Source organism: Glycine soja, chromosome 14 (assembly GCF_004193775.1).
Source record: "Glycine soja cultivar W05 chromosome 14, ASM419377v2, whole genome shotgun sequence".
Taxonomy (NCBI): Eukaryota; Viridiplantae; Streptophyta; class Magnoliopsida; order Fabales; family Fabaceae; genus Glycine; species Glycine soja.
Window position 1 is genome coordinate 44,847,787 of NC_041015.1, and position 72,089 is coordinate 44,919,875.

The 72,089-nt window shown below is 32.8% G+C and overlaps 3 protein-coding genes across 3 annotated transcripts; 1 reads left to right on the top strand and 2 right to left on the bottom strand.

The window, feature by feature from the left end:
- The first annotated feature begins 28,970 nt into the window (after positions 1–28,970).
- On the top strand, positions 28,971–32,323 carry LOC114384110 (protein MAIN-LIKE 1-like). Its single transcript, XM_028343781.1, has 3 exons — positions 28,971–29,108; positions 31,409–32,068; positions 32,162–32,323. The coding sequence occupies exons 1-3, from the start codon at positions 28,971–28,973 to the stop codon at positions 32,321–32,323; spliced, it is 960 nt and encodes a 319-aa protein (XP_028199582.1).
- A 4,054-nt stretch (positions 32,324–36,377) lies between these two features.
- On the bottom strand, positions 36,378–38,101 carry LOC114384111. The gene is made up of 4 exons (XM_028343782.1): positions 38,036–38,101; positions 37,496–37,615; positions 36,798–37,408; positions 36,378–36,696 (listed from the first exon to the last, which is right to left on the bottom strand). The coding sequence occupies exons 1-4, from the start codon at positions 38,099–38,101 to the stop codon at positions 36,378–36,380; spliced, it is 1,116 nt and encodes a 371-aa protein (XP_028199583.1).
- Positions 38,102–44,282: 6,181 nt separating this feature from the next.
- Positions 44,283–47,959, bottom strand: LOC114383126 (TPR repeat-containing thioredoxin TTL1-like). Its single transcript, XM_028342726.1, has 7 exons — positions 46,853–47,959; positions 46,555–46,747; positions 46,163–46,335; positions 45,470–45,803; positions 45,172–45,376; positions 44,983–45,083; positions 44,283–44,757 (listed from the first exon to the last, which is right to left on the bottom strand). The coding sequence occupies exons 1-7, from the start codon at positions 47,776–47,778 to the stop codon at positions 44,605–44,607; spliced, it is 2,085 nt and encodes a 694-aa protein (XP_028198527.1). The 5' UTR covers positions 47,779–47,959; the 3' UTR covers positions 44,283–44,604.
- Positions 47,960–72,089: the final 24,130 nt, after the last annotated feature.

Sequence of the window (72,089 nt, forward strand, 5' to 3'; positions counted from 1 at the left end):
CAAGTATAGGTTATATGGAAATGGTGATGTGGAAGACACTATGATGTTGTCATAGACTTCAAATGCAAACTTTAAACTAAACTGTTGGTATAAAAGCAAATTCCATTCATTCCCCCAAACTGCTGGTAGACCAAAAGGCCTATTCCAATCTGGTCATTGATATATAAAACCAAAAATAGATTATGAGATACAATACAAATAAAAGCTTGTGAACATATAAGATTCTAAAATCAAACAATATTAACAATCAATAAAGCACCGTCCATTGGGTCAACATTACGTATCTTGCTTTCGGTGACTACGAGATCTGTAGTTGTGAAAGGCTTGTCGAAAATTGTTGCCTAGTGCTCCACATCACCTGATGTAACCAATGTTTGTGTACACATTGTAGACTCGAGTACCAATGAAGAAACACATTTGGGCACCAATAATGACAAACTGGAAATAAAAGCAAAAATGATTATGACTTACCTTTTTAAAGGGCCTTACACTTTACAACAGTACAGTTGCCCATGATGACTCCACACCTCATAATGAAGATTTGAAAATTTCGGTATCATTAGTATTTTTCAAATGCACACCTTTCCAAAAACCTGCAAAAATGGGCAGCTTGGTTGCACAACTAACACATATCCTACCCACGCTAATTCTGAATACAAATACAATGCATTGTCTCAATGTTTAAGTGCATACCAAAATGAAATGAACAAATATCTATTTCTATTTGCAAATAATAGTCATTACAATAGCAAAATTGTTTCTAACACTTAAACAAATACATGAAAAACACCAAAGTGGTTGTTGGCATGTCATCTAAAGCTTTCTATATTGGAGGCTTCTAACTCTTAAAAAATATGTTGCCCATTTTTTCCGTAATGTTGTGATGGTGTCGATGTCTAGTGGCGTGCCATCACCAAACCACTACACATTATAAAATACAAGTAATTAGAGATTTTCTGGTAAAAAAGGAATCAAAAATAAAGATTTGCTATCATCCTTTTGGGGATAGAAAATTTACCATGGTCAATCAGTCTTCAACTCCCCGTCGATTATGTTCCACATCCAATGCATGACATAATAGCCACACTCATAGCCTCTGCTTTGAACGTGACTCTACATTGAATGGAATAAATCATTGAATGTTAGAATTCAGATGTTTAATAAGATTATCATTTGGAAACATTGTTTAATTGTGTGACTAACCTTCACTTCAATCCACTGGGGTGTACTTTGATCTATTTTCCCGCCAGAAGTTGTCTTTAATGTCTTAAATGCACTGCATTCAAAGATTAAAATCGTAAGCTAATGTGGGCAAAACTATTTACGTACCCATGTTTAAAATACATTCAACGACTTAAAATATGTTACTTAACTTGTTAATTGCAGCTTTTATATGAACATCTAGCATTTTTCGCAATGAACAAAACCACACAACAACATTGTTTGTAGGACACAAAACAACCAGCTGTCAATGGGCCCTGCAATTGACACAACAATTATGTATGAATAACACAAACATCCTTTACAGGGATACCGTAAATATATTTTACTTACTGATTCAAATAAGCTCCTGGATACACCTCTCGGTGCGATTCCTTAAGCCATTTCTTGATGTATGCTTGACAATGGCCATGTTTATCCTTTGCATTTAGTATTGATTGCGGCTCAAGGAATCCATACACCGATCCATGACCCAAGCTATTACTCCATTCATCCATATACCTGTTTTGAACATTTCACAAATTCAGTTATCATCATGTATATAGCGCACCAATATGGATTTAATAATGAATGGCATTAATTTTACTTACATGGTCCACAACTGTAGTATAACTATGTTCAAACATTGTATGCCTGATATTATTTCGTTGACATCAACACATGTTATGAACAAGGATGCATCTACATCTGGAATTCTAAATATACTAACATCCCACACCAACTGAATAGGCTTCTCATAAATGTCAACTAGGCTCTTTATCAACTCACACAAGGAGTCATCTACAACAACAACATTCACCAGTTGAACATCTTCAGTCACTTTATTTGGACTAATGGCTGAAACCTATATCATTAATGAAACCAATAATTAAGAAAATGTTAGTAAGTAATTTTTATATATGTACGTATGTATACATTTGGAAAATAGAAAAACTAAAATACCTCATGTGATACCAGTTTTACAAGTGGAGTTGGCCATGCAATGAATGTGTCAAGGGCCTGCCTGACATACTTAATTTCTGATGTCAGCAAAGGGACTTCAGCGTCACCGTTAATAACTTTATCAACACTAACCCATATGACATCATCTACATACGCCACATTGTGTATGGTAGGGGCTCCGTCATATATTTCTCCTAAGGCCACCAACTCTGTAGCATCTTGATGATGGACATACATGCCCATAGTCGGTATCACATAACCAACATGTTCTTCCCCATATGGGTTGACAGAAGTTTCAACATTGCTCCCCTTTGTGCTCACTCATGCACCTAACACATGTATATCTTCCTTAATAGGTGCTGATAACTGTGATCCCTTTTGCAACATCTCAAGTATGATTTGTTCCTTCAAATCTAGTTTCAATATCTCTATACTTCGTTTGTTTTCTTCTTTATATTCATTCCTCCACTCTTCCTTAAGGCTTCCTATGATTTCAACCAGTTGTTGTTGGTTGATGGATGCGGATGAGCTACTGCATGCACGTGATGTCCTTCTATAGTATTGACTTATTGTGACCCCAGACCGCATTGCACGAACACGACCTCCATGATCCGGTCACCCAATGGTTGTGCTAAGTATTTTGGCACGACCATGGGGGAGAAACGTACCCTGTGTGGTCTGTTCTTCCAATGAGTCCTTCATGAAGCACAAAATAAACACACAATAAACTTAGGTATAATTGTTGATAAAATAACAAGTAATACTAAATATATGTAAAAGACAAACAAACAATAAATCCAAAATTCAAATAATTGTAATAAAATTTGAACAACCAACTCACAATTTTATCAGATATTTATTGTGTCGCTTGAGATGTCATCTGCCCATATTGCTTTGTGCGTGCCTACTTCCACTTAACATGTTTTTCAATGGGAGATGGAGGGTTCTCAATGGTTGGTGTATTCTCAGTCATCATAGCATCATGTTGTCTTTTCTTCATTTTCTCGTCCAATAGCTTCTTTTCAAGCAAATTATACCCCCCACGTGAAAGGAAATGGGGATAGTCGTTGTATTTTTGGATCTCCTACATCTTCTTCCTGATTCCCTGTCATGTAGCAAATATTGTTCAAATAAAACAAATTAACTTGCCTTTATAATGACAAATACACACTAAAATGAGTATCATGAACATCTAACCTGCCAATTAGGGGTTTTGCGGCTTGTGGCAAATTCCTCCCAAGTTTTTGTATCTAGGCCATATTTTATTGAAGGATCATTTTTATTTTGTCCCTCAGAGTTAGCATAAACAAATTTAGTGGTCTGGGTTGATTTAAATTGCCTCCATCTAGTGGCCACGGTGGACATCACCTTTTTCTTTGCATTCGCCGCTTTTGGGATATCAAATTTCGCCTACATTAAAAATTATTGTTTTAGTTTCAAAATTTAAAAGGTGTGGAATTTTTGTACGAGATAAATAAAATACTACTCAATGCTAACATGACTTACCAAAATGTCATCCCAGACTAGGTCCTTTAGCGGCTCCGGTACATCTTTCCACCTGTTATGTAGAATTGGAATTTTTCTCTAGCTACGACCCCTAGATAGCTATGGAATTTCTCTTTGTGTGGGCCCGATCCTCGGTTAGTCATGACATCAACGTTTACAGTTGGTCTTGGCTGATCCAAGGCTCGTAAGTCAACCTCCTTAGTCGTGTGGATTGTCTAGTATTCCTAGACATAGCCTCTGACTGAACATCTGACTGCGGAGGGGATGGTGGTGTTGTTCCCATGACCCTGTGAAAATAAAACAAATATGTTATAAACAACGATGTACAAATTTTATTTTTTGCATGTAAATGGAAAAATGAACATTAATAAGTTACAAAACACAAAAGGAATAAGGTTTTTACATGTCCTTCATAAGAATTAATTACATATCAATGTTCTCCCATAGTCCTTCATCATGATCATTTCAATTTACGTGTACATCATCAACATAGTGTGCCTCATTGATTGTAGGAATTCTTGTAAAAAAAAGGTGGTGCCTCACAAATGTCAACCGCCGAACCATCACGTGCGTCATTTAAACCACTTGGTCTTCCTTGTAGAACCACTGAATATCTTGAATCGCAAGGATCTTCGACATAAAACATTTGTCTTGCTTGTTGGGCCATAATGAAAGGTTTGTCCATGTAAGCCACCTGATTAAGGTCTACTAAGGTAAATTCCAATTCATCTTGGCAGACACCGTTATTGGCATTGACCCACTTGCACTTAAACATAGGCACTCTAAACTCAGTATAATCAACCTCCCAGATTTGTTCAATGACTCCAAAGTAAGGCATGGATGCTCGAATGGGATTGGTTTCTGATGCACTACAAAAGTGATCGGAATCGGCATCAATAGTCACACCAAATTTCTGCATTGAGCTTTTGTCATCTTGGGACTTGGTGTAGAAGGAATAATTGTTTATATCATGCCCTTTCCAAGTCGGTAAATTTGGCCCAACAACTAACAATCGTAATGTTTTGGAAGCACCGTCATCAACAGAGATTGTTTGTCTAAACCAGTTAATGAAAGTTCTATTGTGCTCTTGTAAAACCCTCATCATGTTCATTTTTGGGTTCATTGTTGTGACTTGTTTTTTGTGAGCATCTGTGTATGGAATGACCTCTGCTGTATTGTTTAATATATATAGATGCTCTTGTGAGATCTCGTAGTGAGTCATTGTGACAACATTGTATCCTCGTGTACCCTTACCGCCTGGTGTCCTACCATGATGAGTTTTAGGAAGCCCGACATATGTACCACCTTCAATGTTCTGTGAGCAAAACTTGATACATTCTTCAACAACATACCTTTCAACAATCGAAGCTTCTGGTCGGTGTTGATTCTTTGTATACCACTTTAACACCTTCATGTACCGCTCAACTGGATACATCCACTGTAAAAAAAATAGGACCACACAATCGGATCTCCCTCATTAGATGAACAATTAAGTGAACTATGATGTTGAAAAATGATGGAGGAAAGTACATCTCCATTTGACAAAGGACAATGGCAGCCTCATTCTCCAATTCATCCAATCTTGTAGGGTCAATGAATTTGCTACATATAGCATTAAAAAAAAACATAGACGAGTTATGGAAACCCGAACTTTGTCAGGCAAGATTCCCCGAATCGCTACAGGCAATAATTGTTGCATTAATACATGACAATCATGAGATTTCAAGCCAATCAATTTCAGATCATTAATGGATACAAGACTCTTGATATTTGAAGAGTATCCTTGTGGGACTTTGAGATTCCATAGACAATGACAAAAACTCCTCTTCTCTTTTGTTGACATTGTGTGACATGCCAAGGGTAGATACGTTCGCCGACCTAGTGATATTGGATGCAACTGCTCTCGTATACCCATCTCAACCAAGTCTTGATGGCACTTCAAACCATCCTTCGTCTTGCCTTTAATGTTAAGAAGGGTGCCAATTAAACTATCACAAATACTTTTCCCCACATGCATCACGTCTATACAATGTTTAACATCAAGATCAGACCAGTAAGGAAGATCAAAGAATATGGACCTTTTCTTCCATATGTTTTTCTTAGTTGCGGATTTTTTTTTCCGTCTTATGATGTCCTTCACACGATCATAAACTTCTTTACCATTTAATGGTTTGGGGGTAGTTTCATTTTCCTGAGATCCATTAAAAGCTTTCTTCAATTGTCAATATGGATGATAATGTTTGAGAAATCTTCGGTGCCTTGTGTATATTGTTTTCTTTCCATGTTTTAGTTGGAAGAAGCTTGTATTTTTCTCACATATAGGACATGCATGATGGCCTTTGACACTATAACCACTTAAATTTCCATATGCTGGATAGTCATTGATGGTACAAAAAACCATTGCACGCAACCTAAAGGTCTCTCGCAGATTCCCATCCCACATATCTACCCTGTGTTCCCAATTTTTTGTCAAGTCTTCTATCAACGGAGTCAAGTAGACGTCAATATCATTCCCTGGATGTCTTGGATCCACTATCATCATGCAAAGCATTATGTACTTTTGCTTCATGCACAACCAAGGAGGAAGGTTGTAAATCATTAGCAAAACAGGCCATGAACTGTGATTGCTGCTTAAGTTACCAAATGGATTCATTCCATCGAAAGCAAGACCAAGCCTTAGATTTCTTGGCTCATTCCCAAAATCAGGATACAAAGAATCAAATTCCTTCCATTGTGGACTATCAGCCAGATGTCGGAGCAATCCATCAGTTTTTTTTGCCTTCAACATGCCACATCAACTGTTTTGCATCATGTCCATTAGCAAACAATCGCTTAAACCTTGGTATTATTAGAAGATACCAACAAACCATTGTTGGACGACTGTTCTCTGCAGTTGTATCAGCACTTGATTCGTGGTTGTTGACCTTGTAGCATGATACACCACATGTTGGGCAACTGCGTATTTCTACAAACTGATTTCTATACAATATGCAATCATTTGGACATGCATGGATTTTCTGGTACTCCATTTCCACTGGACATAATATCTTCTTTGCCTCATATTGATTCTTTGGCAACGTGTTATCTTCAGAAAGAAATTTCTTCAATAACACAAGCAATTCGGTAAAGCTCTTGTCACTCCAGCCAAATCGTGCCTTCAAGTTGACCAAAGCTAACACCGTTGACAACCTTATGAAAGCTATGCACCCAGAATACAGAGGCTTCTTTTAATCATTCTATATTTTCTCATACGAAGGTGCTTGTGCGTGCTCAAAATCGTCCTGCCCTAGGTCGCGAATCATGTCTTCTATACGACAGCCCATGTCAATATCGACTGACTTAGTGTGGGAGACTGATGGCTTGTCTAGCAATTTCCCATGCCATATCCACTTTGTGTAATTTGGAATGATCCCATGACATATCAGATGTGACCTTATGTCATTTATTGACTGGTGTCTACCATTTCCACATTTCACACATGGACATAAAATTTTTCCGTGCAAACATGGTGCATTCAGTTCAGTAAAATGGAGGAATTCTTCAACCCCATTCCCATTCTCATCACTAATGCGTGATGCTTTCATCCAACTTCGATCCATGTTTTCTCTTTGCTGTAAGAATTTATCAAGTTATCTAACATGCTTGTAAACCTCACTTTTTTATTAAAGGTGTGACACTATCCCATTCAGGAAGACTTCTTTTTATAGTAGATTCAATACTACAAGTTAATTGTCTTTTCTAAATTTTTCAAAATTTCAGCAGCATTTCTCCTAAGTCCCCAAGTACACAAGATGAAAGCGGTGGCATATCATCATCCAACACATTCAAATATGCACTCGGAGAACAAAGTGAAATGAAGTATATCGAAATTTTGACAAATTTAAGAAAAGGAAATTAACCTATACGTATTAATCTACTATAAAAAATGAGTATTCCCAAACTTTCCAAATGGACAATTGAAGATTCAATAGATTGATTAATGCAAACTTTCTGTATTAATTGTTGTATAGAATCTCAAACGAGAAACTAAGGTTTACTCACAATGCTCATAATTCATTATATAATACATCATGTCATATGTAAAGAACCATGTACTTATCATTGTTGTGAGTAAAACAAATGCATACCTGGAAAATACGGTCAATAACAACAACTACAACTAGGATCAAAGTAGTGGCAAACCAAACACAATAGTCTAGATTGAAGTCCTAAGTAGTTGGGAAAAGAATTTACTTCGAAAGTTTTTCTTTCAAGGTAGTACCTACAACAAAACAACACATTCTTAGAGATTCAAACACATTCTTAGAGATATACTAAGAATTTGATGAGGAGAGTGTGAGGTACTCTTCAATATATCTCAAGACTTATATTCGCTCGCTCTACTTGCATTGGCTCTGGGAATAGCAAAATAGGTTTTCTTTATTTCATTCATGAATTGTTTCACTAACCCTAGTTGAATCTAATAGATTCAGTCCCAGTTGATCCTCAAAACCTTAGACAAATATCTTTTATGTATTGAATGGTTGGTTTAGTTTTGAAAACTAGCCTTTTGCCCATGCGGATGCCTGGGCTCATACTTCTATTTGAATATTACCAACACATGTGTTTATTCTCAGATTTGAGGTTTCTTAATTGTTAAATATTACTAATCTTTAAAAAAATTTCTAAAAAATTAATTTGTATATTCAAGCAGATAATAAATAACCCAATATATAATAATGTGATTCAGATTACAAAGATGAAACATTGTCTAAAAAGGCTGCTAATGTAATTACAATTCAAAGTACTATGACAGACACACATAATATATGAGGTTCCATCTTCAATCAGCGTCTCTGATCCCAAACAATAAACCTCGACAACTTTAATCCATAGAGAGGAAAGCACTACCAAGTGTTAGTGTTGGATCAATGGTCTGCAACAGTAAATGTATACAATAAGTAAATAAAAATCAATCACAAAGTAGACAAAGAAAGATAACTTACATGTACTTCAAGCATATGAAGCTCTACATTTCATTGTCTCTTTGTTCTACAAAGGTGAACAACCACTTTCACTAAAATGCAGGCTTTTTTCAAAAGCCTAGCTCATATTATTTGAAAACAACTAACATTGAATATAACAAAATAATAAATATGGCATAGAAAAATTGAACCCACAAACATAGAATATAACATAATAATATTTGTAGTTTTGCTAACAATGTTCAATAGAAACAAAATAAAAAAATTATTCGTTACCCGAAGGTAATTAAGTTTCAAACATAATATATAAAAATAAAACAAACATAAATAATTAAATAGTTCTTCAAGTGGAGTCATCTTCATCCTCTTCCTGGTCCCATTTAACTTGCTTCCTATAGAGGACCTCCCATAAATGTTGGTCAATGTTATAGAAGAAGACGACCTCATCTCCAGGCTTCAAATGACAGTCAACTAAATAATGGATCCAAGACTCAGCAACACATGATAGGCCATTATTCATGGTGATCATCCATTCGTGATGTCTATCATGACCATAATCTACAATCATATTTTTTTGATGTAGTTAAATAAATTGAAGCCTCTGGTGGCAGAACCTAGGTTAGAAGGAACACAATGATTAAAGATAAGACGTCAACAATAAATAATGTAAAGGATTATGATTATATTAAAAAAGACCTACCAATTGATAATTGTGTTGTATCATATCTTCAGAGACATCAATGGTAAAAACATGGCGCCTGATGGTTGTGGCTGCCCTTTGGTGTGTTTGTCTATGTAGAGGACCCATAACATCCACATTGAAAGTAGTATTTCTGTCGCATGCAACAAAACGCATGACAACACTTTCGTGAATGCCATGGGTTATCCTAAGTTCCTTCAGTCCATCGCCAAAAATGAATCGGTTAGCATATTTATGAAGCTTTATAAAGTGCTTGTTTCCTTCGTAGTCGAATAGCACATAAGTTGGATAATTTGGGGACCATTGTCTATGATAAGCAAAAGGAACCTCAATGACGTTTTGCACGTTAAAATTTCAAGCATGTTATTTATTTGAGATTAACATAAATAGATAAATGTTTAGGGGTGAAAATCGTGACCTTCTCAAGATGGAATGACGCCTCAAATCAGTGCACAATTGATGGTACATGTAAATTTGACGGGCCCTAGATGAGAAACGTTTATGTAATGAGTAAGTGAACAAACTTGTACCCATTGAAAGGAGAAGATAAATATGCGCAATATCGAACGTGTACTATGAACGAAAAGAGCAAGCATAGAAGGATGAAGGATGCATGATGAAGCAAACTCGAACATATACTTATAAGAAGGTAAACATAAAGGATGGAAAAGTTAAACTTACAACATTAGACGCGTTCGATGATGATGTATTCATGGTGTTTTGTGTTTGGAGATGTTCTTCAAAAATGGGTGAACATTTGGTGATACCGGGTGGTTATGGATTGATATAATACTACGTTTTAATTATGGGAGGGGGAAGGTGAACAGTTATAAAGAATAGTTAACAATGTACAAAGTAAGTGATAACCTTTTACACTTCCCGTGCTAGTTTATTATGATTACTGTTGTTGTGTTTTTATTGCGAGGCTATACACTTCCCATGCTAGTTTATCATGACTACTGTTGTATAATTAAATAACAATAAATAATTTCATCCAAAGCTTAAATTTTTAAAAATAGTAACAGTAACTGTTAATCAAAAAAAATAATTATGTGTATATGGAAAATATGATGTTTTTTACTTCCTGATGTATGAATAAATAGGTAGTATTTTGGCATTGGGAAATTGCACCTCAGCAAACATCTAGTAGTGTATTAATTGCATGGGAAATTACACGTCAACAAACATCTAGTAGTGTACTCTAATAATTATTATGGATGTGACATGTCATTTCAAAATTTGAAATCAGAATATTGATGGTCACTACACAAAGAGTATTAATTTGATACATGCTTATATCTAAAAGATAAAGTGTTAGGAGTCATTAGTACCTGTATAAACACAAAAAATTCCAAAAAATCTACTGACGGGATTTTGTAGGCGTCTATACGTTACCTTGATAACACAACAGAAAGAAACACAAAAAATCAATATTCATGCAACATTATTTGTACACCAAACTAAATTTTTCGATTAAACATACAAAAAGAAGGTCTTAAACGTACAATTCAAGATATAAATATTAATTTGGGTCAACCTAACAAACTCTGAAAATTCAAATAATCACGCAATTGAAAAGCATACAAAAATTCAGCCAAAAGAACATCTCCACCGTGAACTCATATTTAAGAACCATCTCTTTCACCCACAAACTTGGACTTGAAACAAATTAAGTATACCTGACATATGTCAGGAGAACATACTCATTAAAAAGGAAGGGCAAAATGGGATACCTTGTTGAATTTGGATTACTTCAGAATAGAATCATCATCGGTGACTCTGAGATTAACAATCACTGCAACAAAGACCAAACTCAATTCAGAACAATAAAGATTGCAAACAATATTAAAATTTCAACAAACCTGTACTTGAAATGCCGGACATTATTAGTCGTGTAGTTTGTTGGTCTCGGTCAAAATTAAAAACCAATGTCAATTAGGATATACCAAAATATAAACAAAATTAACTAAACAACATAATACAAATGGTGCAAATGGATACACTATATCTTTAGAAACTATATCATTTAGATAAGCAACACTCATCGTTGCACATGTAAGAATGAAAGCCAATATGTTTTAGAGCAGACATGGATACAAATGGTGCAACTTAATTTTTCAAATACGAAAGTTGCAATTTAATTTTTCAAAATGAATACAAATTCAAGCCAATGACATCAATCATTATAAAGTGATGATGAACATAAATAGAACTCATGAAATAACATAGAAATCTTAGGTAAAATCAAACGAATAAGGAGAGAAACTACAATGGAAACAACCTAATATACTACACAGGAAAGGTAGAAGAAATAAAAGGAAATCATAGACATGCACGAAAAAAAGTCATTCACAGCTGAAGTAGAACACAAATAAGCAATCTGCTCAGCAGGAATGGATACAGTAGGGGCAATTTAAGGTGCTACCAAATATAATACACAAGAAAGGTAAAATCTAAAGAAAAAAGAATCATAGACTTGCACCAAAAAATGTATAAATTAATTTTTCAAATACAAAAGATGCAACTTAATTTTTCAACTACAAAAGGTGCAATTTTATTTTTCAATATTAATACAAATTGAACCCAATGACATCAATCATTTTAAAGTAGTGATGAACATTGGGAAACATCTATAGGAAAAAATCATAACCAACATATGCTAAAGACAGCAAAGTAACCAAAGATTAGGGTTGACATAGAAAGCTTAGGTAAAAAACCTGAATGATATTGTCAAGGATAAGTTAATATATACTTTAAGTTGCGAAGGCCAATATGTTTTTGAGCATAACCCACCAATGAATTAATAATCATAGACATGCACGAAAAAAAGTCATTCACAGCTGAGGCAGAACACAAATTAGCAATCTACTCAGCAGCAATGGATACAAAAGGTGCAATTTAATATTTGAAACAACAAAATACACACACAAATAATAAGTAGGTGATACAAAATGCACCATTGCTACAAAAGCAAACAAAGTTGGCGTATCAAGTTGGCAAATGAAAATAAAGTCACCACTACGGACCAATAAATAAGTGGATAAAGGGACATAACAATCAACATGCAAAGGAGAAATGGAAGAAAACGCAGAACAAAGAACACAAAATAAAAGATTAAGCAACAATTTAAATTAGCCCCAACAAATAGAAATGGAAGAAAATGTAGAAAACGGGGAGGGAAAACAAAGAAAGCGCCATCAAGGTAGAAGAAGGATCAGGAACACTCAAAAAATCGCACCTGTTGTGATTAAAATCTCAGCTTTTCTTGAGATAAAAATCAAAGCTTTAGTGTTCTTTGAGCTTCTATGCGAAACAAAGTAGGAGAAGGATCAGGAACACCCAAACAATTAACCAAAAAAATTAATCTTCAAAAGAATTACAAAGAAAATGCACTTGTTGTGATAAAAATCGCTGCTTTTCTTGAGATAAAAATCAAAGCTTTAGTGTTCTTTGGGCTCCTATGCAAAACAAAGTAGGAGAAGGATCAGGAACACCCAAAAAATTAACCAAAAAAATTAAGCTTTGAAAGAACTACAAAGAAAACGCACCTGTGGTCATAAAAATCGCTATTTTTGTTGAGATAAAAATCAAAGCTTTGGTGTGTTGTTCGACCTTCTCTGCGAAACAAATAACATGCAAGATAAGTTTAAGCAAAGCAACATCATAAAGCTTTGAAGGAGATCAATATAAACGCAACCGTACTTATAAAAAACCAAAAATTGAAGCTTTAGTGTGTTCTTCGAGCTTCTCTACGAAACCAAAAGCATGCAAGAAAACTTTAAGCATGAAAAACTGCAACAGATCGGAATAATAGAAAACGCAGAAGACGAGGAGGGTAAATGAAGCACATCAACGTCGAAGCAACAAAGAAAATGCCCCTGTACTCATCAAAATCGCAGCTTTAGTGTGTTCGTCCACCTTCTCTGCCAAACAAAGAACAGGGGAAGCAAAATGGAAAAAAACAAAAAGAAAAAACGCAGAAGACAGGTGGGCAAATGAAAACTTACGAAGGGTCCGTTCATCAAAATTACAGCTTTAGTGTGTTCGTCCACCTTCTCTGCCAAACAAAGAACAGAGGAAGCAAAATGGAAAAAACAAAAAGAAAAAACGCAGAAGACGGGTGGGCAAATGAAAACTTACGAAGGGTCCGTTCATCAAAATTGTAGCTTTAGTGTGTTCGTCCACCTTCTTTGTCAAACAAAGAACACAGGAAGCGAAATGAAAAAAAAAAACAAAAATAAAAAACACAGAAGACGGGTGGGCAAATGAAGAGATGTCGTGTTAAAAATCGCATCTTTAGATGTAACAAAAACACATAAGATGGGGAGGGAAATGAAAACTTACGAAGGTTCCGTTTATGCGTCTATGCAACTACGGTGAAGGAAAGCTAGTGGAGAGATAAGCAAGAGCATGAGCAGCAAAGGAGACATCAGAAGCTTCCACTTGTCCTCCATAGCATAGAACAATAGCACCAACGCATTGTCTTCCATGTTTTTTTCTCACGGGAGAGAAAAGAAACACAAAACCAAGCAACAGGCATGCAACAGGAATGCGAAATGGCAGTGTAACCTGAAAACGCGAAATGGCAACGTAGAGTCAACATTGGAAAACGTCTGCAATAAATGCAAAAAGACAAAAACAATAAATGTCTTGGTATTCGTAAAATAAAAAAACGTAAAAAAAAAGAGGATAGACAAAAACATTGCGTTTTTTGTTGGCACTGTAGCATGAAGTGACATTTTTAGGTGGGAAATGGGGCAACGAAATCGTGACACGCGGCCACTTAGGCCCTTGTTTGTATAATGATAGATGATGTTGATTACTTGAATAACTTTAACTAGTGTTATAGTAAAAAATTTAAACAATTCAAAACTGGCCTCCTACTTAGTTCCCAACAAGGTCTAAAAAGGAAGTTTCAGCAGGATGATATGACCTTACAACTAAAAGATGGTCCATTACAACAGACTAGATCCTGTGATGAAGATTTAATTGATATAATAAGTTCGCATGTTTGTTATAAGTTGTTGGCTTCTCAATTTTTGTGAATTGTGTGTGTGTGTGTGTGTGTGTGTGTGTGTGTGTGTGTGTGTGTGTGTGTGTGTGTGTTTCACGCTGTTAAGAGTATGTTATAATATTATTACATTCTTATTTACTGCAAGTTTTGTTTCAACAAGTTGTATTTAGTCTTTATTTATCCTTAATGTCTGACTAGTAGTAATGTCAGGTTAGGTTACCATAAGATAGTAAAATTTATCAGCAAGGTGCCAAGGTGTCTATATTTACTAATCAAGGTTTGTAGTGGCTCCCCCTAACACAGTAGTAATTTGATGTTGGAACCCAATAGAGTGTAACTAGGTCAACAATCCAACATGCTTGTTTCTTCAAGTATATCTAAAACTTACTTTCTTTGTGTGAAGGCAACACCTACATTAGATTTAGCAATCTCAACCCCACAAAAATATGTCAGATTACCCAAATCTTTTATCTGAAATTGGTGTGAAAAATGTTTCTCAAGATTTTGGGTACCAGTCAAATTAATCATTGTCAATGACAAAAATGTTAAGGGAAGAGAGAAACAAGAGATGTGATAAATTATGTGTCTAAATTGTATAGTAGAGAAGAATTATATAGATTAAAACATAAATCCAAAGATTGAAGCTACCCTTCTTGATGTAATTACATGATTTTGTTGGCCTATAAATGAACCTAGAGTCCAAGACATTAATTAAATATTTTCTGCCAGACATAAAAAAATGAAGACAATGGCCAAGGCCTAAGAGTGGTGGAAGAATACAGAAAGATAAAGTTCATACTGAGTCTTCGAAAGCCCAAGTGAGTGAATTCAGTCTTCCAAACCAAGCAAGGGAGATTGTTTTAGGAAAAGGAAGGAATGTCATAAGTGGCAGACTAAGCCAAGTGCACTTTATGCAATAGAAGAAAAGACTATTGCATGTAAACCTCTTCATGTACTACATATAAAAAGTCATTCTTAATGTCTAACTAACAATAGTACCATTAATGAAGAGCAGTCATGACAAGAGGAAAATAAAAGCAATCTTCCCCATGGTGAAAAAGGTATCTCCATAGTCATGATTGAATATTTGTGAAAATCCTTTGGCCATTAATTGTCAACTTTTCCATTGGAGAAAATCTTGATAGTATAGACCCATGACAACCAATACTTATTTTGTGAGGAGCTAACCACACAAGTTCTCAATTACCACTAGTGTTAAGAAGTCATTGCATTTACCATAGAGTGTTGCTATTTGAGATTAGAGAGGTATTCAACTATATAGTCTTGGGTATATTATAGATTTAAAGAAAAAGCCAAAAAAATATAGACATAATAAAAAGGAGATAAATGGTTATAATTCAAATGACAGGCAAAATTAGAGGGCTATGAGTAGGCTTGATATTGTGTAATGCTATAGTCAGTTCTAGTTGCAGGAAGTGGAGCAGAAGATTTTGATTGAGATGAGAATGAATGAAGTCTGGGAATTGAATTGGTTGTAGGGAGATTTGGCTAATCAACTAGGTCTATGGGTCCATCAACAGGTTTGGGATGTGGTTGTCATTGATATATGAGCAACAAAGGTGACACAGGTGCAGAACAGCCTGAATAGAAAAGTGACCAACTGGGATTGGGAGCATAGCATGAATGTCATGATGCACTAAAAAATATAAGGGAAGAAGGAACAAGTTTTAAAGAAGCAACTTTAGCAAAGGCAATATATCTTTTGAGCTCTAGAGAGTATTACTTGTAGCAAGTGGACCGAATCACTCAAAGGAATCAAGTTTTGTTAACTTCTCTTTATGATAAGGCTCGAATGTAAAATTGTTTTATGGCATAAAATATTTTAAATTTCAATCATAAGGGATACTTAACCAGCCAGAAAACACAAAATCACCACTTTTAAACCCTTCTCAACAGCCAAGTAAGAAGCAAAAGACAACTAGGTCAATTGAAAGAAGACTCGTGTTTTATATGAGGAATGACAAGTATTTCATTTGCCCTGCAGTTATGAGCTATGTTCTTCTTTATTTCTTGGTCATCATAGTCTGCAGTTGTAATATCAAGATTGTATGATTTTTGAAGAAATATGGCTAAAGCACCAGTGCCACTGAAATTCGAATCAACATGAGCAAAGCAAAAAAGAAATCAATTGTCTGAAATGTGGAGAGAAAAAGACATGGTGATACACTTTTATAAGAAATACAATTAAGTATGCTAGTCACACAAACGAAATGTACAACCAACAACAATTATTGATAGATGTGTAGCTGGATGCTATCATAGGCTCAAGATAAGGCCCCTTTACATTGAAAATTTTGAGCAAAACTTCCACCCTTTGCAAATAAGTAATAACTAATAACTATAGCTTACACATAAATTAATGTACAAGTAATTTATATACCTCCCCAACTCAATGGCACGCCGTCCTTCAATGCATGACCTGTGTTGATCTAACCATTCTGCAAATGCAAATGTCCCTAGCCAGAGTAAATTAGCATTCAGTTGATGAAAGGAAAATTCTCAGATAATCAACTCCTGCATAAAAGATAATGGCATAGAGCAACTCAGACCAGTACGATACAAGTTAATAATAACAAAACCTCAAGCATGGACAGATTTAGTAAGTTTGGAAATTATTCAAGTCCTATCAATGGAACTAACATAAAACTAGCATGTCTAGCAGCAAAGATATGATCAGCAAAATGACCATCTAAACAGAAACAACAAAGGCTATTGGCTCAACATAAATAGAAAGGCAAACACACAAAGTACAGTAGAGAAAAATTGAAATTTAATACCATGTCAAATCATTTGATTTAATAGTTAGGCCCACTCATTGCAGTGAAACATTAACCAACAAGAAACAGTGGGGTGAACTTTATACAGACCTTATAGAACTAAATCTCAAAAGCTATACTATGTAGTACACAGTAGATCGCCTATCAATGGGAAAACTTACCCAGTTTGCATCAGAATACCCCACAACACGTATGTTTCCTTTATCTTCATTATACATCCTTTGACCCAAAGCATTCTTAATGTATCATAAATTCTGAAACATAGTATTCCCGTGATTAACACAAGGTGATAGCATGAAATCACCACACTAAGTGCAATGTGTGTGTGCGTGTGTGTGTGTAGGTAGGTGTGGGCAGGATCATGTATGATAGTTTAGCTTCTCAAGTCCCAGCCAACTTCCTATACCTGACTTCCCTTTGATCCGTAAAAAATTGTTGTTTTGACCCATTGGGAGTATTAGTTGGTTTACAATTTATCATGCAAGTTTACTCTACTATATCCTTTTTTGCAAAATCACAATGCCATTCCTCGACTAAGCCACCTCAAGACCAAGGGTGCATATTAGTCTTCCAAGATCTTTGGTTTGAAAGTGAAAAAAAATATTTCCTCAATTCAAATATTCCCTCATGATCATCATATGTAATAACTAATAACTATATCATCCACATAAACAACCAGATATATGCATCTACCGAATGTGCCAGTAAAATAGTAAAAAATAAAAAACTAAATGATTAGTTTCACACTGAATCATTATCAAATTCCTGCACAACAGTATTAAACTTGTCAAACAAAACACAAGGAGATTGTTTTTAACCAAAAAGAGACCGTTTCAACTTACACACCAACAAGCTTGACTCCTTCTTGGCAACAAACCAACCAAATATTAATCTTTAGTTCCCTTGTTTTCTTCCCAAAAAGGCACACTCAATCTTTCTAAAACAATAGGTGGGTTGCCCAAAAAATTGTATAACACTAATAAGATCTTCCTAAAAGACATAATTACTTTTTAAGACCCTGAGTGGTTGGGTCATCTCCATTTCCTATAAACTAATCAATATCATTCAATATTCACTTCGGCTCACATTTTGACCCTTCCATCACAAACCACACAGCATTCCCATGAGACAACTTTACCTCCGCACCATTACAAGCTCAAAGCTGCTTTAGCAACAAGACTCTCACAGTAAACAACCCAAAAGAGGAATAAATCCCCACCTCAATTGCAAATTCAGCTTCCTAATGTGCATCGCACAGTACTGTAGCCAAACCCTTCAAATAATGCCTCTAAGCTAAAGTAAAATCTTCAACATAATATGAATATGACAGCCCCCAAAACAAACCCATAACATGTAGAAAACATATTGACACTCCATCATGGTACAAGGTTAAAGCCAAAAATTAAAAATAGCACACACCTTCGACAGCGGGGAAAGGCACGACGGGGCATGCGCGACATGGCCTGCTTGTTTAGGGTTTAGGGTAGACTATGGTAGGGCGGCACGACCACGATGTCACTGATTGACGACACACAACGGGATGACACAACAAGGGGTTGTCAGCTTCGTCTTCAGGTTTAGATCGAACGCACGCAGCTAGCTAGATGTTCAAACGATATGCTCAACATACGCACAACTTTTATTTTAAATATTTTTGTAAATTAACAAAGATGGGTATCGACTATAACCCGTCGTAGAATGAAGTCGCGTCCTACCTTCAACGATGGGTGTCAACAATCGTCTTAGTTATGTTTTCATTAATTACAAAAATACCACCAAAACACATTCTAAGACAGGTCTAGGGAACCGTCTTAGAATGTACGTCGTAAAAACATTATTTTTTAGTAGTGACTTTTGCCCAATACAACTTTGAAATTTTCTCCCCCTTGGCCACAACCAGGTTACCCTTGGTGAGTTTCCACTTTCCAGAACCAAAGTGGTTATCATAACCAGCATCATCAAGTACCTACACAGAGATCAAATTAAAGCGGACATCTGGAGCATGTTTCACTCCTCTAAGTAGCAACAACATTCCCATGTTGGTTTGCAAACAAACATCACCAACACCAATCACCTTGGACACATCATCATTACCCATCTTCAAGACTCCAAAATCACCTGGAGTGTAAGATGTGGAGAACTCCTTCCTGGCTGTAACATGCAGTGTAGCACCACTGTCAATTATCCATATGCTCTCATCAGATACAAGATTAAGTGAATTAGAGTCATGGAGAATAACAAGATCATAACTGGTAGCAGTAGTCACACGATCATCGTCATGATCCTTCTCTTTTTGCTTACCCTTCTTGTCTTTACTCTCCTTCTTCCATAGAAAATAATTCCTCTAGATATGCCCTATTTTGTAACAATAATGGCACTCAACATTTTTGTACCGGGACCTAAAGTTGTCCCTGCTCCCGTCTCTATCACCCTTCATCATCTTTTTCTAGCTTCTCCCTTTGTTTTCAGTAACAAGCACCTCTGACTGAAAAGAAATATCTTGCACCTTCCTTCTCATCTATTCATTAAGAGCACTAGTCTTTTCCATTTGTAAAGGAACAATACCATTGGAGGCAACACTAATCATAGAGACCCAGAATGTCTCCCACGAATCAGGTAGAGTTATTAATAAGAACAATCTCAACACATCATCATCAAAGTTGATACCTGCAGCTGACAACTGATCACAACACCATTGAAATTCATTCAAGTGCTCAGTAAATGGAGCCCCGTCCTTGTATTTCAATTCAACAAAGCTCTTTAACAGATATAATTAGTTGCTCCCTGATTTAGAAGTATACAAGGACTCAAGAGTTTGCCATAGAGTTCTTGCATGTGTCTCATGAGAAATAGGATTATAAATGAGTTCATCTACAAAGTGCCTAATAAAACCACATACACGTTCATGTTCGAAACCCCACTCTTCATCAGACATAGAATTTGGCTTTTGTGTGCCAAAGACCGGAAGATGCATATTCTTCACAAATAGCAAGTTCTTCATCTTGCCCTTCCAAAAGTGATGGTTTGTTCCACTCAAGGATACCATCTTCATATGTGCCTTCGTCGTTCAAACAAGTACAAAAACAATCCCTTAACTAAGAGCTTTGATACCACTCTGATGGGGAAATAGGCCAACACAATAACAAATTCTATAACAGAGTAATAAGCAGCGGAAATAAATTCCTCCAAACTTGCAAGAACCTGTGAGGAACACCAATGAAATATAGAGCGCAAAACAGAGGCAATTTGTTTAACATGAAAACCCCCTCAATGCAAGGGTAAAAACTATGGGTTGTCCAGATCAAAGAAATAACTCCACTATAATCAATGAAGATACAAGAGAACCTCCAACAAGTGCACTAAAACATGCTACAAACAGTCAAATCAAAACAAACCCCCAATTGGTATAATAGAGACAAGAAGATAAAACCCCCAAAATATAGAGTAGATAATGTGAAACACTTATCTCTCTCTACATATATCTTTTTCCCGATCAAACCAAACAATTTGAATTATCATGTGCATAGAACCTGCTGTCCAAAAATTGATATAATCCAACGGTGAACGAATCTACAGTTGCAATCTGAAAAATGCTCTCTAGTGGATAAGTGAAAATCACAATGATTTTCCCTCTCCTTCTTTCTCTTTCAATGATTTGTAACTGTTTTATATCCTCAAATGAGTCTCTCTTACTGGATCTCACTCTCTAATATGACGTTTCTCCATTTAAATAAGTGAGACATACAGACCTTTTCATTTGGACCTTTACTCCACATAGGAAGGGAGTAAAAAAAAAATCCAACAAAAGAATGTCTGACAAGAGGAACAACAGATGACTTGAGAGATTCTTTTACGTAATGAAAGTGTTTTTTCATTCTTTTATCCTTTCTTATTTGCTAAATATATGAGTTTGAGCCACAACTTGAAAATTTATTCTTTCGTCCCATCACGTATTTATATGCGCAACGAATCATGCAATGATCATGAATTTTTTAGAAAATGTTTCTTGACTACACTGTTTCTATGTGTGTTCTCTTTGTATTCTTTCATCCCATCAATTTTTAGAAAAAAATTCGTCTGGACTCGGTTTCCCCTTCCGTTGCTTTTTCTCCCTCTCTTGCTCTCGGCCTTTCCCTCTTCTTGTTAAACCCTCTATTGTTGCACCACCCATGACTGCCATAATAGTGGTCAACCTATCTCACATCGCATCTAAGGCAACACAATTTTGACAATATTTTGGGGGTTTCGATACAATCACAACAAAATCACAATAGCATTTGGGGTTTCAACACGGTGCGTGTTTGCAAAAACGTTGAATAGAACGTAACATACGTTCATTCTAAAGCTTCCCTCACATAGCATTGCCTCGGAAAGTGTGAATTCTCATTGATGGATGTTGGAACTGTATGCTCCCAATCATGAACACATTTGGGGTTTCGACACATTCACGACTGTATTTGAGGTTTAATTTCAGCATTTTGAGAGAAAGAGAACAAAAGACAATTTAGAGTCTTTGTTGAGGTTTGACTTTGTGATGTTTGCTAAGGTTTGATTTTGTGAGGTTAGAAAGTTCATTTTAAAAAAAAATTAATTATAGTGACTAAATAGAAATATATAATAAATTTATTACTTGAATATCAAAATAATCACATGATAATGTAACTTAATAATACTAGTAAAAAAACTAACAATATCAAAATCCTAAAATTTGTAGAGGTATCATATAAACTCTCGTTTAATTTTAAAATATTTAAGCAAAAGCTAACAACCTAAAGTGACTAGAATTGTATGTATAATAAAGAAATCTGTAAACCATAGACCTAGCCATGCTACTTGGAAAGCTTTAAGAGTATGAGCTTATACTACACACTGACTAGATGAGAATGAGGAAATTGACAAGAAAAAAAAAGTATTGTCTTAGTAGCAGCTTCATCAAAAGTTGAAAAAGAAAACAGTGAAAGTAACAATTCTGTTTTTCTTTTTTTTAAAAAAATAGAATAAAAAAGGAAATAAAAATGAAAGTTATAATTAGACTAGAAAAACAACTTCCTATATTATTATAGGAGCATAACTTTTTAACTTTTTTCACACTTTGCCATGGAAATCATTTGCCATTTATTTGGACATGAACAAAACACGAAAATAATTTTGTAAAACTCATGATAAACATGAAGATGTTACATTTCTAACTTCACATTTATGAGAATAAATTGTTCAATCTCTAAACAAGTTTAAACCCTCTTCGCTAGAGTAGCTACCATACATGTCACTTGAACTTTCTGGCTTGAATAATGCAATTCATCCAATGGAAAGGACATACATATAATAAATAGCAAGCAAGCAATTCTAACTGAAAAAACCGCCAGCCACCATTGAGTGGCTTTTCTGTTAATCACACAGTGCATGGTCCCATTAAGGAAGGAAAAACCAGTCGCTGCACCATGCACTTGGCCCACACCTTTTTTTTTTTTTTTTCCTTTTTCTTTCATTGATGTGACTTGCCAGCAAGCCACGATGCCATGGCACTGATTCATCATTCAGTCACAATTCATGGTAGTGCTAAGCCTACACTTATTATCCCCACCACCCACACTCTTCTCTATTTCCCTGATACCCACCATCTCTACAAAACCCTATCTTTTTCCTAATTCACAGTTCAGGATATCCACTCTATCTTTTCTTACATTTTTTATTTATTTGTTATAAGCTAGCTTTAATTTTCATATCAGTTCAATCAAGCTCAGTGGGTCGTTGGAAATTTGAATTCATATATAGGGCAAACGCTAGGAATTTCACGGTTTGTGACATTTGTTTTTATAATTATTTTCGTCTCATATATGTTTACTTGAATATGCATAGATATAGGGTTCTTAAGAGTCGTATAGGCACGCATGATGGAGATTTAGCTCCTCAATTTAATAGTAATGGCACCTATTAGAGTGCCATAGAAAGATTTTCGATGAAAAAAGAGTGCGTTTTTATGCTTGTAATTTATGCCTTAATGATGGCTCTAGTTACTACTCACACCATCAAATCCACTAAATAAAATATCTGATATTTTCCGGCTTTTGAATTATTTTTTTTTTTGGTAAAGAATCGGATTTAATTGTAGTTAATGGAAAATGGGAACATTCTACGAACAAAGTTATTGCCATAATCTAATGAAGTGTTTGGTTTGGTTGTTTTCTGTTTTCATTTAAACTAAAAACAGAAAATGGTGATGAAAATGTGTTTGGTTGGATTTTTGAAAATATTTTCAGTGAAAATAAAAACAGGAAACAATCAAAAAATGAAAACAATAAAATATCGTTTTCAGTTAAAAACAAGAACTTCATCTTGGATAAAATAAAAACGCGGTGACAATGAATGTAATTTTAAACAAATTTAAAAATACAAAAAAGACAATAAATCAATATATCATAAATTTTCAGTGTTTTTATTTTTTGAAAATAGAAAACAAGAAGTCAAATCAAACATGTTTTCAAAATTCAAATCTTTTAAAAATAAAAACAGTTTTCAGAAAATGAAAATGCAAACCAATCACACCTTAACCTATTCAATGAATTTATGCTGGGCTAATTATTAAATGGGTTGTCCTTTGGATCTTTGTCAATATCGAAGAGTTCATTTTCATCTGTGTGTTTTTATTACTACTAGTGCCTAGGGCATCAACTAGAATGATCCCAGATATATATAAGTAATTGATTGTACCATGGCACTAATTAATATTACTATAAAAAAAACACATTATATTATAATGCGACATTGCTTCTATGCCTAGCTATACCTGGGTCCAGGACCATTATTGGATGACTTTGTACCTCAATCACAAACGTACTATGACCATTATTGAATGACTTTGTACCTCAATCACAAACGTACTATGTTTAACCATTGCTTGGAAATGGTTCAAATGCACCATGAACTACATAATATATTATGTTTTCTAAAAAAAGGGAGGTTTAAGAGGAAAAAAGGGGACTTCATTTAAGATTAAGAGACGTTGATTTATTTTTTGTTGGAAAAGTCTGTCTACTTGCACTGCATGATAAGATTGACCTTTAATTTGGGACAGCTAGCTAACTTCCATATTTCATGCACAAACTTTCGCATATAGCCAAAAGACCAAAAATATATATAAAAAAACGAATAAGCAAATAAAACAAAATAAAGTAAAGGTAGACAATAATGTACAAAAATAAAACCAAACAGAAAATAGATCGATAAAGTACTAGAGTAGGATATGCTTATATTATAAGATTGAATTCGCACGTTTTGTTCTGTAGTTTGTTGGGCCTCGCCCCTTTATTCATCCAAAACAAAGCAAGAAAAAATAAATAGAATAGGGCGTAAAATTCAATTACCGACCCACACCAACCCCGTCCAAAAAGAAAAAGCATGCATGAAGAAATATGTATTAAGGAGACATGCTTTAATATAACATCCAAATCAAAATTATGCGCATCTCTATCATCAGCGTGTAGGAGGCCCAAGGCAATGGATTTATAAAAAAAAATGTGAGATGCATTTTGCATGATCATAACTTAAAGGACCCAGTTGTGAAGGAAAATGTATGCTCTGGTGCCTCGGTGTAACAGACATCTATTTGGTTTGATTTTGAAAGGAGAAAATATTTAATCCAAGTAAAATTATTTGATTTGATTTAATTTAGATTTGGCTTTTAATAAAATCAAAATTAAAATTAAACCAATATGATTAAATAACAAGTTTATTAAATTCAGATATGATTGATTATTGTTACGAAACATCTACTAATTTTTGTTAATGACTAATATATATTAAAGGACGTGATTGATAAATTTTTTATCTCAATCATATTTTTTTTATTCACAAGACTCAATTATTGAATCTTACTTAATGAATTCAAAGATAATTTCATTAGAATCAATGACATATTGATTAATTATACTCACTTTAATTTAAATTTATTCCTATAATCATTTATGATTAGTTCATTGTATAAATTTGTTTAGACTAACAGAGTCAAATTTTAGCTCATACTTAAATAACTTTAAAATTTTAATTCAAAAAACATGAAAATTTCATAAATATATCCTAAAAGTACATCATAAAATTAAAAATTAATAACAATCCTTAAGATTAGAATACTAATTAAAGTATATTAATTTGTTAAGGGAACAAAAAATTCTCAAACCTTAGAATATATATATATATATATATATTATCCATTTCATAAAATATAAATCCGAAAACTTAAACCAATAAAAATCGTACTTAAATGATCTAATTATAGTCTCAATATATTGTGTGAAAAAATTGATTAACCCAATCCAATGAATACCCAAGGTACCTGCTGCATGTGCTGCAAAATGCTAGAATGAAACTCATCCTCACATTATATTGGCTTTAATCTAATATTTCATATACACGATAAAAACTCACATGGAGAGTCAAAATAAGTAGAGTTATATTAGAAAAAAAAAACTATGCATTAAAAAATGTAAATTAATTTTATACTATTATTTATTATAAATTATCATATATAAGTTTAATAATTTTACATTAATAATTACTTTAAAAATAATACTAAAGATAATTAGGGATTGAATAACAATGTAAAATTATTTTATATTATTCATGTATAATCATTAATCTACAAAAATAAAAGTTAATGTAATTTTTTTTACATTTATTTAATCATAAATTATCGTGTATGATAAATTTGTTGACTTATTCAATGACTTCTTAAAAATCATACTAACAGTCTTTATTGATTGGTTAATAATGAACGAGTTTTTACATTGATTATGCATCATTGAAAGGATTTACATTATTAATCAATTAAAAGTTATACTTATTATAAAAATTAATAAATTTATTATATATCATAATTTATGATTAAATGAGCATAAAAATATTGTCAGTTTCTAAACTATTTACTAATTAGTACTCTCTTTCAGACTTTCACGGCAAGTTAATTACGTTAAACTGTTGAAAAATAAAAACTTTTAAAAATTCATATTTAACAAATTCTTCAAAAAAAAAATAGAAGAGTTTGATGACTATATACTCATAATTGTTTTACATTATCAATTAATCATAATTTATGATATATGTAATTTTTAAAGTAGTTAAAGTAGACTTCAAATTTTTAGAATAGTACTTCCATTTTATAATTGATTGATGATGTTAAAATCGTTATGATATTAATGCATACCAATTAAATTCATAAAAAAACCTCAACAATATTTATCTTTCCAATAATAATGCAAATCAATCCTAACCAATTATTAATTTTTTATTGACGTATATTAATTTATCGATTTTGTTTGAAATATCACTCAAGGAATTCTCTCATGTGCTCAGATGAAGAGTATGGCTGCCACATCATTTTGGGAAAAAATTTAAATTAAATATATACTTGTATACCTTTGTAAATTTAAAAGTACTTATACAGTGCAATTGATATTTTTAGAAAAAGAATAGACTGCAAAAAATAAAGTATTTTTTTACTAAGCCGGAATAAAAATCTTTGAATCAGTAGCTTATCGATCATTGACCAAATAAAAAATAAAAGTACCATGCGATTATGGGTTCCTACGTATATGCTTACATATTATGTCGACGTAGATGACTCACATTACATTCATATTAACATTATTAAATATGTGCTTGAATTAACTTACTCTAGAGAAATAATTCACCTTTTAACTGTAAATAAGAGTTTTTGAAACACATTATAATTAAAAAAATTGGAAGTAGAGAGGAAAGAGGTGACAAAATTAATAAGAGAATTTTGGTGTAATGCAATATATGTCACAGAGAAGGGTTGACACGTAGAGTTGGAAGAAGTAGTTGCTGGGGTTTTACACATTCCAATAGACATGTTAGGTATACTCATGAATATAAACGATAATATGGAGTTATTCATATAGTCTACCCAATATAACTTATGGACCTGTACACACTTGAAATCGCAACAAAACAACGAATTGAAAAAACTTACATGATGAAAAAAACAGAATGTTTATGAACATTGAAAATATTTTTTTTTATAAAAAATGTTGAGAAAATAGTATTTAAAATCATATTTAGATCCAAAAGTCAAGGGGCCTATCTCAATTAATAAAAAAAATGTAAATTATTGTAAATCCTCCAACATTATTTTTGATTCCTGTGAAAAAAAATATTTAGATCAAGAAGAGGCATAGAGAAGATATTAGCTCCCACGTCTAATGTCGCGAGACATAAAAATAAGTTTTTTTTTTCTCTTTTCATAAAGACATAAAAAGAGTTTATTTATAATTAAATGTGTAAAATTACAATATCATTAAAATGTGTTTATTTTACCCCTCTAAAAGAACAAAAGTAAATAATTGTTTTGAATTTTTTTATCAATTATTGATATTCTTGTTTACAAATTAAAATTATTACCATTTTTTACGTTTAAAATAACTAGTATTTTGAAAATAAAACAATTGTGAATTTTTTAACTTGATTAGAGTGATCTCTTGCGCCTATGTATCTCCTAATGTAATAAAAAAAAACTCCAAAAAAGATATAAGTAAAAATTTAAGATAATATCAGAAAATTTACAATTACTCACATTGAGCATCTGAACTAGATCTCTTGATAACAGAAAATTGATCATATTCATGTATTTCATTTGAAAAATAAGCTTTTGGGTTGGTGAATTTTAATAAATTTCTTTATGAAAATGAGAAATAGATTTGTTGATTAATTTCTTTTATTTTCAAAACAATAGAGATTATCAATTCATCATGTCTTAGGTATTTCCAAAAACAAAAAGTTTTCATGATAACTAAACATAAAGTAAATATGAAGATATTATCACTAAATTTATATTTTTTTTATTTTCTTTTAGAAAAGATAAGAATTAAGAAGTCGTTGTACTTGTATCTCAAGTGTTTCCCAAAATACAATATTTTCATAATAATCAAACAAAAAGTGAATTCAAAATGACAATCATTAAACTCATTTTATTTGAAAATATTTTATTTCAATATGATAAAAAATTATATTAATTATTCAACCAACTTATGGCTACTACTAAAATATATAATTTAATTTCACTTAATTTATTTAACTTGTTGTTACTTCGGAAACTTAATTAATTTTATAAATAGGTTTATAGTTAAATTAATTACTAAGAGAAATGTTTGATTTTGATAAAGCAGATATTTGATTGACAATATTTTGGTTTAACTTAATGAATTACCGTCATTTTATGATTTTTCTGAATTAATATATGAATGGATTTGTTTTTCAGAACTAGTCTGAAATTAAAATATGTACATGATTTTAAATATTTTGAAATTTATTTTCTAAACTTACTTTAGATTTTTTTTATTAATTAAAAAGAGAAAATGGCACAAACCCAATATGCACAGCTAAATTCCTGCATTTCAAACCAATACTTGAATCCAAATGTACATAAATGTGCATAGACTAACAATAACTAAGCCTAATAATCGCCGCATCAAAAAAATAAATTTCTGCATCCAAAAAACTAAGCCTAATAATCCAAAGCTACGATATACATCAGTATGGGCTGAGCCCAATCGCAACACAAATTTGGTAGTCATAAAATAAGAAGGGTGTTACTTACTGCACCCAGTATTTTTGTTGGGGCACCCAACAGGTGTGGTGAAAAGGTATAAATGTCTTTCACCCTAACAATATAAAAGCGTAAGTTTCGTCCATACGTCACATTTGTTTCTTCTTCTCTTCATTTCCCGGGACCGTTTCTTCCTCTTCCTCTTTGCATTTGGTTCTTCGTCTTCCTGTGAGTAACGTTTCTGGTCAACCTTGCGTCTTCCTCCATGGTAGTGTCACTTCTTTGTCTTCCTGTGAGCAGCGCTTCCGGTCAACCTTGCGTCTTCCTCCGTGGTAGTGCCGCTTCTTTGTCTTTGTGTGAGCAGCATTCCCGATCAACCTTCCGTTTCTGGTCAACCTTTGAGGTTAGTGATCCTCTCGCTTCTTTGTGGTCGTTGAATGATTTTTTGTTATGTTGAGTTTGTTGCATGATGAAATTACTGTATGTAATAGTTTTTTGGTGTTTGTTGCTGTTGTTGTTGGTTTATTTCGAAGCTTTGCCGGAAAAAATGGCATATTGCCGGAAAAAATGGCGTTTTGCTGACAAAATGGTGTTTTGTTCTGTTGAGTTTGTTGCATGATGATATTGCTCTATGTGATTGTTTTTTTTTTTTTGTGTTTGTTGCATGACGTTTTACCAACAAAAACCCATACAGATCCGTGTGAAGCATACAGATCAGTGATCCGTATGGATTTTTTAATATAGTTTTTTTAATAATTTTAATATTGTGTTGCTGAAATTTTGATAATTTTTTTTTTAAAAAAATTGCCATACGAATCAGAGGTATTTTTTTAAAATCTTTTTTGATAAAGCATACGAATTACTGATTCATATATTTATTTTTATAAAAATTTTGTTTAACCCATACGGATCCGTATGTTTTTTTTTAAAAAAAATTATAACCTATATGGATCACTGATCCGTATGGTTATTTTAAAAATAATCTACGACCCATACAGATCTGTGATCCATATGGTTTATTTTTTTAAATAATTTTTTTATCCATACAGATCCATATGATTCTTTTTTTAAAAAAAAAGTTGACGACCCATAAGGATCCCTAATCCTTATCATTTTTTTTAAAAAAAAATTCTTACCAATACGAATCATTGATCCGTAAATTATTTTTTTAAAAAAAATTTGTAACCCATACGGATCACTGATCCGTGTGATTTTTTTTTAAAAAAAAAAATTATAACTCATACGAATCATTGATCCGTATGTATTTTTATAAAAATAAAATTTTAACCCATACAGATAACTGATCCATATGGTTTTTTTTAAAAAAAAATAAATTTATAACCCAATTGTTAAAAAAAAAACCCATACAGATCACTGGGTTTTTTTAACAACAATTTTATAACCCATACATATGGTTTTTTATAGAAAAAATTTATAACCCAGATCCGTATGTTTTTTTTAAAAAAAATTAACCCATACCGATCAGTGATTTTTTTTAAGAAAAAATTTATAACCTAGATCCGTATGTTTTTTTTTTTTAAAAAAAAATTTATAACCCATACGGATTACTGATAGTATGGTTTCTTTTAAAATTTTTGTATTAATTTTTTTTTGTAGGTAAAATGTTTTTTTTAAAAAAAAAATTGTTTTATAAACAATTGATCCGCGTATGGTTTTTTTTGTTATTTTGAAATTTATAAAAGAAGGCTGAATTTTTTTGTAATATATTTGTTTAGAATAAATAAAAAATGCAGTTCATTAATTTAATTTTGTTGTATTTATTTTGAAATGTTTTTAGTTTACTCATTTTGTTAATAAATTGTAATTATTTTTTGTAGCGTGGTAATCATTTGTGAAATTTAATGATTAATGAAAATCAGTTATGTATGGCCTGATTTGGTTAGTGTTGTTGATTAATTGGCTTGTTATTTTATTTAATTATGTTTGTTAATATAACATTGCATTTGATTAGATTAGGAATAATAGATTAGATATCTATATGAAGAGTAAGATTAGATTACTAAGATTATATTAGATTTCCTATATTAATAGTAAGATTAGATTAGATTAGATTTCACAACTTAAGACTAAGATTAGATTAGTTTTCCTAAATTAAGAATAAGATTAGATTAGATTAGATTTTTCAAATTAAAACTAAGATGAGATTACCTAAGATTTGGAAAATAATACTATATTTAAATTAATTAAAATTTGTTCTAAAAAGTAATTTTGATGTGAAAATTAAAAATGATTGAAATCGTTTATTATAGTTTAGGCAATTGAATATAAAAAATAGAATAATTATTATGCAGATAATGGTTAGAACTAGAGGTCTTGGTCGCGCTTTAAGGCGCGCAAGAGGAAAAGTGTTGGGGAGGAGAGACGATAGTGACGATGATGCCCCCCGCGGTGAAGGCCTACTGCATCAGCACGTAGGCAGCGACAACAACAGGTTGTTATGGAGGATCCTCCTACGGTCGAGGATGAATTGGTCGACGACTAGCCAGAAGCACCTGTTGAAGAAGGTGTTGGTCATGTTGAGGTTTTTTCAGGCGGATCCCATGACACATCTGTACTGAGTGATTTTGAAAATCACATTGCTTTCAGAGTGTGGAATTGAGAGGTATGTAATTTTTAAAAAACATAAAGAACGTAGTTGACAAGTTAATTATTTGTTTACGTCAGTTGTAAAATTGTTTGTAGAAACGTCCTGAGTTGAAGCTATCTTCCCATGGAAGGAAGATGGTTAAGTTCGGGAGGCCTGCCCCAGAGATTGAAGGTCTAGTGGTGGCCAATGGGCTAAGTCCTTTGATCGCTTGTTCCCTAGATACAGGCGATCAGGGATTAATGTCTGCTTTTGTGGAATGTTGGCATAAGGAAACTAATAGTTTCCATTTGCCTGTCGGAGATGTGACTATCACTTTGGATGACGTTGCGTCATTATTACATTTGCCTGTTCTCGAGGCATTCCATAACTTCAAGCAACTTCATGTTGACGACGCTGTCGAGATGTTGGTGGAGTTACTCGAGGTCAGTGCTCTAGAGGCTACAGCTGAGACCATTCAGTGTCATGGGTCTTATGTGCGACTATCATGGCTGTGCGATTTATATGAGCTGAAGATTGAGGAATGTGACTGGATTGTAGTAGCGCGAGTGTATTTGTTGCATCTCCTTGGATGCACAATCTTTGCTAACAAGAGTGTCACACACATGCACGTGGTATTCTTGGATGCATTGCGTGACCTGACGCAGAGTGCGGGTTACGCTTGGGGCATTGCTGCACTTGTGCACATGTATGATAATTTAAATGACGCGTTGAAGAGCACGACAAGGCAGCTTGCAGGATATATCACTCTGTTACATGTTAGTTAAGATGTGACGAAAAGTTTTGAAATTGAAGTTTATTATTATATGTTATCGTGTATTTTAATAAATATGTTTGTAAAATATATGTAGTGTTGGATTTACGAGCATTTTCCATCCATTGCTTCCACTGTTCCTGTCGAGGATTACGACGAGAGGAGACCGCGTGCATGTCGTTGGACCTCTAGCAAGGCACTGCCGCTGGCCACATATCGAAGGCGTCTGGATAGACTGACCCTTGACGCTGTGTGCTAGATTCCATACGATGACCACCGTGCATTTAGAGAATTTGAGGTCATCTCATTGTTTTTCGGCCATCTCAGATGGGGCCCCTTGATGGTCATTTATCAACCGGAGAGGGTGGTACGACAGTTCAGTTACATCCAAACTATTTCGCCACACCCTGTTGTGTCTTCGTTGTCTATTGCAGAAATTGATGATAGATGGATGCAGTTTGGTGAGTATGTTGCACCTGTAGGGCAATTATGTGCAGTGTCGGGCCATTGTTCGCCAGATTACCTAGATTGGTTTTATGCTTTCTCGCACCCATTCATCAGTCTGTCACGGCTAGGGGATCCTACTAGAGTACCGTTGGTTCAACAACATGAAGAATTTGGTGAGTCACATATGTATCAGCAACCGATGGCGGCAGCGGCACCTACTGAGGCAGGCATTGATCAGCATGATCTTCGGCATGCAATGGTAATATTTTATTTTTTGCATTCTTTTTTGTTTTTTGCTTTGTTTAGTATTTGATTACTAACAATTGTTATGTTTATTTGATTTCAATTGCTAGGATGACTTTGCAGCAATTGCTGATAGGTTGGATAGGTTACTGAACCTGAGGATTTTGACTGAAGGAACAGAAGCCTACACTATTGTTGAAGAATGTGTGGGCATCGCAAGACGCTACACTGGCCAGCCAATTGTAGCCCACAGATCCAGGCAAAGGCAGCATACGGACGGACATTGAAGTTTTACTTTGGCTTTGTAGATTTTCGGTTTATAATTTTTGGGAATTTATTTATTTGGATCTTTTATTTTTTTTGTATATTTAATTATCGGCAGTGACACTTGTTTATTTTAATTTAATCATTATGTGATATAAATTGTTGTGATTTTTTTATCCTTAATTATTAGATAATTGTTGCGTTAATAAATAAATTAAATGAAACAATTAAAATAAATTATGCATGTATGATACATCGTTGTTAGAATTGACAACACATTGTCAGATGCATGTGTAGTCAGATAAAGCGTGACATGCCATTGTCAGACTTGACAACACATTCTGTTGCAACATAAAGTTTGACAGCACATTGGTGTAGTTGACAACACTCCACGGAAACCATGTGCACGCGTCTTTATTTTTTTCAAAAAAATTGAAGCAATCTTAGTAAAAACCACCTATATATATATGAGAGACGACAATACTCTAATAAATCACACATTTTCTCGCAGCCCAATTTGTAGAACAAAGTATGACATTTTTTTGGAGAAACAAGCAGTGAGATGATTGTGAACTCCAGATTGGGTTTTATTTTCCAAATGGATCGATCATTCAGAACAATAATGGTGTTTATTTTCAAGCCTCCACTCCAGTACCCATTCGAGTACCTAATGATTGTGATTTTCAAACCCTAAAAACCAGAATACACAATACCCTTCAGCTAACCGACAAACAATATTTGAATGAAATTTATTGCTGGCAGCCATTCACAGATACAGGTAACCAATTTCGCTTTCAATGTATGCAACTGAAAAATGATGATGATGTTAACACAATGTTAACATGTAATGATAATTTTTTGTGTGTTGGTCCGATTGAGTTATTATGCATCATTGGTAGAACACCAGATGGTATATTAAACTTACTTCAAGCCACTATGACCCCTACTCATGATGCCCTGGTATATTACAACGGGAGGTGGAACATGTCATGCACAAATGAGTTTGTTGGTTACTCGTTCTTAGGAAAAAATCCAAAGAAGTTTGACATTCCTTTCGGATGTACCACCGATGAATTGAAGATTTTATCAAGCAAGTTGCACCTCATGGGATTCCCCCTTATGGTATTCATGAATCACAAATGGTAAAACGATTAATTTTTCGACAACCAAGCCACTATGAGTATTCAAATAAAGTTATCAAATTTGAAATTATTGAGTTGAAAACTAACGATGACGTGCTAAAGGTCTTAGTACAGTCTAACTACTGGAAACAATATGGTCTAATAAAAATTTTAGCTGTTTTTAGTAAACAGATACTGGAAATGGAAGACGACGTGTCTCGATCGGAACATGATTGAATGCAAAGTTAGTATTACTTAATTATAGTTTTTAATGCAAATTTTATTTGTTTCCAGTATGTTCAAGCTAATGTAATGTTTAAATTCGTGTCCACTATGTTCAAGTTAATGTAATGTTTGCAAAATTAGCAAATGAAACCGTATGATTATTATTTATAAAGCCTTTAATTGTTTTGTATCTTTTAAAAATAGTGATTGACAACAAAATTCTGAATGTAAAACGAATAATAATTTACAAAAACGTCAATGCTAACAAAATTTTATGTTCATGATTCACCTAAATCAACAAATTCGGTATTTAGCCTAGGCAAACTTGTGTAACGCTGCATTCTAGCTATGTACGGAGTGGGCCACTGTTTTTCCTGAGAATGATAATGTGTACTCCACAGCAACACCACTAGTGGTAAAGGACAGTGGTCTCGTAAAAAAACCTGTTACATAACGACAGTGGTAATTGAACGTTAGATACACAACTAAATTTTTAGCATGTTAAATAAATTCATAATTATGCAATTACCTGTACAAAATGATTTCCATACACATGACCAATGCATATTACACGATGAACAGAAGAATCTGGCGGCGAATGACTTCTAAGAGGAAAAAATGTCATGCTTTGTTGTCATGAAAGAGAAACAATGATCACGTTGTATCGTGAAGCAATGACGTATCCCATATCCGTAATATTCATCCACTTGTCCATCGTAACCTACATGTAACAAACAACAAATAGTGGTTAGTTAAAATGTTATTTGAACAAAAAATCATATAATAATAAAATTACGCACCTTAGATAACTCGTCAACAAGTAGAGAACGCTTTAATTCTTCAAATCTCTCTATGCCACGAACTAGGTTCATATACTCTTCGGACCAACTACTCAGTTCTTTATGTAGATGGTTCCTCACCAATGACCACGATTCTTCACCCATACGCAATAACACAACTATTGCACGATAACCACAATTACCATATGCTTTGACATCAATAATGTTTTCAATAGAATCCTGATTGCAAGGATGAAATTGATTCAACATTGGAATATTTCGTCTCTTTGTTGGGTCCTGACATGACGATGCACTGCGTTTCACTAAGAAATTACTATTTTGCACAAAGTGTAACGCATCAACATACTCTAAATAAGACAGATCGGGTTTTGTTGACTTTTGATTTTTGGCAAGCAGTTTTTTTGGAGCACCCTTGGTCTTCACTTTTTCTGGAGGAGGACACATGGAGTTCATATTAGGGTAAGCAATATCTCGCAGCTTTGACTTCAAATGTATTTTACCACAAACATCGAGCTGCTCAAAGCGTTTTGATATGGTTTCCATCTCCTCAGTTATGGCCACCTGTGTCTCACTTAACCCTTGATATGAAAAACTGAGTCTCCGCCAAAAAATGTGAATTGTCTCTAGTGGTATGGAGTTAACAACATATTTAAATAACTCACATGCACATGTAAGACCATGGGTACTCCTCATGACACATCCACATCGTGAAGGGTTTTTACCTGCATAAGTTACATGCTCATACTTAGCAACAATTTTATTTAAAGCATACCTTGATACCATGCCAAGTAGTTTTTTGTACAAGGTTACTTTAAACGCATGCCAACCACGTGCGTGTTTGTCTCAAAAGATGCTTTAATCTAGGTGTGTTGAAGTGTCATCATATTATTCATTGCCTCCCAAACATTGCATATGTCACCCACAGAGTTTTGTAGGAGTCTCTTTAGTGACCAATGAGCAGTCTCAACCCTATAGATGAAATATACAAAAACATGTAAACAATCGCATCATTGTCATTTAGATATTCACTTCAACAAATGAAAACAAACAAAAATCAATATTCATACGTCTTAGTGGTTGTGTTTCCTAGATGCATCACTTTGTTTGTCTATGCTTTCACAAATCTTTCTTTGTGTGGAATGACCTATGTTTGACACACTTAGTCCATAAACATATGCCACGAAGAGCAAGCCATTTCAAAGTTTTTAAGGTACTAATCTAAAGAACTCTCATTGGGACAATCAACCAAACTCCCCCAAGCCTCCATCACATAATCCCATGCATTCTTTTGAGCAACCAGGGTTTTGCACTTTACCTTGACATTCTTGTCAATATGGAATCGACACAGCAAGTTCGTAGAATCCGGGAATACAATTTTCATTGCATTCATCAAAGACAAATCTCTGTCAGTCACAATAACCCTGGGGATAGCATCAATTCTCATGAAAAGACACCGAAATCGCTCTAGAGCCCAAACAACATTATTAAGACATTCTCCTTCCAAGTAAGCAAAACAGCGGAGAATGTCATTCCTGTTGGTGTAACACCAACAATATCAAGCAACGGAAGTTTGTACCTATTTGTTTTGTAGGTACTGTCGATCAAGAAAACCAAATTACAAGAATTGGTTAACTTTATTGCATTAGGATGACTCCAAAACAAGTCACGTAGAACATTATCATCCTTCACCCTATGCCACTGAATATATTGATCTCGATCAAGCAACATCATCAATTGTTGCATTTCGGTGTTACTTCCTCTTATGGAAGAACGATAAGCATGTTTGGTATTGTAAATTTGTTTGATTGTTGTATAATTGTTGTTATCGTGCTCCTTCAACGTCAACAAAATATTTCTTGGCTTCACCATGGACTTTGTCATATCGACAACAACATTCTTCTCATCCTTTGTGAGTCGACTTGCATATGGATGCCCAACCAATGACTTTGTCATTTCGTGATTGTGAATCCCACAAATTAACTTCACCATCCAGCCATCTCCTCCCGAAACTAGCTTTGCACGCAACTTAAACGAGCATCCATATTTTCTACTGCCAGTGCATGCTCTTACCAAATTATGTTTCTTAGGCCTATACTGCCCACTCCTTTCACAAGCTATCAACAGAAATGAGGCTCTTCCTCGAACATCGGTATTGGTGTCGGACCTCATTATAACGACAACAAATCTGATGTCATGAGCCAACGATCGAGCCCATTGTAAAACTTTCTCACGACTACCAAACAACTAGAGCACAATTCAAATCTGCTTTGTCATGAGTAAATATCTATGTAATATAATTACTGTACCAACAACAACAAATTGCACAAATACCTCAAAAGTATTAAAAGCATCAGAGCAATCAACTTTAACGCCAGCATCTTCCTCATTTTTGACATTCATTTCAACTTCTTCAGATATGATATTATCATACATCCATTGGTCTTCATCGATCTTAATAAACCATTTAACAAATTCAATAACAACAAATTCAAATTCAATTCACACAAATATAGTTGTTTACACAATAAATATTTTATAGGACTTTTTCATTAAAATGTCATATAAATCTAATAAATACATCCTTCAATAAAAAACATTAAATACATAATCATTCTCATATAAATTTATTTAATTATTAATCATTAGTATATTCATTTTTAAGCAATTTAATATTACAAAAATTACTAAAAACATAAATTAACTAAATTATTAATAATTAATTTAACAATTGAAAACAAAACAAAAAAAACTGTATGGTCATACGGATTGGTGATCCGTATGACTCATACGGATCACCAATCCATAACTTTTTCTCATACCTCTTCTTCTCCGACAATGAAAACCGACCAAAATCCACCGTATACTCCTCACCAAAGCATGTACACCATCGAAGAACAAATACGCTTCCAAACAGCCCTTAACGGAAGCAACGTACATTGACTTATGGAAATTTTAGGAAAAAACAGAAATAAAAAAATCCTACTGGTATTTAAAATTGAAAATACCATAAGGGTATTTTCGACATTTAAGAAATTTGTTGGGTGGTCCAGCCAAAATGTTGGGTGCTCCAAGCAATTCCCAAATAAGAAGCGGACTTTGCCCGTGTGGACTTATTAAGACAATGGCATTTACTTTCTGCATTTCTCTTTCCTGATTTTCCATTTTAATCGTGTGGACAAAATTACTCTTAATAGTCTTAACACTCTTTTCCCCCAAATGTCTCAGCCCCACGTGATTGTCAGGTACCCACTTTCCCTCAGTCGGAAAATCTCACGTGACAGTTGTTGCAACAACGTCACTCACCCTCAGTCATGTGACATAGGCGAAATGGTTTGTGACCTCACCCACTAGGCACGATGCCAATGAAGGTAAGTGATGTTCGTTTTTTGGTTAAAAATGTTTTGGTCTATTGTGGTGTTTGGCTTCTGTGGAGTGCTGAGTAATGGATTCTTTATGTGGGTGTTCAAACACATTTAAGGATTTTGAAGTCTATTATGGAATACACTTTGTAAAATTAAAAATGTTTCATGGAATACTTATTTTATAATGCATAACTTCTTATTTTTCCCCCTCTTAAAATAGGTATTTTAGAATACATTTCAGATTTATAAGTGTATTATAGAATTAATGTTTCATAATAGATTTGTAAATTTTGAAATGTGTTGTAAAATACGTATTTCAGAATAATGTTTCTGAATTTTTTTCCCTCTGAAATACGTGTTTCAAAATACATTTCTAGCTTGCAAGTGCATTGTAGAATGAATATTCTATAATAAACTTGTAAATTTCAAAACATTTTCTAGAATACTTATTTTGGAACACTATTTTTGAATTTTTTTCTTCTAGAATAGGTGTTTTGAAATATATTTTTGGATTGCATTGTATTATGAAATACCTATTATGAAAAGTTATAATATGAAAGGGTAATTTAGGAATATTCAAAAAATTGAAAAGTGCACAAAGTAAATATCTAAGACAATAATCGATCAAAATATAAGGGGATGTTTATTTTAAGGTATCAAAGTTTATTCCTTGGAATCACATTTTCGGGAATATTATGCTAGAAAATATCTTTTTCATGAACATGTTTGTTTGACACTAATAAATTAAAATAATAATTAAAAATTAAATAAAATGTCACACAATGATGTAGGGTATGATAGTTATTATAGAAAATAACTTTTATTTCCATCATAATCCAATATATCCACCCTTTTTCATGGGAATAAGCAACAAAATAATTGAAAGTATTTTACATTCCCGAAAATCAAATAGTCCACAAAATTTGCACCAAACTTGAGAATATGATATTCCCAATTTCATATTCTTACAAATGTGGCTTGAAACATTGAAACAGACGGACATTTGGAAAGAAAGAAAGGTGATTTCTATTTACACCTCTTAGTTTACTAAATATACCTTCTTTTGTAGTTCTTTCCGCCTAAAAATATCCTTATCCTAGATGGTAACTTGAGTAAAAATGTGTCTATAAATGTAGTCATTAAGCATGTATTTAGTATTGACTTAACTGATTCTAAATACTTGACAGGATGGAGCATCTTAGGTGACCCATTCTGCTACAGAACAAATAAAAAGTATAAGTGTTACTCAGAATGATGTCTCCTACATTCTTTTGTGGTAAAAATTGTCTATTTTGATAAATATTTTATTGACAAATCCATTATAATTAATTTTAGTTTTTAATCCATTTTAGTAAAAAGGCCGTAAGTTTTTATCACTGTGCTTACTGTCGCTTATGTTTTTGTGATTTTTTTTTTTTTATGTATTCGTCTGTGTTTGGTTTTAACGTGTAAGCACGAAAACGTCTGTGTTTATCTCCATTGCCATGTTTTCTTTGCACCTGTTATATCCACTTTTATTTTGTGATGCCCTGATGGTATAATGACAAGTGTGGAATAGATAGCACGGTTGTGAAGCCTTGTGTTTTCTCACGATGTTCTTTTAAATTGCAATTTTCTTATTCGTTAGTTTGGTTATATTTTATAGTGTTAGATGTTAATTCGAATGTTTTCGTTATTATTATTTACATATGTAGGAACTGTTCAAAATACTTCTAATTAAAAGTTGTTGTTTCTTTTAATATAAAATAATCATAAAATATTGGTGACACTTAGTTCTAAAGTTAAGCGTTTATAATTAATAAAAATAGCTTTTTAAATCAATGGAATTATCAAGGTAAAAAACGAGGTTGATTAGATGTACATTTTTTTATTCTCGAAAAATTTTGAGGGTACAAGTTGTGATAATTTGGGGTATTAAAATTTCGGTCTTGATCAATTTCAATCATAGCAATAGCAAAATCTTGATTACCAGAAGGATTAATTGGATGTGACATCTTTTTAATTTTGAGATGTTGAAACATAAGTTGTGTGACGATTTGATGTTTTAAAACTTCTCTTTTAATTGATCCTATTAAATCAAATTTAATTTACTACCAAAATAAAAATTTCATAATTAAGTAAACAAAAAAACTTATAACAAAATTAAGAATATAAAAATATCAATTTACAAATATTTTCTACAAAGAATTACAACATAACTCTGATTCTTTTATTGCACGTGAAAATACGTAGAAATACCAGACTACTCTTGTTGAGCTAAAAAAATAAAAAATAATACTAATATTTCTTTTTCATAATAATCATTTAAATAAATATACATAAATCTCTTTTTAATTAGTTTTGGGTGAGAAATATTTTTAAAGCTTATAAATAATTTGCTTAATTATTTAGAGGTAAACCATCTTTGGATGAATGTTGTAAAGTGTTAGTACCTTCCCTATGTGTAATGGATTCCTAAACCCGTTTTATGATTTTGAACATCATTTTTAATGATTTTTTTAAAATAAATATTGGTGGTGACTCCTCTGATTTTAACATATATTTTTTCGCCACCTTGTCGCGACCCCGATTGTGATAGTATGTAATTGGTTCCCTTAGCTTTCAAATTTTACCCAATTGGGTTCTTATTATCAGATTTGTTTAATTGATTCACAAAGATGTCATATGTGGTCATTAAAGATATTTTTAATGGTTTTTTATGATGTAAACATATAGCGATGATTTTTAACCACCACTTTATTTGTAGTTATTTTTAAAAAATTCAAAAAATGCTGATCATCCTCATCAATCTGATGTTCATAGATTTGAAATCACTATTGATGACAACCACAATCGTCGCATATCTCACTCACCCTTCTGGTGTCCGATATAGTGCGTTGGTGCCAAGTCTTATCACGACTATTTTCCAAACATCATTGGTATCCCTCGCCACCACGATTTTGCTCTCGAATCTCGATGCCTATGTACATCAAGTCGTCAATGTTGATGCAATTTTCCCAAGCATGACCAACTGTGTTGAGGTCATGATTGATGTAGATGGAGGCATATCTAAGATCTAAGAAGCATCGAAGGCGCTGGGTGACTGAGAAGCTTTGAGATTTGAGATCTGAGATTTGAGAAGGTAGTCGAGGATGATGGTTCGTCAGGGTGAGTTGTTGGTTGTTGGCGGCTTCGTGCGAGGTGGCGAGGTCGTTCAATGGCAATGTGGACGACGGGTCATTGACCATTGATAGTGATGGCAAGGAAGATAAAACAAATCACACATAGGAATAAAAATATAATATTAAATATAGTGGAAATTTTTAATTAACCATCATTATATGTACACATCATAAAAAAAATAAAAATATATTCCTAAATGTCACGTATAATATTTTTGTCAATCTAATTAACAGATCTGACGACGTGAACCAACAGGGTAAAATTAGAAAATTAATAATACATTCTCAAAAAAACTAAGAGATCGAATTAGGTATTAAGCCAAAAACAAAATATCAAGATTCCTTCTGTCATCATTTGACTGAGGAATTTATCATTGTTACTACAATCATTGGATGGAATCAAGGCATTCGTGTTATATCTTTTTCTTGACTATTGCAATGTAACATCCATCAATGTTCTTCATTCTTTAGTTACCTTTATTCTCTTGCCCTTGTTACTTGTACTTATTCTTGTTGCTTTCACTAGAACATTCTACCATGAAACTTGCATATTAGAGTATATGCATGTATACTATTTGAGTTATATATATATATAGTAGTTGAGTTTGACAAAATTTGTTGGAGGGGTCAAATAAAATATTTTTTGTAATTTATTACTAACACTTCTCAGATATTATTTATTTTTACAATTTTGTTTTTTTGTTTTTTTTTTTGTGTAGAGCTGCTGTAATATGCAGTAGGAGAGTTTTGGCTGTTTTTGTGATTTTACTCCGCCAAATATAATTTTGTAGTGATTTTAAAGGAATTGGATGTAATTGTATTATGTGAATTTAGTTCTCCTAGTGTTTTTAATTTTTTTAGTTATCATCAATTTTATCTTTTATTGACTATGTTTTATATATATATTTTGTTCCTTTTATGTTTATTTGGTCGGACATTTTACTCTTTAAGGTAAAATATGTTTTTGGTTATGCTAAAAATTTTAAAGTTTAATTTTAGTCCTTTTAATTTTGATTTTGTTTTTCGTCTCCTAATTTTGAAATGCTATCATTTTTGTCCCTCAAAATAGTTAAGATAGAAGGATGCGAAAATGTTTAGATAACACTTTGAAAATAAAAAATATACATTTCAAAATAAAGAATTTTTTTTTAAGAGACTAAAATGGAACTTTTGAAAATTTTAGAATAACAAATCATACTTTATTTTCATATGAATGATAACAAATATTATTATATATCAATGATTTAAATTAAACATACATTTTAATCCTTCTAATTTGCTTATTTACAATTTAGTCAGTGTGATAAAATGTTTATCCCACACCACATCTTTGCTTAACAGTGATGAGTTGACAACACACAGCGCAATCTGTGTGATCAAATTTTCTGGTCCTGCCCTCACTGCCTTCATCATTTTCTTTGACTCTGAAAGCTTCCTTCTCCCTCGTGAAAATATCCGAGTAGAGTAGTTTTAAAGACCCTGCAGATCTAACAGACTCGCTTGTCACATACTCTTCATGACTATAGGATATAACATTGGCTCCTTCCCCTCCTTTTAAGTGGAACTACGGAGATGCATTACAGGGTTAATAGCTAACATTGTGGAATAAATATGGACATTATTATTCCATGGAAAGATCTCAAGAGGACAAGCAGAGGGAGATCAAGAATTACATTGGAAAAGATTATTAGAAGAAATGTTATGTTGAGTAACAGTTTTTAAAATATGGTTTTTGGTCAAGCTTAATGCCATGGTGTGTGATAGGGACTAGGATACTAATTCATAACCATGCTAGTAAAAGCTAACTGTTGTAGTTTTAGAGATCAAGACCTTATAAATCCTATATTAGAATCTCGTACTTGTTTAATTTGGGAGTCAAATCTCATACCTTCCAATTTGATCCTAGCATGTCATTAAGCTTTGCAATTCTCGGGTTCACTCGGGTTGGCTGTGCATATATTAGCTCTTTAACTAGTCTCTAGCAAACACTGTAATGTCAAAATCACTATCCATGACGCACATTTGCAGTCAGGAGAGATGGGAAAGGCTCTAATATCAATTGATAACCACCCAAGTATTCAAAAAAATCCTCCTTAAAAACTAGCTGCCATGGGGAGAAAATTAAGCCAATATTCCATTAAGCAGATCATATTAATCGACGAGAGACTTAGACCTTCCATAATGTCAAAATCTCTATCAATGTGATTTCCTAACTGATCTCAGCTAATAAGATAAGATTATTGTTTTTGTTTGTCAAGTGAAAATCTCATAATCATCCATCTCTTTATAGGCATTAAATGGGTAAAGTCTTGTCAAAATTAGTTATTCAGAGAGAGAGAGAGAGATAGACACTTAAATAAGCTATGAATCTTAATTTGCAATTGCATCTAATTATAATGATAACAGAACCTCTTTGAAAGTCTTAAAATATGCCCATGACAATTTTGAACAAGCCTCCTGTGGATGTTAGTGGCTGGACTGAAAACAATTCAAATGTAATTTAGGAAGCTAGAGCAACAAAACTGAAAGGATAGAAACTCTTAGATCCACCCCAACAACAAGCGTAGAACATAAGTCCACTGATATTCCACAAAGTTTCTCCAACGCACGCAGTTATGTTACTTTTATCATTTTACAACCAGTAATTCACAAGGACAAACTCTGAGAAAACATTCTTGTTATGAACATGTAATATTTAAAAAAAGAAAAATACAATGCAATTGTTTAGGTTATGGCATAGGAATAATTGAAGGAACATTCAATAGATTAAAAGAATCTATTACTAACACAGAATATTTTTCTATGAACATTTTTTACATGCTACAGTGGTACAATGCTCATCCTCTTGCCCTGTAAGCAAGATCAACTAATTAATGAAGGAGAAACAATTTGAGGAGGTTATTCAAGTGCAATGATCTCAGCTGCTATACAATTTAACTGATCTTTCTAACAACTCGTGGTTGTTTCCTGAAATTTCTTTAACGCTAGATCCGTTCTTGTATATCTTGAAGGCTGGGATAGAGCTCACACTTTCTGACTTTGCTAAGTAGGGGTGGTCTTCGATTTCCACCTAAAACATTATCATTAAATATTTAAGTTTCAAGAGAGAAACATCGAAAAAGACACAAACAAATTTAAAGAATTAATACTGGTCAACGTTGATTTTCTTAATCACATTATATGTTGCATTTGGTAATAACTGTCCCCATAGAGAGTTGAAGATTCTATTTTCTAACTACTTTTCAGTTAACATCCCCACAAGCTATGAATTCTAAACAACATAAAATAAACCAACCTTGAGGAAATTAACTGATGGGAATCTCTTGCTGATTTGCTCCAACACAAGCAACACTTTCTTGTGGGTTGCCTTGTTGGTAAAAAGCGCCACAGCCATACCTATTGAATTAACACTCACAAGTGTTAGTGTATTTGTGGTACTCATATTAATGCAATTATACAACAGAAGCAGCCAAATGTGTCTTACCAGGTGAGGTTACATAATGTCTGAACCGATCATTACTTGAGATGGAAACCAAGTTTGAACCAAATTTCAAGTCCTTAATATCTTCACCACGCAGCATCTTGAGTTGGAGCTGAGCTTCAAACAAAGCCCTTGCCACTTCCTCATCCCCTGGCCTTTCTCTTAATAGCATTTCATAGTCTTGAATAGCAGCTTCCCACCGTTCCAACTACATGCACAAAAAAGAATCACAAAAGGGTTATTATTAACTGCAAACAAGTAGTAGCAGAAGAATTAAATCTTAGCATAGCAATTAAAGTACCTTGGCATTGCAATTTGCCCTCCTTAACTTTGCTTTGCTATAACTTGGCTGAACCATAAGTGCCGCGTTACAATCTTCAATTGCTTTCTCATTTTGACCAAGTTTGGAACGACATGCAGCTCTGTTGCATAGTAGAACTGAGTTGTGTGGATCATGCTCTAGTCCTTCGTTGTACACGGCACATGCTTCGATGAATTTCGAAGCCTTGAAGAGCAAGTTTCCGCTCATTCTAGCTGATGTTGCTGCTCTGGCCTTCTTTACCATTGCATTCAGCTCTCTATTGCCTGGATCAACTTTAACTGCTTGCTGAGCTGCTGTCACAGCTTCCTCAAACCTTTTAAACAACAAATTCAATTCAACTTCAGATTCACTACTAATTAGGCTCAGAAAATTTATAAGCACTGATCATTGAATTTAATATACATATAAAGCATTGGCAGTGTGAATCTGATAATTACTATACTTCGGTGTCTACGGAACTGTAATGTACTATTATTTCACAATGCATCATTCCCACAGTCTAATTTAATGAGAATGAATCTGTTGTTTTAGCTCTTTGTTAAGAGGCTTCAAGAAAAATAGTACTTATTAGCCTGCTAGGCATACTTTTGTAACAATACATGACAATTTCCAAATACATAAACCATAACAGAAGAAATTGTCAACACATCAAAATAAAGCATTTTCACCAACCTGCCAGATGCCAAGTAAATCATTGAGCCTATCATCAATAGGTAAGCGCTACAAGCTGGGCCAAATATCTTGGTACACCAATCAATTGAAAATTTTGGCATTTTATTGTAGATGGTATAGGCCTCTTGATATCTTAAGAGCTTCAGCAAGGCTTCAATTTGTAAAGCGTAGACCTAGCACACATAACCAATTTTTAATTAGTCAGCATGAATCATAGTAGTTTAGTATTTAGACCAATATAAATGCAAAGGGAAATGCTAGATAATGCCCAATTGACAGCATTATTGGCCAATTGAACGAAATTTTATGCAAAATCATAGATTAAAAACTATTTTGGGTCTGATCATATTAAACCTACAAAAATAAAATGTTCGACCAAGGAAATGACTAACCTGTGGAGCTGAATCAGAACCTAAGGATATTGCAGACTGTGTTTCCTTTAGTATATCACTCCATGCATTGACTTTCCGTGCTTCTATGCATTTTTTAAGGTGATTTTGAAGAGCCTGAGCTTGGAAAGTAAGTATTGAATCAACATATGGGGTTATCTGATTGCAATTCAGTGCTTTTTCTGCTTCTCCCAACCTGCAATGAAAATTGCAATTCTATAAGGAGAAGTAAACAAAAAGAAAAACACTATATGATAATGCAAAGCATACTTAGCATCATTGAGTGAAGCATATATATTACCTGAAATATATTGTGGCCAAACGGTTGTGGGCTCTGACATATGAAGGGTCCAGCTTGATTGATTCCTCACACTCAACAATTGCTTCCTGAAGCCTTCCTAAGCCAATTAAAGCTGCACTTTTGTTGCAATGATATATTGCCTTATTTGAATCAAGTGCAATTGCTCGATCATACAGAGCCAAGGCCTCTTCAAATCTTCCCTGCTTGTATGCATCATTTCCCATGGATTTCGACACCTCAGGGTCCACTTTTTTCATCCTTGGACTCAAAAACTGTGCAACCTTATTGCCATCGCTGTTCCTATTCAAGATATTCCCCATCAAGCCTTTGCTTGCATTGGTGTAAGAACTGGGCACAGAGTTCAACTCTGCACTCTTAGGCATGTATTCCACACTCTTCCTTCTTGGGGTGTTATTCACAAGCAAATTCCCAGTGAGTTTCAATTGAGACTTGTTGTTCTCATTATTCTCATTGCTAGTACTTATCCTAGCAAGCACAAGAGAATTTCCAGTGGGCTGTCCTTGTGGTTTTCTCTCATGACTTTTGTCCTTGTTTTGTTGAACAACCTTAGTTGAAATTGAGGTACTAGAGGACGATGATGTTGAGCTTCTTGCAGCAACATCTGAATGCCTCTGATGTTGGTTGTTTCGATTTGTACAAGGTTGTTGGTGAATAGAGGCACTTTTTCTGGCAGGTTTTTGTTCTACACCACTCGGTTTGTGTGGTGGCTCAGTGCCAGTGGATCTTTTTCTTGAAACCTTTGATTCTTCACTTTTGACATCATCATCACTCTGTGCATTCTTAAAGGGTAGGGAATGAACAGATGCTTTTCTCATCTTATGGCTTTTGAGGTGGAGAATTCTCCCCATGAGACCACAACCCAATTCACTCCCTACCTTCTTGTTGTTCTTTGCCTTCATTTCCATGGCTTGTTGAAATAGCTATGTGACGTGTCACAGAAACAACTGTGTGTGTTGTTTAGATGGAGGGAAAAACTAAACAAAATGAACCAAAGAATAAGGCACAGAAGGCAGAAAGATATCTGAGAGATTATGAAAGGGAAGTCTTAAAGTGATGGCTTCAATACAAAGCACTTTATTATGAAAGAGGCATGCCCTGTACAATATATATATATAGTCTTATAGAGTGCCTTCCAAGAAACTACTCACTCTTTCTTCCGCGTCTTTCGGGACACAAAAAGGGCAAGGGTTGATGATTCAAGAGAAGGGTAACATACATACAAGGAAAATACATAGGATAAGTTCTGCGATTAAACAAAGACTAGGATAAGTTAAAAGTGAAATTTTCACAGATAACCGTATTGGGATAAAACATGTTAACATGAACGTTGAAGACCAAAATTCACAACTCGTATCATAGTGACAGCATGGGATTTAAAAATGCTATTATTTGTGTATGGTGATGCAGTGTTACCTGTGTATTTTATTCCCCAGAGGGGTAAAATTTTAATCACTATGTATTTATGTGCCTGTGATGTCACAGTTAAAGAAAAATGTTATTTGTAGAATAATTTTTAGATCATATATTATTTGTTTAATCAAGTTTGTTAGGATGTCCCCGCGTGTAGGGCCCTGGCTTAAATTAATTTCATTAAAATTAAAAAAGAAAAGAAAGGTTTGTAGGATAATAATAATAATAATTTCTGTAGGTCCATAAAAAAATAAATAATAAGGTCTGACTGGTCTGTAGCACCATCATTAGGACCAAATGGAAACATATTAGCATACAAGACAAACGTTTTATCAAGTGCAACCAGGCTCTTAGTACCTTCTTAAGAATTATAATTAAACCAAAGATTTGTCTCTTCAGAAGTAATTAAATTTGTGGACAAACTATAGTAAACAAGAGACTACATCCTAAAATAAAGTTGTATATAATATGGTTCGTTCTCATTGATAAGAAACCATATCCAACCAGGAGCTTTAACTTGAAAATATTAGATTTATTTTCCCGACATGTTCATTGTTAATCTTGTCCACTTGGCTCTCAAGTCAGGATTCTTAAACGTATCATCCCCGCTTTAATTTTTGCAATACGATACTATTTTGACGAGTAATTAATTGGACTGTGGTGGTTTACTTTTAATTTAATTTGCTAGATTAATATTTTTTTTAAAGATGATATTGGTACAAAGTAGTTCCTTCCAAATATAATTATTAAATTTCCGGTGAGTATACTTAGATGAATATTCTCTTTTCAATATGATTTATTTCATACTTAAAGATCAATCTGAATCTTAATCTGAAATTGTACATTGTATCACTATTGGATCACTTGGTTAGAATATAATTTATTTCATACTTAAAGATCAATCTGAATCTTAATCTGAAATTGTACATTGGATCACTATTGGATCACTTGGTTAGAATAGAAGTCATTATCAGTTTCTTAATTACTATTAGTGTTAGATTAACAATTTAAAGCATAGGTGCAGGAATCATATTCACCCCTTCAAATTAAAGAAAGAAAATGTTTATTTTATTTTTATTTTTATTTGTTTTACTTTGGACTTGGGAGGAAGGGGAGCTGAGGGCCCTCCAGTTTTCTATTTCATTTTCAGACAATTTATTACTGTATAAATATAAATTTATGCAAATATTTAAACAAATGAAGGTATGTTTCGTATATACATACTAACTTTGGACCAGTCATAGCTACATATAAAATGAAACTTACTGTTGAAGCTTGTATATAGGCAAGTTAGATGTGAATCTATTTATAAAAATAAAAATTATGTTATGTCATAGTATATTTGTAACTTTTTTTACTATGTTAGCATATTTGTTAAGGTGTCACATCTTTCAACTTTAATCAAATGCTAAAGCCGATTGACTTTTTCCTTATTTTATATTTATACAACATTACGAGTTTCAATTTTCATGCCTACAATACATTATTCATTAACAAGACAGTTTTATATTATAAAAAGAAAATATAACTACACAGATAATAACAATTTTATAATATTATCATATTATTGCAGGGTTGTTGTGGTCATGATATTTTGAAAGCTTTGCGCGAAATAATAGATAAGAAATCTTTATTAATTATATCATAAAATTTAAGTATAATTTTAGTCTTTTAAATTTAGTCTATAGGTGATTTTGATTTCCTAGATTTACATTTCTTTTTCTCAGCCTTTTAATTTTAAAAAATACTTTTTTTAGACCACTTATTGTAAGATATAGAATTAAATACAAATTTGGAGACAAAATATAGTCATAACCTAAATTTGATGGATAAAAAATATATTTACGTCTATTATAAAATATTGGCTTAAATATAATTTTGGTTCTCCTATTTTGTCAAATTCATGATTTTGATCCTTTATTTTAAAAAATTCACAATTTTGGTCATATCCTTAATTTTTCCTACATTTATTTATTTTATTTCTTACATGTTAATTAATTAAAATATTTCTTGATGGAAGCTTAAACGAATATGTTAGGTCTAGGATTCAGTTGGACTAAAATAAAATAAAAATGTAAGCCTAAAATAGGGGAAGAAAATGCCTCTATTTAAAGTGAAAGTGTAACATTGTGTTTTATTAATTGATTGTTAAAGTGATTTTATCAAATTACAAGAGAAATTAAATTAAAGTTAAGGGTTTGAATTAATTAATTAATTGATGAGTTAGTGATGTTGAGTATGTGTTTTATGTGTATTAGTGAGTTTTTGGAGTGTTTGGACCCAAAGGGATAGACTTTTGAATTATGAGAAAGGAGTAGGCGTGTTTAATAGAAGTCAAGGTGTAAAAAGAGAAAATCTAGAGAGTCAAGATCTCTTAAAAATCCTCACATTTTAAAAACCTCTCTCAAAAGAAAATTTTCATTTTTCACTCACTTCCTCTTCTCCAAGAAACCACCTTCAGAGGAACTTTGTCTTTTGGTGTTGTGCAAAAATGGAGCTCATTTATCCCCTTTTTAGTGGTTGTTTATTGTCCCTAGGTAAGGTAATTTTTCCTTCTTCCTTTCTTTGAGTTCATTTTCATTTTTCTTAGAACACCCATGAATTTTCATTGAAAAACTTGGTTTTAAGGAGTATTGATTCTGTTTTTGATTGGCTTTGGGGTTTGGATGATGCCTACATAGTGTGGTTGTTGTAGGAGTCAAGGAAAGTTCCTCTCTTGGAACCAAAGCTCACTTTTTTTTTCTTTCCCTATTCAAAGAGTGACCATCTTGGGATTGTGTAGGTAAGGGAAGCTTAAACCCCCTTAAAAAAAATCTTATGTTTTGTGTGTTTAATCATTGTTGAGTTTTTAAAGTGTGTTTTCTTCATTATTTAATGTTGAACATGGAAAGGTTTGAATTGAAATTCATATTGGCCAACCCGGGGAATGAACATTGGGTTGCTGTCAAGTGGATCCTCTGGTATCTACGTGGAACTTTCAAAAGATGTTTATGCTTTGGAAAAGGAAAACCTGTGTTAGAAGGATACACAAATGCAGACTTGGGCGGTGATATTGATTCAAGGAAATCAACATCGGGATACCTAACTACTTTTGTAGGGGGAGCTATTTCCTGGCAATCAAAGCTGCAAAAGTGTGTTGCATTATCCACCACTGAGACAGAGTACATTGCATCCACTGAAGCTTGCAAGTAGATGTTGTGGATGAAGAACATGTTGCAGGAGCTGGGAATAGATCAAGATAGGTATGTGTTGAAGTGCAATAATCAAAGTGCAATTTACTTGGCAAAGAACTCAACATTTCATTCCTGCACAAAGCACATTGACATAAGGTATCATTGGATCCGAGATGTCCTTGAGGAAAAGAAAGTACATCTTGACAAGGTTCACACAGACGAGAACTGGTCAGACATGATGACCAAAGTATTACCGACAAAGAAGTTTGAAGATTGTTGTCAAGGTGTCGATTTGCTACTACACCCTAATTAAGTCGGGAGGGGGAGATTTGTTGGGATCCCTCCTTAATTGGAGAGGTTCTAGAAAATTCTAGAGCTTTCTAGAAAAGTATAGAATTTTCTAGTAGAATTTTTTAGGATGTCCTGGAGAACTCTAGAGTAGTGTAGAACTCTCTAGAAGCTTGTGGAAGAATCTGGAAAACCCTGGAATATTCTAGAGATGTGTGAAACCTTCTGGAACCTTATGGAAGAGTATGGGAAGATATGAAAGGGAGTAGAAGAGTGTAGAGACTCCTAGAATGTGTGGAGCATTCTAGAGAATTAATCTTCACCCTATGATACAAGTAATCTCTACCATTCATTGTGGAGGTGGAGTAGTATAAATAAGGATATGAGCCTTCATTCCCAACCATCCGAGACAAGAGTGAATCCACTTCTTAGAGTGAGAAAGCTAGAAAGTTAAAGAGCCTCTTTGAGAGAGAAGATAAATAGCTGGAGAAGTCTTTATCCTCAAGTTTAAATGCACCATAGAGTGAGTCAATTTTGTAAACACATCCTTATAACCCTACTATTCTTTTGTATAGTAAAAGAATCTTCATATTGGAGAATTACAATAATATGCTCTTATTATTACCTTTAATTACTAAATGTCTATCTTAACTTCACAAAATGGGAAAATCCGAGTTTTTTCATCAATACCTTTACAAATCACTAGTTAATTTCTATTATCTTTCTTTTTATTTTAAAAAAAAAAACAGACACGAAATGATTGTTTTCCGTTAATAATTTATAATCGGACTATTGCTCCACAAATCTACTTTCATTATTATTCTTGTTCTCCATCTTTCCAACTTTGCCTGTATATTTCATATATTTTCTACAACTAACAAAAAAAAAAAATCTCATTTGAACCAATTCAAACTATACTTCTTTTGTCTTTATTTGTACCTTACGTGTTTTTAACCGTCTAACTCTTTTAGTTAACGATCTTTATCTCTATTTTTAAAGAATTTTAATCATTATTTTGAAATTATTATTAGCCAAAAATAATATGATATCAAAATTAAATTGTTTATTATAAATTCAAAATCTATTTTATATATTTAAAATTTATTTGTTATTAATTTTAATTATAATTATTTAAACATTAACAATTATTTATTTATTATTTAAATTTTAATTATATAAAATAATAATTTATCATATACAATATTCAAATTGAAATATTAGGTTATACATATAAGATCTGTCCCCGCAACTTAATTTTTTTGGATCTGCTTGTGTTAATGAATAACACAATAACATCCATTTTAAAAATACGTGTTCAATAAGATCTGGTGTATCTTTTATCAAACTTTTTTATTTTTTCTCAGTTTATGTACTTGTTCATTTAAGGTAATTAATGTGTTAAAGAATCCAAAGAAACAACTTTAGTTGTAATTATAGGTTGGGAGGCAGCACTTTTTGACCCGATATATACACTCATACATGAGAAGCAAATATGATCATTCTCGTCATCACACAAAAGTAATTAATGGTAATGACTCAAAAGTATCAAGTTTAAAACAACACTGACTAAAAAAGCCAAAGCTTACTATTTAATATTTAATTTAGTGTTATATGGCACAAAAAACATTGGCTGCCTGATATATATGATGATTTTAGTTGCCTGCTCAATGTAGTACTTTAAGAATGCATAAGGTTTTTTTCTTAATTAAGCAATATAATATTCTTTTAAAACCTTTTCCTAACTTAATAAAAAGTTAACTACAAGTTTTGTTTTTTGAGAGGAAAGTTTGTTAAACTAATATCATGAGAATATTTTCACATGAGCATTAAAAATGATTTAGTAGAAAGTTATGGAGCATTCTTTTTCTTTTTTGTTGTGAAAAAACTAGGAATCCATTTGGATTGGGAATGAGGTTGTTGTAGAAATAATATTGATTGAACTAATACAATGGCCACATACCCACATAGGCCAAACCATCATATATGATTGTATCTTTTCCCCGAGGGTAAGAATTGACGACAATTAAACTTTTATATTAGCTGTTAACAACTTGCCCCCATTGAAAAATTAAAGCACACTGTTTGCTGTTGATTCCTGATTATGACGGGTGTTTAAATGTGTTGCCAAGCTAGTTGGCTACAATCACTGAGGCCCTTTTCCCAATTCAACGTTTTGATACTTGTGAAATCAATTAGATCATTTTTCTTTATTTTTTTCACCTCCACTTTTCATTGGATTTGACAAGGAAAGCATTTTTGCTGGGACACAAATTGAATACTCAGATTCAATTGCAAACCATTTTTTTAACTATGTTATTTTTATTGGAAAGTTTATCATTAATCTTAATTGAAGAATCTGATTGATAAATTTTAATAAAATGTCTTTTTTAATTACTTTTTTTTTTACTTATAAGATTTAAACCCAAAATTAACTTAAGAATTAAATCAAGTTTCACTCATTCTAACAACTTATTAGTGCAACCATTTCATTTTAATACCTTTTTGCCACCTTGTTGTCCATTCCATTTTGGAGGTTGGTGAAGATTCTTGCCTCTTGTTTTTATGTGACACTGAAAATGGTGGATTTCACTCGTTTTTATTAGATACGGTTTGTGTTTGGGACCATCCATTATTCAAATGAAATCAGAGATGAGATTTTATCTGAACCATTTTGTCCAGACTCTGCCCCTACCCTGTCTCTCTGAGTGTTGTCGGTGTCGGTTTCTAAACAGTCTCCATTACCCTGAAATTGCACACCATATATACCAACATACATAAGTACTATTTATTAGTGATTTGCCTACGAATACCAACAGGTACTGGACAACAAAACCATACATGTCTAATTAAAATCCATGTTAGTACATTAATTTTTGGATCATCATGTATTTAAATTACTTGGTTCATTTGTGAAAGATTAAAAATCTAAAACGCCACATTTGCTCAAATGTTGCACACGAAATTGCCTAAAAGAAGATGTGACTAAAACTTCAATTTATTTTATAAAAACTAGTTTAAAAAGAGACACTTCGTGTCTCAATTTTTATTAGAAAAAGTGGAATAGTTACATGATTCATGAAAGAAATAAAAACATTTATATATCAAAGATAATTTAGAAATAAGAAATATGTACACAGAAAAATACTTTTATTAATAATTATAGATAAAAAATTATATGAAATTAATTTACATTGAGACTAATCAATCATCACTCTATTTGTTTAGATTTGTTTATAAGTATTTATAATTTTAGAAGAAGAAATAAGAAAAAAAAACTAAATTTAACTTATGCATAAATTAATTTGTAAAAGTTTTCTCGTGATAGTTTCTTTTCAAAAGTTAGTTTTAAGTTACGCTTAAAATTTAATTTTTCCTTATAATTTATTTTTTTTTTACTTTTTTCTCATATAAATGTTTATGAAAAAGTTTTGTCAAACCTATGTGTAAAAAAAAATAGATAAAGTGTGTGTGTCTGTAATGTCAATCAAAATTTTATTAAACATAAGCACACGCAGATTTTTATAAGCATATTATCATTAAACTAGGCAACATGTGGTTCATAATTTAAACTAGTAAAACTTAATTCATAAGGTATACCGAACTTGAGCATATGTACCATGCAGCATGAACTTGTTGAATTCATTCAATCGCACAAGGAAAACGGAAGTCAAATCATTTTCAATGCTAGAAACAGGTTAAGATCTTGAGCGTATGAAACTCAAATTTCCAATTAGTTTTCGCCGACAAAAATAAAGAAACAGGTTAAGACTTAAACCGATTTCTCTTATACAGTGAGAAAAATTAAACTAGTCACTACATATACACGTACCATAAGGATCACAATCACATATAGTACATATTTTCTGACCTTTTCAAAAGTAGTCAAACCTCTACGACGATCTCGGAACAGTTGGAATGTCAATTGCCTAGAATTTCTTGTTTGTCTCTAAACCAATTAGGGCATGGCAGGTTGCATAGCCCCATGCTGAAATTATTATTATTCTTTTTGAAATATTTTAGACTTCTTTCAATTTCAAACCAAATACAAGGCAAGAAACAAAACAATAAGAAAATTTTCCTTGTCGTCCCTGTCGGTGTCAATGAGATAATAATGAGTCGGTGAGTCTAATTCTTAGTATTATAAATATAACAAGCTAGGTAGGGAGAGTGGGTGAAGAAAAGGACTAGGCAAATTTAAAATTTTTAAAATATTATGGCTTATTGGGTTAGGGTTTTCGTGACCATATGTTGTTTGTTTGGTCGCATAAAAAAACCATTGAATCAAAGAATTAACGAAATGCATGCATTTGCTATAAGTCCCAGTACTCCCCTTTCCTATCTCTTTCGTTAAATTCCGATAAGGTGTCCTACTCCTCCAAGGTCCAAACGAGTGGTTGGTATAACTTGCGCAAAAACGTTGAACCCGCGTGCGTGTGCAATCATTGGCGTTTAATTCCAACCATCATATAAATATGTTTTTGGTGCTCTCCTTTGTGTTGCCATATATAATAACTAGCAAGTATTTTAAAATTTAGATAGAATCTATAAACTAAATTAAAAAAAAAAGTTTTTGCTGAACTGGTCTGAGATGTCCAATGTGATCTTCATTCTTCAATTGAACTCTGATATATTCAATATTTTAACGGTAATTCTTTCTTCTAATATGGTAACAGCCGGTAGTAAGTGACCAAGATATATGCAAAACACTAATGTTAAAGTGAGTGAAAATTATGTGAGTAAATAATTTGACAAAATGACAGTGATTATCATAGTAGAGGTGGGGAATTGGGCTGCCAATCTCAATCCAGTTGTGCCAAGGTGTGAAAGTGAGTCAAGCTACATTGAATTTCTTATGGGTTAGAGATTTGTTGCCCTAGATATATGGACAAGGTCAAATTGACCTAATTTATTAGGCCTAAATTTATAAAATTTTGTAAAGAAAAAAAATTAATATAATAAAAAATATTAAACCAAATATTTGTAATTACTTGTTTGATTTGATCCAATCCAAACTGGTCTAGATTCTCCTCCCTTTCCCTCTAAATTTTAAGAGTCTAACCCAATCTTATTTATGAATTATCCGGGATGTCCAATCATGTTGGCTCATTTTATCGTCTCTAATTATAAATGCATAGTTGATAATATTGATGATCTTTTAATAAGGATATTTTAATATAGGCTAAAGTTGATTATGTAGGACTCAATTTACTCCTAATTGAGGTATGGTTTCATGTTTCATGGTGTATTTGGTTCCATTGAATTGGATCACCTACCACAAACTTCTACCCAAATACATTTGTCTTGGTTGAGCTAACTCATCTCGATTAGTATCTTTTTTCTCATTAATAATGTCAAATATTTTATTATATTAATATTAGGGTGACAAAACGGGCTAACCCATCTCACCTGCCACCAACCCAACAAAAATGAGTCAGATTTGTCCATCCCGTGTTTCAAAAAAGGATCAAAAGTGTCAACCCGTCCTTTTTTTGGTTGGGGTGATGGGTTGGCCTACCAAAACCCACAAGTATTTGTAAAGGAGGACGAGTTGGTAGGTCGACTTGTTAATTTTTAAAGCCAAAAAACAAACTAATGATTTTAGGATTTTTAAAACAAACTAGATATGTCATACTCAATTACTCATAGTCTTATTCTCATGTAAACAAAAACTGCAAACATAAGATAAAAAAACATATAGATAATAGATTTCTCATAGATCATAGTCTCATTTTCATACAAACCAAAGATCCAAACAGAAAATACATGACAACAATCCAAGTATCCAACATTAACCACAAGCAATACTAGTCCAATATCTATGAAATGAAAATAAAACAATAATCCAAAATAGTAATCTTAATGCCAATAACCATGGCATTTTCACAAAGGCAAACTAAAGCAACTAAATTAAGCTTCATCATCTTCCAAATCCAAAACATTGGATGCTTCCTTGAAAGATGGCTCCTCTTTCTTATCTTCGATGTTACCAATGTCACCATCATCATCTACATATCACAAAATCAAAATAGAAAATAATTAAATTTACAAAGTCACATGACACATGTAGATTATTATTATACTAATAAATAACTAAGTTTAAATTAAACAAGTTATCATCATTAACAAAATCAAACAATCAATCGCAAGTACAAATCAAAACATATGTATTTTTTCACCAAAGATGACTCATATACTTGTTGAGGACAATAGAACAAATTCTAAAAGTTGATTTGGATGCAACAACAGTAATTGGAATGCTCAACTAGTCATGAGCCATTAAAGGGAGATCCAAGTAAGACATCCAAGTTTTCATGGTAACTAAAATCTAAATTTGGCTCCTCCAAATAAACATCAAGTTGAGACTTTCCAATCTTACAACAAGCTACTGGTTGTGCATTTTCAATTCCTAAACAAATACAATGAAAACAAAAAGAAATCATTAAAGCAATACTGATAATAAAATTTAGGGAAAAATAGCTAAATTGTTAATTGAATAGACATAAAGAAAACATACATTAAACGACACTTGATAGAAAGACTTGGGTTCATTCACAATGTTGGAAGTAGGTGTGACTTGGGTAGTGTTTTGCTCCTTGAAAGAATAATGCTCAAATAGCTTGTACAACTTGTTCTTTACTTTTTTAGTTTACTCTCACTTGTAGATGCATCAACTTTGGAGTAAAAATATTCCAAAAAAGAAAGATTTATGAGTGGGTCAAGAACAGCTCCTAGAGCAAGTACAATACTATACTCCTCCAAAAAAATTCAAACTTAATAACCACCATTTCTTTTACAACTCCGTCATCATCATTCAAACTTACAAGTAGAACACATTGAATTTTCCAAACTTGCAAAAAATACAAGTTGGAGGTAGGATAAGATGTCCCAAAATCAAATTAGAGCTTCATAGAAAGGCAAGAAGAATACACAAATCTTTTCTCCTCTTTACCATTCTTCAGTTGAAGGACAACACTTATAATTCTCATCATGAAAGTGGAGACTACAAAACACTCAATGATGTTTAATAGCACTATCAATAGACACAAGCTAGCTAAACTATCAACACCACCAACTTTCTCAATGCGTTACTTGGTTTTTTTTCATTCTACTCTCCGATCCCCTCCCATATTTCAAATTGTCTCTAATTTTTTCTAAGGATTTACTACATATTTTCAATCCTTCTTGAACAATAAGATTAAGAACATGGGTAAAACAACGAACATGAAAGAAGTCTCCATCACATAACAATCCATTATTTTGTAAAACAAGTTGACTTTTTAAATGCTCTTGCATAACATCATTGACAAATACATTATCTAAAGTGATAGAAGAAAAAAAAAATCTTTTTAACTATTCCCCAATCAATCAAAAAGTCAAGTATCTTCTTAAACAACTCATGTCCAATGTGAGGGGGAGACATGTGATAGAAGTTCAAAACTTTTCTATTTAACCTCCAATTTGTGTCATTAAAGTGAGGAGTACGTCAAACAAATGTAACCCTCAATGGTACATACAGTCCGTAAATCAGAAGTTGAAGAAATCATACCTGAGATTCTAGCCATTCGTTCCTTTAAGTTTTTCCTTCTCCCTCGTGAATTTTCAAGACATCAGTCTTAGTAGTATTTCTACTAACAAGAATTACATCAAAATTGAGGTACTTCCGCCATTGTCTAATCTTTCTAAACTCAACAAACTTAAAGGACAAATCATGTTCAATTATTACTTAAGCACACATCTCACGAGACACCATTTGATATATCTAAGAGATTGGTAAATTTCATTGCATGCATGTGTTAGAAATGCTTAATTGTAGGCTTTTAAAACAATAGTGACCCGCCAACAGATTAATAATTCCAATCATAGATTACTCGATGCATAATTTTTATTTTATTTTTGACATACTCCCTACACAATTTTCAAGAAAAAGATTAGTAAGAACTTTATATGATATTACTATGGGTGCATGGCCAATTGAATGTTACCATTGCGGGACAATACGTAACATGTAATTCATTGGTTGGTTGTGGCAGTGGCACTGCTTGTGTCACTCTCAGCCTTTTAATATCAAAATCAAAAGTTTTTTGCAGTGCAAAAACAATCAATTAAGTTCACCATTATATCTATTCACTCATTAATTAAAGCATAAAAGACATCCAAATAGTATAGAAATTGCAGAGAAGGAAATTACTAAAATCCTTTCAAAGCTGTCAAAGCTTGAAAACTTTCTAATGACTAATGGGCGACCTTTCTCATGTACCTTCCAAATTAAGGAACATTAATGAAAAGAGATATGATATTTACACAATAACATTATTATATATATATATATATATATATATTATTTATTATTACTTATTTTTATGTTCTTCTCTTTATATCTTTCTCTTATTAAAAAATGTATAATTTAACGTATAAATATGTTTTCTCTAATCAAAGGCAAAGGAGGAACGAGGCTTTGGATGGTGTAGAAAGAAGCAATACAAGGCTTGCGACTCAAGTCTCCTAATTAACTAGACGTGGTGTAGATCATTGTAGTGGGTTTGAATGGATGTGAGTATAATTGATTTTGTATAAAATTAATTTTAGTTAAAATTGATTTTAAAGTAATATAATTTAGTTTTAGATATTTTTATTATAAAATCAAGTTAAAAATAAAATTCACTATAAAATTTAAATTTAACACAGAAACTTCTTAAAGTTATTTTAACCTATAATTATTTCTAAACCGAAAATTAATTTTAATTTTTTTTAACGTGAAATCAAACATATAAAAGTATATTTAAAATAAATTCTAAATTTAAAATTAATTTTCTAACATGAAATCAAAGGCCATACTAACATTTTAAGTAAAGAAAAGAAATTGTCGTCACGTGATCCAAGGGCATAGAATAGCTACAATATACAAGCTTCTAGTTTAAGCTGTGGCTGGTCCTTAGCTAGACGTGTAGATCAGTTCACGTATATTGAGATTAAATATAACAAGGACATTCTAACACATTGTTCTCGAGGTAGTAATTCCAAAGGTTGATAAGAATGATGACGCAGCATTGTATGTTATAGTTGTCAGATAACCTTATTTTCAAAAATATGTAGTCTAATGTTTGATATGCACAGGAAATAACATATATTGAAAGATGTTAGTTTGTGAAATAAATTTTAGAACTTCAAACCATCAAATTGTTACTCTGTAGTCTTAATAGTTCTGAATTCGATCTCTTTGATTAAAAAAGAAATGATTTAGATTTGAATTTTGTGTATAAAAAGAATTTAATTGAAAAGAAAGATTTCATCAAAAATATTAATCAAATTTTCTGATAAAAATTACTCAAAGACAACAATTAATCTATAACTCTCCATTGAAAAATAATTTGAATAAGTAAATAATAACAATGATGATGACGCTAAAGATAAGGATGAATGTGAATACTAGTAACAAATAACCAAACATTCGACGTTGCGATCGAAAAACTAAGGTAGATGATCATGATTCAGGATTGAGTGGTGCTTGGTGTATATCTTCATCATGATTCGCCAATAACATGCAATTGATGATCTTATACTCCAGTATCACTTGTTGAGAAATAGCATACAAGCTTTTATTCCATGTTGGACCTTTATAAGATTCTGGCAAAAAGGTGCCGCGGTTTAGGGTGTGTGATATAGCGTGAAAATCTGACTCTCGTGGTTTTTGGGTCAACGCAATCTTATGGGTAAACATTAATAATAAAGCACGAAATACAAATACACAAAAAGAAAAGGTGCATTTCAATGTCATGGTTTTGTGATCCATGTCATGTAGATACCCCCAACAGCCCAAATAATCTACCAATGATGGATGGACATAGGCTTTTGTTTGGACCGCTTTATTTATAAGAGAAACAGGAAGAAACAAAAAAACCATCCATGACCATCCACAAACTCTCGAGTTTCAATATATTCCTAGAACAAATTTCTAATGTCCAAATTGCTAGTGACACTCCAACTGTGGATGAGATTCATGTGCAATCAATATTTCCATATTTGTTTTGTCCCCAATGACATCACCAGGTTCGACACTATGGATACATATTTTTGGGCTTTGGATTGATGAACTAAGATCAGGGGTTTGTAAGAGAAAAAGAAAATGGAATCGTTATTCTCACCCCCAGCCTTTTCAAATTAACATGAAAAGACCGACATGCCCATATTTGCCTTTCACCAAACCCCTTCCTCCCTCTTCCCTTTCTCATTTCCGCCCCGCCCCACCCCCCTTGTTCTCACTCCCTCATCTTCATCCCTTCTGCTCTCCCATTTTCGGTCCCCTCACCTTTCACTTTCGAGCTCCCTTGTGCCTGCATTTGGCAATTTGAAGATCTTTTCTTCCTCCCATCCTTCATTTCTGTAATCACAAAAAAAAATAAAAACAAAATTGGTTGTTGAAATGAAATCATGATTTTGTAGTGTTGATAATACAACTGAATCATGTTTTTATTGTCTCTTGTTTAAACGCACAACAAAATAGATTTTCATTGTAGAATATGCAATAATATAGAACTTAAATACGTTTCCGTTGTGTGTCTTAACAAGACCCATACTAGAAACACATCTATGCATCTTTACACATCCTACAAAGGTATGTTTTTGTTGTGTATCTAAATAACATACACAAGGGAGACACACATCCGTTATAAGGTGTCTCAAGATTCACAAGGGAAGGTTATTTTTGTTGTGCGATTTTCAATTTTTTTATTTCATTTCAGATTTTAATAATTTTTTGTTTATATTTATTAAAATTAATGATGAAATAATATTTGTTATTAAAAAAATAATTTTTATGTTAATTATTAAAATTAGTGTTTTTTTTTTAATTTTTTAAGTTTTAAAATGGGTTATTGAATTTAAATAATTATTATTGTTTAATTAATTATTATTTTTAAATTAATTAATTTGATAGTTTTTTTAAAAGAAACGTAATTATTTTTTAAAAAATTTACATATATGTTTGTGCAAATTTAAATTTAAATTATTTTTTAAAATTAATGTTTTGTTAATTTAAATTTGTAATGTTTAAAGTATCTTGATTTTTAAGGTTTTAAATGTCATTTAATTTAAGTGTTTTTTTGCTCATTTGTGAAATTAACTGATGTTTTTAAATTTTTAAGTTTTAAATGTATATTTTTTATTTTTAAATTTTAAATTATATGTATTGTCATATATTTGATGGCTCGTATGAAGTGGACATATGTTGCTAGAAAAAAAACCCCTCGGGGGAGGGAATTTAAACAAAATATTTATATATTTTTTAAAATGAATTAAGACTATATAATAAAAAATAAAGTAAATTACACTTGTTTTTCTCCAAATTAGCATTTATTATATTCATATCCTTATCTAAAATAACATTTCTTTTCCTTCTCTTGAATAGTTATCCATGCTAAGTGTTAAGTTTTTATGAAATGTCCTAATAATTCCTTCCTAATCTCATGCACAGTCATAGAACACACCACAATTTACTCCACTTGAAAACGTATCCAATCTCGTGCTAGGGTTTGCAAATTTTCGAAATAGTTCTCGAACGCACTCAAATCACTCCCAAATCAAGGACAAAACTACTTCCTATAGTGGTCCCTCAATACTAAAAAATCTGTTTTTTACGACCCACTTTTTAAGATGGTTTAATAGAACCATCTTAGAATGTATGATGGTGGCATTCCTGTAATTAACGCTAAGAGGACGACAACGTTTTTGGTGCATCGTCTTTGTAGGTAGAGACGGAATGACAATTTGGTAAATTGCATGTTATATTCAAAGGCGATTCAGTCCAGAGAACCGTCGTCATTAGCGCAATTCATATACCCACGTGCATGGGTCGTCCTCTTCATCGCTTAGCTTGCGTCCGATTTTAAGCCCTGACTTATCGACATCGTCGCCTCCGTCAGTCGCACTCATGTGCCGGCCCGCCGTCGTGCCCTAACCCTACTGTGGTCCCGTCGTCGTCGTCGCCCTACGGTCTCAGCCCTAAGCTTTGTCGCGCCGTCAACATTATTACACAATAATTTATCTTTTCATTTTCCCTTCTGCACTTGGTTTGCATTTTATCTGGGATTAATTTCCACACGATGGGGTCATAATTCATAAGCAGATGAAATTTATGAGCTTCATGGAAGAAAGTCAGTGCTAATATCTCACGGTTCATCATCACCAAGTACTTTGTTAAGGGTAAATATCTTTTCATGTTAAAGCCATGATTATCCTTGTGTTCTGGAAAGGATCTGTTTGTTTTGAAAATGCATATAGAAAAACTTTTGGAAAGGATTTGTTTGTTTTGAAATCGTATTTGAACAAGAAAAAGGCTTCAAAACCTTCAATGCATCAATGTAATGATGGTGTTAGTACTTATAGTTTGGACTGTTTTTGGCATGAGTTTACTAAATCTTCCTCATCTAATTACACTGATATTGCAATTCACGATTGCAGGTTCTCTCTATGAGCTTATTTTGGACAGGTGCAGTACTATGTAATATTGTGCATGTTGTAGTGTCTGGGATGGTGTTTCTTGTACTTTTTCATGGTGGTAGAGATGGAACTTCTATTACAACTAACTCCTTAATGAAATCTCTACAATATGCTTTAACAACATCTTTTGGCAGCATTTGTTATGGTTCATTATTTACTGTAGCTATTAGGACACTACGGTGGGAGCGAGGTAACCAATCATTATGGCCAATTTGAAGTTTATTTCCTTCATTTATGGAGGCTTTTATTTTCATTTTTCCTTCTATTAAAATGAGGTGCTTTTGTTGAGACTAATAGGGGGTCAAATGTGGCTTCAGGTGCTTCCTTAGGAAATGTCATTGCCAGAGTTGTCTTAGTTTAATCAGTTTAATATCATCCAAGATCATATTTCTTATTATTTTAGCAAAGTCAAGGATATGAAGTGGTTAAATATGGATGGTGAAATTCTTTGAAGCATTAGTATCTTGTATAAAAGTAAAAAATGGATAAGTAGAATAATTATTACAAGAATTCCGATAAATAAAAATTTAGAAAGATATGGATAACATTTACTCTCTAGCACCACTTGGCATTGCAAGAGAACACAAAGATAAAAAATTTCTTCAAATGGTGTAAAAAGATTAGTGTGGGGCATATTCCAACATAGGATTTGTTATGAACCGTGGATTGTTAGCTGCATATTCATCTCCTCCTATAACATTAATTTTGAGTGTCACTCAACTGTGTCGGGGATATTTTAAACATGTCTTTGGTGCCTTAGGGGGTGTTTGGTTTGCATTTTCATTTTCTGAAAACAGTTTTCATTTTCAAGAGATTAGAATTCTAAAAATATGTTTGGTTTAACTTCTTGTTTTCTGTTTTTAGGAAATGAAAACACTGAAAATGCGTTTGGTTTAAACTATTTTCATAACTGATGTATATTATTTTATATAAATACCAAAAAAAGAAACAAGTGGAGAATTAATAAAATGAACTTGCAATCTAACTTGAAATAAAAATCATGTTGCAATTTAACTCTAAATAATAAATAAGAGAATACATGTCATTACTTGACTGCATGTCCTCGGCTTCACTTTTTAATACATTGACAAAAAAAATCGTACGAGGTCCAATTTACAGGAGCAAACACTGAAATCTTCAAATACAATTGCAGGAAGTTTGAAACTTTGAATCTCCAAGTGGCTAAGTTCTAGTTCTGATCACAAGGAAAAATATAATTTTCAGTTAATTTTCTAAATAAAGCACATTGTGCAGTACAACAGAATGGTGGTGAAAATCTGAATTTTTTTTATAAAATGAAGCAATTATTTTAAAACAAAAAATTGAAGTTAATTATAGGAAAATGTATTTTAAATTTTTAAATGTGATATATTAAATTTCTATTACATGAACAATTTAAACTAGAATAAATAGTTTATTTCCTCACGGAAGTATCATATTTTACTCTCTTAAGTATATTTGTTGTAGAAAGAATATTTATCTTCTTAAAATTTAGAGCACTGCTTACTTATCATAGTAATCTTTTTTACTTTAAAGACCACCCAGCAGAGAGAGTCTGAGAGTAATAAAATGAACTTGTAATTTAACTTGAAATAAAAATCATGTTGCAATTTAACTCTAAATAATAAATAAGATAATACATGCCATTAAATATAAATGAAAGTTCTTATGTCTGAATGCTAATAAAAGCTTAACATTTAATATAAATTCTTTTAAGATTTACGGTAATCTTCCCACATTTCATTTGTTATGGTTTGTCGAACTTGTGCCACTTTAGCTGCTTGATTTTTGTTGACACCTTGTTGCTCTACACTTAACCATTGCTCATCCATGTCCACGAGTTGTTCAGCATATTGGTCAAAGAATGTATCCACGCCATTTTGCATTCTTATAAAATTATGTATAGTGCAACAAGCAATGAGAATTAATCTTTGTCTTCTAATGGGATAACTTGGCATCAATTTCAAAATTGGAAATCTTGCTTTCAAAACTCCAACGCATCTTTCAATGACATTCCTTAATGAAGACTGTCTGTAATTGAATAATTCTTCTTTTCCATGTGGACGTCCACATCCTTCACAAAAATCGCGCAAATGATATATGTTCCTTCTGAAAGGGGCAAGATAGCCTGACATGTTAGGAAATCCAGAGTCGACCAAATAGAATTGATCTGCAACAAGAACAATTCATATATTTAATAAGAATGTATGCTCTGGACTATAACAATCATTACATTAAACTAATAAATAAATAAAAGATAAACATGCCTCCGTTAGGCTTTGGGAAATTATTTTCGGGGAGATAAAGCATCCAAAAATACCCTTGAATCGTTTGTCGTCCCTTCCCAACCAGAATAAACAACGTGAAAAGCATATCAAAATCAAACACATCTAATACATTTTGTGTCACCAGCACTTTTCTTCCATGAAAAGTAGTTTGTTTAGAAGCAGGAGCCCAAACAGATACATGTGTTCCATCAATGGCACCAATGCAATCCTACATTTATAATGATTTTAACATGATACTTACTTCACTAGAAAAATATAAAGAAATAAAATTATTAATAAAGAAATACCTTGAAGTATGGGTAGTATTTTGGATTGCCCCTAATATGAGGATGTGTTCTTGTTTGATTTCTTTGATGGATTATGCCCGTACCTAGCTTGCAAACTGTTTTTAGGATAATCCGAAACCACTTGCTCACCGTGTGCAATGAATGTTGAAATCGTTCAGCAACTACCCGATGACGCAAGTTATGACATATTATAATCAAGAACATTGCAACCGCTTCCTCTATGCTGACTTTCTTACCATCACATAAATTACCAACTTCCTTTAAAGTTTCACAAAAATTCATAAATACATCTTTCTTCATCCGGAAGTTCTCATAACATCTTGTTTCATGACCTACTAAGAATTTTATGGTATACATTTTTCTAGTCAACATAGATGTCCTACATGGAGTTTTATCAATAAAATGATGTTCATATTCCAAGATGGTCATAACTAACACTAAATCCATTAAATCATCATAATCATCCAATTCAAAACCTATGCTACTTGAGCTATCGTCAGATGAATTCAATGACATATCTTACCTACACATATAAATAATGTAAAACATTAATTAAAAACATTGTCCCATAATATAACCTACCATTATACCAAGCATAATGTACACAATGACGTCCTAATTATAAAAACATAAAGTTTGGACACATGACATAAACACTTTGAATAATATAACCTAACATTGTCCCATAACAAGTGCAGACACACCACAATAAAACTAAACAAGTTTAGACACATGACATAAACACTTTGAGTAAACATTTGCCTCCAATGCTCAACAAGAGATTCTATCAATTGCTTCCTTCGTTCTGCATCCATCACTATAAACATTTGCCTCCAATGCTCACTTGTAAATTTCTCCATCAACTTAAAGTATGCTGAAGTGGGAACATTTTGCATGTTGTCCAACAGTTCCATACATGCCTTTACTGAATAAGGATCACTTATTGGACTAGTAGCTTGAGAAGTCTTTCCCTTATATCGCTCTTCTCTAGCTCTTGAAGTTGTTGTCCTTTGGCTCATTGAATCACTCCATACGCTTACAATTTTGTCTAACATCTCTTTGTTAGAAGTTTTTCCCTCTTTACGACGATGCTCACCTGAAGAAAATATTTCCTTCCTTTTGTGCCTAAGCCCTTTGATATCATCCTTCTCATCATCGGAAACATTAATATGAATCCCCTTTGTAAGGAAATCACCTTCCATGGCTCTCTCCTCATCAAAATTTGGTGGATCTTGAGTAGAAGCATGACTTAGTTTCCCAGTTGTTGTGCTTGAATTGAATATGTCACCAAGGATATCATAGTCGTACTCAAAACCATGTTTCTTGAAATTCTTGTAATGTCTTCCTTTCTATAAAAGATAAAGTGTTCAATGTCAATACTAAGCAATGACAACATACAACAATAACAATAACAATAATTTTAGGATCAAGTTATACCTTAATCAATTCGTCCCATACTTCATCAAGGGCATTCACTTTGTTGGATTCCATTTCCCAAGTGACTCCGGTACGGGCTAGCAAAGTTGAAAAATCACGATGTATTTGTCTCAAACGATTAAACTTAGACTTCAGCTTGTCCACACCATAATTAGTTTGGATCATCTCAAACAAGTCCTTGTTAATTTCTTCCCATGTTGTAGTTTTGAAGGTTTGTAATTGCCCATTTTTCACTCTCTCATAAATTTTTTCAATGAAAGCCTTTGTGTTTGCAGCTGGCCACTCCATAACTTCACCTTTCTCACTTTTTCCTCCCATCTTAGGCCAAGAACATCATGTCAACAATGCATATAACAATGATTATATTTATGACATCTTAGACAAACCACAATAGAAATGAAGAGAAGAAGAAGAAACCGCAATCACAATTTAATAAAAGCTCAAAGGACTGGATCAAATGAATGTTAATAAAAGCCAAAATGAACCCTGCATAACTTGAGTTGATGAATTAAATAAAAGAAGAACTTACAAAGTTTTATATGTTTCTTGGAAGCCTTTTTTGATAGGAAGAAGTGGTCTACATAACACATTTGCTGTTTTTTACGATCTCATTCTTATTAGTTAAAGCCTTTTTTTTCTTTTTAATTCATATTAGTTAAAGCCTTGTTGGAAGGACTTGGATCCTTTATAATATGAATATAATTCTCTCCAACCTTTTGACTGCCTCTCTGTCTCTAATTTCTCTCTCTCTCGATCATTTTTTTTATTGTTTTTGTTTTTTTTTTTGCTAGAGAACAGAGGGCCAAAAGAGATCTAATTTTCTTGTTGGTCAATGGCTTTTTAAGAAAGATGTCAATGGTGTTTCCCATCAACTAGGAAGGGTGACATCATCTTTACCTAGTCTCTATACTAATTATCATATAATCCCAAGTATTGAACATTTACTCTTTAATAAAATGATATATCCAGTAAAAAAAACTTTGAGAGAGATTAATTGCTACTATAAGATCTCAAGATACCAATCACTACTGTTATTATGAAATACTCTATTTAGGAGTACCTAATCCCCATTCCAGAGTGATGTTTTTTTCGTTTCAAGTGGACAGAGTTTGAAAGTTTATTATTGGTTGGAAAGTTGATGCTTTTCTCATTTCTAGTGGACAAGGTTTGAAAGTTTCTAACTGGTTGGAAAGTCAACACTAAATCTTTTACAGGATAAGTTACCTTGGCTCTAGTGTTATTAAAATTTTGAATGAATACATTTTTATTTATACTATCTTAAATGGACATTGACCAACATAAAAGTAACCACTATAGGAAGCCATTCTCCAGAGAATGCAGATCATCCATAATCAAGTTTCACCTTTGATATTGTGTCATTTTCCATCTTTTTCCTAACTCTTTCAACTCACAACTCATTCATTCAAAGGAAAACAAAGAATGCAACATAAAAACTGTATTAAACCTTAAGGCCTGTTCTATATTTTGAATGGTGAGTCCACTAACAAATCATGGCCTTAACAATACACAATAAGTTTGATAATAGTGTAATAGAAGCAAGCATAACAAGAATAATTCTAAATACTGTACAGTCCAAAAAACAATAGCCAGACAGAAGAAAAAAAAATACACAATAAGTTTGATAATATTGTAACAAAAGCAAGCATAACAAGAATAATTCTAAATACTGTACAGTCCAAAAAACTAGAAAAAAGAACCGTGTTACTTTATTTTACAAAAGTTTTAAAATACAGTTCCCAATTCCGATTAGAGGTGCATGCTACTGTAATCATGGCCTTAACAGTTACATTTCTCATCACTGTAATTTAAAACCTTCAATTCAAAGAGCATAACAAATCAAGGCTTAGCCATTCATCTCATCCTAATAGCCAGACAAAAGAAAAAACAATACACAATAAGTTTGATAATACTATAAAAGAAGCAAGCATAACAAGAATAATTCTAAATACTTTACAGTCCAACAAAATTTAAAATAGAAAGTTTTTACTTGAATTTGTATTGAAATAGCAGGGGAAATTATAGACTCCTAGTCACATTTTTAAAACCTAAACTACGCGTTCTAGTTAAACACGTAACCTGGTGAAAAAGAGGTTACGGGACCCTTGTTCATAGCATTATATAAAATTAAAACCCAACCCACTGCAACTGCAACACAATGAAGACATTACTACTTGATGCAGTACCCACAAGAAAAGCATATTTGAGAAGAAAAAAAAAAGAAAGGGGAAAAATAGAAAAAATGATGAAAGCCTAAAATCAAGAATCATCCTTCCCATTAAAAAAATCAGTAGAACATAGAAGACCTATGGACTCATGAAGCAAAAAAGGGGGGAAAAGGAGACATGAAAGAAATCTCACCAGGAGATTGTCAATCAGAAATGGTGTTGTGGCGGTAGTGGTGCAGCGGAGCAGGATCGACGGAGAGAGGTGTGAGGGAATGGTTTGTGTGAGAAAGAAGAAACACAGAGACAAGAAATGGAGAGACGAAGGGTTGGCTGTCTGTGGAGGAAAGAAAAAAATAAAGAGAGTGAGGAGTATGGGAAAAACCCACGTTTTCATTTTTTCGTGTTTTCTACTGAAAATGTTGAAAACGAAAAAAATATTGTTTTCATTTTTTGGTTAGTTTGGGAAAATATTTTCAGTGAAAATATTTTCAAAAATTTAATCAAACACATTTTTATTCCCATTTTATGTTTTCAGTGAAAATGAAAACTGAAATTAGGCAAACCAAATACCCCCTTAGCAACTATTATTTTTCCTTTTCATGCCAACAAAATTAGAGTTTATAAACTACATTATCCATATCTAATATAGCTATATGCACTTATAGGTGGTAAAAATAACCTCAAAGTTGACAAATGCTTCTAAACTCCTGGAATGGCACCTAATCTTGGAAAGGTATTTTTTATGATCTTAAATAGTCTTATACTTGTAAAGTCATCTGAATTAATAGCTTTATCTTCTTTTTTTTATCAGATTAATAGTTATATTTTTTATTTATCAGATTAATAGTTTTATCTTTTAAAGCTTATATGAAGATGTTATGCAAATAGCTTTTCATTTATAAAGCGAAGACTAATGCTAGATAAGAAAGTTAGTTTATCAACATTTGTTGGTGTTTGTTTCAAGTCTGAGCATAAGCGGGGATTGTATGTAACTCTCGTTTGGTTGTATTTATGTTTTATAGCTAGGTACTCTTACTAGTGATATTGTTGGGCAGTTGAAAGAGCCAACAAAAGGTCGTGTAGAGTTTCAAACGAAAAGTAAATCAATTTTGCATGTAGGACTTGGAAAGATAATGGGGTATTCTCTTTCAACTCTTTATAGGCTTCATTAAAAAGTAATAAGTGTGTTGCATGACATGTTCTATGCTTTCAATAATATACACAGGTAAGCTACGAAGAAGAGGCTTTACGAGAGAATATTAGTGCATTTATGAATGCCATATTTTTTATATCTTAGAAACAACCCTCTCTTGGCAATAATAAAAGTTCCTTTATAATTAAACATTGTGTTATCATGTCCTGTGTATTCAGTTTTCTATTGAAGATTGCTTGACTGTTGTTTTTGTCGTAGGATTCTCATCAGCAGGTATTTTTCTTAATGTTTCGCTTAGTTCAACCGTGATTCTTTTAGTTGCAGTTCTGAAAATTACTAGTACTAATTTTGCTGCAGATATTATTATATAATTGCCTTAGTATTGATATCATCATTATCTTAAACAGAGGATGGTGAAAGTGATGAACAGGTGGTTCTTGTAAGCTAAAGTGTCAACAAAATTAAGGTTCGGGATATTTCAATACAATCTAGATTTGCA

What these genes read in the sequence shown, in the direction of transcription:
- LOC114383126 (XM_028342726.1), bottom strand. Translation starts at nt 47,778, where the DNA reads ATGGAAATGAAGGCAAAGAACAACAAGAAGGTAGGGAGTGAATTGGGT. An exon ending in GGGCAAATTGCAATGCCAAG is followed by an intron (nt 45,377 to 45,469) that starts GTACTTTAATTG and finishes TTGTGCATGTAG; the next exon opens with TTGGAACGGTGGGAAGCTGC. An exon ending in CATCAGTTAATTTCCTCAAG is followed by an intron (nt 44,758 to 44,982) that starts GTTGGTTTATTT and finishes ATAATGTTTTAG; the next exon opens with GTGGAAATCGAAGACCACCC.
- LOC114384111 (XM_028343782.1), bottom strand. Translation starts at nt 38,101, where the DNA reads ATGTACGTTGCTTCCGTTAAGGGCTGTTTGGAAGCGTATTTGTTCTTC. An exon ending in TCGATGGTGTACATGCTTTG is followed by an intron (nt 37,616 to 38,035) that starts GTGAGGAGTATA and finishes TGGTTTATTAAG; the next exon opens with ATCGATGAAGACCAATGGAT. An exon ending in AGTCATCCTAATGCAATAAA is followed by an intron (nt 36,697 to 36,797) that starts GTTAACCAATTC and finishes TTACACCAACAG; the next exon opens with GAATGACATTCTCCGCTGTT.
- LOC114384110 (XM_028343781.1), top strand. Translation starts at nt 28,971, where the DNA reads ATGGTAGTGTCACTTCTTTGTCTTCCTGTGAGCAGCGCTTCCGGTCAA. An exon ending in GTTTCTGGTCAACCTTTGAG is followed by an intron (nt 29,109 to 31,408) that starts GTTAGTGATCCT and finishes AATTGTTTGTAG; the next exon opens with AAACGTCCTGAGTTGAAGCT. An exon ending in GATATATCACTCTGTTACAT is followed by an intron (nt 32,069 to 32,161) that starts GTTAGTTAAGAT and finishes AAATATATGTAG; the next exon opens with TGTTGGATTTACGAGCATTT.